Consider the following 72089-nt stretch of genomic DNA (forward strand, 5'->3'; position numbering starts at 1 on the left):
GTGTTCTCCTGTGGTTTTGCTGTAAATTAGGATATCATCAAAGTACACCACAACAAACCTCCTCAAGCAAGGCCTCAACACTTCTGTCATCAATTTCATAAAAGTGTTGGGGGCAACCAATCATTCATAGAGCCCTTGCTTAGTCTTGAAGGCAGTTTTCCTCTCATCACCTTCTCTGATCCTCACTTGGTTATAACCTTGCCTAACATCAATTTTAGGGAAGATCCTAACACCACTTAACTCATCCAGCATGTCATCCAACCTAGGTATAGGAAACCTATATTTAACCGTGATGTTGTTGATGACTCTACTGTCAATACACATCCTCCAAGTTCCATCCTTCTTAGGTACCTTCAATGCTGGGACAGCACAAGGACTCAAGGATTCCCTCACAAATCCTTTGTCCATCAGTTCATCAGTTTGCTTCTGCAACTCTCTTGTAGCAACGGGATCACACCTATATGAAGGTCTGTTAGGGAGTACAGATCCTGGCACAAGGTTAATATGATGCTCATCAATACCTCTTAGTGGAGGCAGTCCACTAGGTAACTCAGCAGAGAAGACATCCTGGTATTGTTCTAGTAATGGTCTAACCTCTACTGGCAGTTGATGCTCCACATCCTCATAAATCTCTTTGGACAACAAGATGAGAACAAGTTGTTATTATTGCATTTCCTTGATCATTTCTGCTTCAGATAGAAATAGAACCCCATTGAGTCCATCAGTCACACTTGGACTCCCATAGTTCTTCTGATTAGGTGGTAGAGGAGTCAATGTGATCTTCTTGCTGCCTTGTTTGAAAGAATAAGTGTTGCTCCTCCTCTGGTGGATAGAATTCTTGTCAAATTACCATGGTCTACCCAATAGTAAGTGGCATGCATCCATATAGACCACATTATACAAGATCTCATATTTATAAGCCAATTGAAAATGGAACCAGGTATTGTTTGTCCACCTTGACCTCTGCTCCCTTGTTTAGCCATCTGAGCTTATAAGGGTTTGGGTTCGCCTAGGTACTAAGGTTAAGCTTGTTAATCATGGTGAAAGATGCTACATTGGTGCAACTTCCACCATCAATGATCAAGTTGCATACCCTGCCCTGAATAGTACATCTACTCCTGAAAATGAGGGACCTTTGATTCTCCTCCAAAGGTGCCTGTTGAGAGTGCATTACCCTCCATAAAACAAGACTATGGCCTGTATCAGAATGAGCCATGACCATTTCCTGGTTGGGTTCCTCCTCAAAGGTTGCCTCCACATTCACTGGTTCCTTCTCATACTCAACTGAACCCTCTCTTTCCCATTCCTCTACTTCTATTGCTGTTAGTGCTCTCTTGGAAGGACAGTCCTTCTTGATGTGGCCATACCCTTAGCATTGGAAGTACTTAATCATTTCCTTAGTTACAGGTGGATTGGACTTAGGGAACATGGGTGCCTTCTCCTTGTCTACTCCTGTTTGGGACACTGGTTTAGGTGTCTCAGCAATGACACTAGTGTAGGGTCTATAGACATGTTTAGGTTTAGGTGTGGTAGGCTTAGATTTCCCCATTTTCTCCACTCTGAGTGCTAAGTTGACAACATCATCATATGACCACAGTGGTTGCATTCTAGCCTTACTAGCAATATTCTTATCAAGCCCTTCTAAGAACCTAGCAATCCTTTGCTCAGGCTTCTCATTTATCTCACACTGTAGGGTTAGTTGTTCAAAATTCCTCAAATAGGTCTCAAGGGGTCTCTCATCCTGCCTAAGCTTAGACAACTTATTGAACAGGTCCTAGGTGTAATCTTTGGTAACAAACTTATCCAACAATTTCTTTTTAAGTTTGGACCAAGACTTAATAGATTCCTTCCCTTCCCTTAATCTCTGATGATTAAGGTTATCATACCATAGTGATGCATATTCCTTTAGTTTCAACACAGCAGCTTTCTAAGCCTTAGCATCATTGTAATTTTTGAACTCAAATATTTTTTCAACATCCCTAATCCATTCTAGTAAGTCATCAGGGTTAAGACTACCAGAAAAATAAGAAATTTCGACCTTTACATGCTTGTCTGTTTGCTGAAGAGCCTCTTCTTGTGTTCTGATGCTCTCATTTGATTCTGATTCATACCCATGTGGTGGTTGTCCTCTACCTGCTCCCATAAAGAAGCATCTGCCTCTACCTCTTCCTCTGGCATGTGGCTATCTCCTTGGGTCATGGTTTGGAAACCTTTCCATTACTACATGAACAACATTGAGCAATGTGTCTACATTTCCTACAAGAGCTTCCATTCTGGTCTCAATACCAGCAAGTCTCTCTACACTCATGGTTGTTTTTGTTTTTGTTGTAGGTAGGGATAATGAACTCACAGCTTTTCTCAACCCAAGACTAACACAAATGTAGAATTGTGTTAAACCTGAGCTTTGATAACCAAAAATGCAGTGTGAAGCCTAGGGACAGGCAATAATGCAGTCTGGGTTGCAGGACACTTTAAAAATATCAAATGACCTTAGAAAATTCTGACTTTTTATGAAAAATTTCATGACTTTAGAGTTACTCTATGTATTTTTAATATTAACTGAAACAGCCTGAAATCCTGAGATTACAGACAACAGACTCAGTTGAGTTTAGGACTTGTTTGTAAAATAAAAAGATATAATCAAGACCTTAAATTTCCACAGAAGATTCATAGGAAAACCTAGATATTAACTTAACAAATTTCAGACTCAAATCCACAGTAGACACAAGATTAAAGCTTGAACTTTGCTCAACACAATCAAACTGAACCACAGATAAGGCACTTTGGTAGATGAGGGTGTCATACATGGGCTAGCTAGGCCACTGGAATATGAACCAAGAGGACCGGGTTAGGCCAAGCTGACCCGCTATGATGCACAACTCTTCATATTATAAATAGGAGAATCATTTCAATTCAATATATTAAGGAAGGGTTCGGGGTTAAGAGGCGTGGAAGACGAAATTAAATTAACCGTCCATAAATTCATTACTAATGAAGGAGCATAAGTCCAAGTAAAACGACCATTACAACGGCTAAACTCTTTGATGGAGAACTTGGCGATGGCCTCTGTTTGGGCCCAGTTTTCTGATAGTGACCCAACTAGGAGATGTGGGTCAACTTGAAGTCAAGGGGAAGAGCATCCTGAAATGGTCGATATTTACACACTTTTATTTCCGTACCTAACCTCGTTTCGCATGTGTTTTGTGACAATTAGGGTTGTTTCATATATCTTTAGCTTCATAATTGATATTCTAAAAAATTTGGTGTCGTACGTGGGAAAAGAGCGCTACCTTCGCATTCATGGAACATTTAGGAGCTAAATCTTTATCTCATTACTTAACATATTCGTATATGTGATGATTTAATTTAGTCATAACATTAAATATTGATCTTATGCATGCAAACAATAATAAGAATAAGGAATAAATCATCATTCTTACATTGGTGTTTCAGATCAAAAGGGCACAAGAGAGTTCTCCTACTCACTTGTTCTTGAGCTCCCCTAAAATGGATGAACAAAGGATTCACGTATAGAATCCCTCCCAAGGAATAATAACCAAGATATTCTCTTAAAAAAATTAATATTATTAATACTAGAACAATATTAATTTAAATAAAATGACCCAAAATATTTTTGGTCCTCTTGGAATTTCGGTCAAGAGGAGGAAGAAGAAGGAAGAAATATTTTTATCTCTCTAAAAATATTTTGATGATGTTAGAATGAATAATCATAATAATTCTTCTCAAGATAAGTGTATGTACCAAAAACAAACCCTTGGCATGTAGGGTTGGAAAAACCGGTTATGGGAAGGGAGAAGAGCCAACGCATGAGCCTCTATTCTTCCCAAGAAAAGATTAGGCTTGCATGGATAGGAGACTAGGCTTAATTATATTGTTTTCCGCTCACAAATTCAACATAATATAAACACCATACTCCCTCCTAATTTCGGTCCAAATGGGATAAAATGGGTTCCATTTTATCTTTGTTAATTTGTCAATTTTGTCAATTTGTCACATGTTATAAGTCATGTAAATTTGTCATGTATTTTTAACATATTAAAAATAAACGTATTAATAAAATATGTTATATACAAAATCGACTTAGTAATTCACAATTACTTGTACCAAGACACTTTACAAATTGTAAATTACAACATCTTGTATTTACAATAAATTATTCATTCAGTTCAATTTTGTTTCCGTAAACAACAATTTCATCTAAGTAATTAAACAACTCGATCACTTAGACCGTATCTTATTTAATCAAATTATAATGAGATACGTAAATATCACTTCCAAAATGTCCGTCAATTTTAAGTAATTTAATTAACCCGTATCGTCATACGATCAATTAAATAATCAATTAAGAGTGTTATCCTTTAGGTATGACCTAAGGGGATCAACTGATCACCACCGTCACACGACAGTAATGTCAAACTCTAGTCAGCCAATCATTACCGATTTGTGTGGACCAGTTGACAGTAAAAATACTTCCCAAATGTATTCTTTAAAATAAGATTTAAACATGTGATCATCATGATCGACAGTTGTGATCGCATTATTGTCGGAGGACACATATTCCAACAATCTCCCACTTGTCCTCGATAAGTGTGCGTCACCAATTCTCTTGTCCTATTACTATCTCCCACTCAATGCAAGGTGTGTTTCAGGTCGTACTTGCAAGTGATCACATCGAGAGTGGTTTCCTCGATCTGGAGAACAACTGATTGACCGGAATCATCCACCATGGATACCTTCCGAGCGTGGCCACGCATTTCTAGTTTATTACTCCTCGAGTGGCCCTGAGATATTGTTATAACCCTGACTAGGGGTGGACAATTCATATCGCACATATTCCCTTCGACTAGCCACAGCCATCATAACCCAAAATATGCCCATTTGACCCCATTTACGAAGGTCGTAGTAACACAAATCAAAGTTAATCTGAAACCGTGCCATCTTAGGCGAACAGTCTTTAGTCAAAAGAATCGACTCATTAGAATACTATAATAGCTCTCGCCACGACCAGGCTATATAAATTTGCCAGAACTCTATAAGCGGTCATAAGGCCCGACAAAGTGTTCCTAACAGTCTGCCTATGTGATCGACTAGTCATTCTCATATGACTCTATGGCACTTGAACTTGCCATCAATCGCATCACACTCTAGTCACTTCGAGACGTCACCTCATACAAGTGACTATGGGCGAATACAATGCTAAACCGTGTTCACTTTAACGAGGTTCAATTGTCTCTACAATCCGTTTGGATGTAACAATGTATAAGAAAAGATAAAAGACAAATTCGATTATGAACATGAACAAAAACAACACTTTTATTTCATTTCAAAATCTAACATAAACTTGGTACACGTTTAAGTCCCATGGACGCAACATGTCCATCATGCTTGGCCCTGCAATAAAGGCTTGGTGAGCGGATCGGCTATGTTGTCATCCGTCCCAACCTTACAAATCGCAATTTCTTTTCTTTCAATGAAATCTCTTATTACATGATATTTTCTAAGTACATATCTAGATCTATTACTAGACTTTGGCTCTTTAGCTTGGAAGATCGTCCCACTATTATCACAATAGAGAGTGATGGGATCATTAGCGGTAGGTACTACTCTTAGACCTTCCGTGAATTGCCTGATCCACACAAACTTCCTTGGCGCCTTCGATGCTTTGCAATGTACTCAGCCTCCGTTGTTGAATCCGCAGTCACAGCTTCCTTGAAGCTTCTCCAGCTAACGGCACCACCATTAAGCATGAAAACGAAACCAGCTTGTGATTTCATGTCATCTCTATCCGTTTGAAAACTCGAGTCCGTGTATCCATTAACATGTAGCTCGGTGTCTCCTCCAAACACTAAGATAGAATCCTTAGTTCTTCTCAAGTACTTAAGGATGTTCTTGACGGCTATCCAGTGACTCTCACCTGGATTTCCTTGATATCTACTCGTCATGCTCAAGGCATACGAGACATCAGGACGTGTGCATATCATGACGTACATAATTGATCCAACAGCGGAAGCATAAGGGATCATCTTCATGCGGTCAACATCATGGGGTTCGGTGGGAGATTGAAACTTGCTCAATATAGTCCCAGTTATGATAGGTACCAAACCCCTTTTGGATTTGTCCATGCTGAACCGTCGAAGAATCTTATCAACATAAGACTCTTGACTTAGTGCCAATATCTTCTTGGATCTATCTCTATGGATTCGGATACCTAATATGCGTTGTGCTTATCCTAAATCCTTCATTTGGAAGTGGTTACCTAACCACTTCTTAACTGAAGATAACATCGGAATATCATTTCCAATGCGTAGTATGTCATCGACATACAAGATTAGGAACACAACATTGCTCCCACTAAATTTCATATATAAACATGGTTCCTCAACACTTTGAGTGAAACCATTCTCTTTTATAACATGATTGAATCAATGATTCCAACTTCTAGATGCTTGCTTAAGACCATAAATGGATCTCTTAAGTTTGCACACTTTGTTAGGATTCTTAGAATCAACAAAACCATCGGGTTGTATCATGTACACCTCCTTTTCTAAATGCCCATTTAGAAAAGCGGTTTTGACATCCATTTGCCATATTTCATAATCATGAAATGCGGCAATCGCTAACAAAATCCGTATGGATCTAAGCATGGCTACGGGGGCGAAAGTCTCATCATAATGGAGACCTTGGACTTGGGTAAATCCTTTTGCCACTAGCCTAGCTTTGTGGACATCATCCTGTCCTTCTATGCCATTCTTGACTTTGAAAATCCATTTGCATTGAAGAGGTCTTGCCCCTTTAGGCAAATCTACCAAATTCCAAACTTGGTTTTCATGCATAGAATCCATTTCGGACTTCATGGCTTCAAGCCATAAGGAGGAATTAGGACTAGAGATTGCGGCCTTGTAGGTGGTGGGCTCGTCACTTTCCAAAAGCAACACATCGAGTGTTCCATCTTCTTCGATAAGTCCCACATATCGATCGGGACGGTGAATAACTCGGCCCGTTCTTCTGAGAGGAGGAGGGGCAACCACGCTAGACGACGAAGGAACATCTTCTTGCGTCTCTACTTCGGTTTGTGGCTCTTGAACTTCATCAAGTTCAAAATTTCTCCCACTCTGTCTCTTAGAAATAAATTCTCTTTCTAAGAAGACGGCCTCGCAAGACACAAACACTTTATTTTCTTGAGGTTTGTAGAAGTAGTATCCTCGAGAGGTCGAGGGGTAACCTACAAAGATGCATTTTTCAGATCTTGGGGCAAGCTTGTTGTCGGTCTTTGCCTTGACGTAAGCATCACATCCCCAAATCTTCATATTGGATATATTGGGAACCCTTCCCGTCCACATTTCACATGAAGTCTTTTCGGTTGTCTTTGTGGGACTATTGTTCAAAGATCTAATTGCGGTTTGAATCGCAAATTCCCAAAACGAGTTTGGTAGCTCGGTTTGACTCATCATTGATCGAACCATATCAAGTAGGGTTCGATTTCTCCTTTCGGCAACACCATTGAGTTGTGGTGTTCCGGGTGGAGAAAGTTGTGATATAATATCACAACCTTTCAAGTGTGAATCGAATTCAAGGCTAAGATATTCTCCACCACGATCGGATCGTAGTGCTTTTATCTTTTTGTTCAATTGGTTCTCTACTTCGTTTTGAAATTCCTTGAATTTCTCAAAAGCTTCACTCTTATATTTCATTAAATAGAAATGCCCATGTCTACTCAAGTCATTGGTGAAGGTTATGAAGTAGTCATAATTTCCTCGAGCGGTGATACTCATTGGTCCACATACATCGGTGTGTATGAGTCCCAATAGTTCACTAGCTCGTGTCCCTTTACGACTAAAAGGATTACGAGTCATTTTGCCAAGAAGGCAATATTCGCATGTACCATATGATTGATAATCAAATGGTGTAATCACATTACTTGAAATTAATCTTTTGATGCGATTCTCGTTTATGTGACCTAATCGACAATGCCAAATGAACGATTCACTTGGGTCACTTGATTTGAGTTTCTTTGATTGAATGTTATAGATATCATTAGTCGGATTCAAGGTTTCTAAAATATAAATGCCATTAATGGAAGAAGCTTGGCCTATAACCAAATCATTCCTTGAAATAGTACACCGATTGTTCTTAATGACAAAACAAAATCCGTCCATGTCTAACATAGCGATAGAAATAATGTTTTTAGAGAGTGTAGGCACATAAAAACAATTATGTAAATACAACTCAAATCCATTAGGCAAAGCTAATACATAAGTTCCTTTGGATTCAGCCGCTACTCGAGCTCCATTTCCAAGGCGTAGATCCACATCTCCTTTGCTAAGCCTCTTCACGTCTCTTAAACCCTGTAAATGATTACAAAGGTGAGAACCACAACCGGTATCCAGTACCCATGTCGTAGTGGATTTATAATTTATATCAATAACATAAATTTCCTTAGGAATTTTACCTTTTGGAACGATGATTCCTTCCCTTATATTTCGCAAATATACGGGACAATTCCTAAGCCAATGTCCCATGCCATAGCAATAATGGCACTCATCATCAACTTGCTTGAAGTTTTTCCCTTTCTTTCCCTTCTTCTTGAACTTTTTGCCCTTTGAAGCAAGAACTTGATTGCTTGAGCTCCCACTAGTTTTGACATCTTTATCTTCCAAAGACAAAGATCCTATAGATTTTATGAGGCGGTCTTCCTGAGACCGGCTCACAAGAGATCTAGTAGTAGTAGGTGGTCTAGTAGAAGTGATGAAGTTAAGGTTTCCATCCGAACCTATCCCAAAATGAAGTTCTCTAGTAGTGTCGAAATCATTGTTGGAGCAAACGTTGTCAAAAACATTGTGGTATAACTCAATAGTTATCGGTGCGGTAGCGTTTGATGGATTCATTGTAATGAACTACGAGTATGGAGGAAAAGGAAATATTAACATTTGTCTTTTTAGTCATACTTGTAAATAAAATTTAAACAAGATATGAACATTTATATAGTGACCTCTACCCAACTATTATAAATGATTCCAAGATCCAAATTCATATTAACTTGGGCACGGTAGGGCCGATTCATCCCTTATCAATATAACTCGGTAGATTAACGCTTTAATCGATTCTACTTTTAGAACTCTTGGTCGATAAAATAACATTAAAATTTTTCTTTAGCCCGGAACACATGCGACAACGGTCACGAATACTTCCGTTGAGCTCAATCCAAATTTCGAATAAATGTGTCCATGATCCAAATCCACATCAACTTGGGCACGGTAGGGCCGATTCATCCCTTATCAACATGAATTTGGTGGATAGACATTTATCACAAACTTCCCCTACGTAACAAGGTTTGTACCCCGGTAGGGCCAAGTGCACTCCCTCGCGAAATAGGTTTTCATGGTTTCTACATTTTGGTAAGGCTAAGTCTCAATTGATTATTTTAGCGAGAGGTCATGTTAATTTATTATCTATCACGTTTTAAGTGAACTAAAGCGGTGAACTACGATAATTCTAATTGACACGGTCGACTAAACTCGATTAAAATGACAATGCATGGTTAAGTTATGGCGATTTAGCGATGCATGCAACATCTAAATAAAATGCATAGCATAAATTAAATCCTAGCATGGCCTTCCTAAAATAGAAAATCTAATTAACTATTACATATTCGGAAACCAACTCCATTGGTCCCTTGAACTTCGGTTTTGGCACGCATCTCGAGGTAACATCGTCTTTATGTATCGCCTTTTTGAGTGACACCGTCTTCAAAGAACTCCGAAATAAATAAATTACATAACAAATTACATAATTTCCTATTATACATTTGTAATTAAAATAAAATAAATCTATTAAATTACAAAACGGTGATACGAGATCACAATAAATTACAACCGAATCGATATTCCCATACATTTCGGGTAATACCAATTAAAACTAAGGCCATACTAAGTAAAATTACATAATTCAAAAATTACATAAAATAAAATTATGACAATCATAAATAAATTGCAGCATTATAATATGTATGAACATGCCCAATTTTATGCTAAATCGCCTTTAAGGAGCCAATATCGTATATTAATCGGTTTTTACGGATTTGTGTGATTCAAGCTTTTAAAATCACAATAAATTACATAAAATCATACTTATGCACAAGTTAATTACCCTAACCAACTTAGGACTCAAAATTAGTCTCCACTATCTATTTGACTATAATTAACTTATATTTCTTAAAATTGTTCATTATTGGACTCAAAATTACAATAAAAAGCCATAAACTTCAAATAATCACAAAAATTTCAAATAAATTTGAAATTTGAAATTTAAACTCATGAACATTTTGGAAAAATACCATGACACTCATAATGTTAAAAAAACTTAGGTTAAAATTCTGAAAATTTATCGGAAAAACTATGTTGCGGTTTATCGGATTTATCAATTATAATCATAAAAACATGAGAAAAATTATATTCATCAACTTTTCAATTTTATATCTGAAAAAGATAATAAAATGCAACATGTGACGTTTTTTCTTAGTCATGAAGTATGTTTTAGCAATTATTCACTAATTAAAGTCACTATTTATGCTATTTTCATCAAAAATTCATAAATCATGCATAAAGACTTCATTATATGCTATTATTTTACACAGATCTTGTAAAATTACATGTGACAACATACTAAATTTCTATGACTAGATTCGAAATTTATCTCATATTAACCTATTTTTCATTTAAATTCGATTTTTATCATGAAAAATCCATATTTAGAGCATAAAAACTTCAAAAATTCTGAAAATTTACAGGTCATCTAAAAATAAAATATGTGAAAACATATCCAAAAACCACTGGAAAATTCGAAGTTTAGCTAATTTTAGTCCGAAAATGAAATTTATTCATAAAATCACATTTTTAATGTCATTATTATATAAGATGAACAATAAAAATCCATAAATTAACCAAAATATCGTAAATAAATTTTAGGATCAGAAACTTTAATATGCATAATTGATTTCGTGATATATCATAATAAACACAAATTTATAAGTTTTATATGTTAATCGTATAACTCGGAAAAACTATAACCGATTTGTATGCAAAAAACCAAAGGCTCTTGATACTGCTTGTTAGAAATCTTTATCTCATTACTTAACATATTCATATATGTGATGATTTAATTTAGTAATAAAATTAAATATTGAGCTTATGCATGCAAACAATAATAAGAATAAGGAAGAAATCATCATTCTTACATTGGTGTTTCGGATCAAAAGGGCACAAGAGAGTTCTCCTACTCACTTGTTCTTGAGCTCCCCTAAAATGGATGAACAAAGGATTCAAGTATAGAATCCCTCCCAAGGAATAATACCCAAGATATTCTCTTAACAAAATTAATATTATTAGTACTAGAACAATATTAATTTAAATAAAATGACCCAAAATATTTTTGGTCATCTTGGAATTTCGGTCAAGAGGAGGAAGAAGAAGGAAGAAATATTTTTATCTCTCTAAAAATATTTTGATGATGTTAGAATGAATAATAATAATAGTTCTTCTCAAGATAAGTGTATGTACCAAAAACAAACCCTTGGCATGGAGGGTTGGAAAAACCGGTTATGGGAAGGGAGAAGGGCCAACGCATAAGCCTCTATTCTTCCCAAGAAAAGATTAGGCTTGCATGGCTAGGAGACTAGGCTTAATTATATTGTTTTCCACTCACAAATTCAACATAATATAAACACCATACTCCCTCCTAATTTCGGTCCAAATGGGATAAAATGGGTCCCATTTTATCTTTGTCAATTTGTCAATTTTGTCAATTTGTCACATGTTATAAGTCATGTAAATTTGTCATGTATTTTTAACATATTAAAAATCAACGTATTAATAAAATACGTCATGTACAAAATCGACTTAGTAATTCACAATTACTTGTACCAAGACACTTTACAAATTGTAAATTACAACATCTTGTATTTACAATAAATTATTCATTCAGTTCAATTTTGTTTCCTGTAAACAACAATTTCATCTAAGTAATAAAACAACTCGATCACTTAGACCGTATCTTATTTAATCAAATTATAATGATATACGTAAATATCACTTCCAAAATGTCCGTCAATTTTAAGTAATTTAATTAACCAGTATCGTCATACGATCAATTAAATAATCAATTAAGAGTGTTATCCTTTAGGTATGACCTAAGGGGATCAACTGATCACCACCGTCGCATGACAGTAATGTCAAACTCTAGTCAGCCAATCATTACCGATTTGTGTGGACCAGTTGACAGTAAAAATACTTCCCAAATGTATTCTTTAAAATGAGATTTAAACATGTGGTCATCATGATCGACAGTTGTGATCGCATTATTGTCGGAGGACACATATTCCAACACTAACGAGCAAGCATTAAGCAGAGACAAGACCAAGGACCCGAGTGAAATAAATCAAGTTTATGGGAAATGAAGGACAATCCCCACGAGCCCATGTTCAATCCCCACAGATTATTGGACGACAAAAGACCAATGGAAAGGAGTAACAGCTGAACTCGTACGAGCTCAGGCAGAACTGGAACTCGTACGAGTTTAGGCTGAGCTCAAGGGAGTTCACCAGCAACTCGCTCGAGTTCTTATGTAGAGACTAACATTTCAGAGCCAGTTCCCACGAGGTGCACTCGAGTCTTATAAGGAGTTATCAATGACCATTTGCCCATTAATATTAAGAACTTTGCATTACTTGTTATTTAGGATTTATGAAGATAAATGCCACGAAAATTTTACATGATTAACATTCTTGTCCTAAATTGATTTTAGGTCATTTTGATGATTTATGGTATTTTTGTTGCTTTTTAATATAATTATTAGTATTTTATTACATTTTATTGAATAAAATGACATTAAAATGCTAAAAATAGTTAGACTATGATTGTGACCTTGAATTGTTTACACGACCTCACATGCATATTTTACAAGTTGTATATAAATTTTAATATAAAATGGTTTTATATATCATGATTTATGATTTTTACAAGTTAAAAGTCGATTAAATGGAGGTATTTATGTTAAAAATGGTTAGACCTTGTTCCTGCCTATGAAAATTTAGTATAATGTCACATGCAATATTTACACACTGTATGTAAATTTTTAGATCAAATGATTTAATTTTGCATGATTTATGATTTTTAGATGTAAAAATCGAATAAATAGTGACTATTTTAGCCAAAAATAGCTAAATTTAATTTTATGGCTTGAAAATTTTTCCCAATGTTGTATATGTGATATGAACATCAGATCTAAAGTTTCATGTCAAATTTCGTTTAATTTGGATAGTTACTAATTTTTATGGAATATAAATTGATAAATAGCAACTTTAATAGTCATAAGTGTAAATTCGAATTTTGAGCTTAAAATTTGTCATTTCCAGGTTCCAGAAACTTATTTAGAATATTCAAAATTTTAATTTTTATTTATTGTATATTTTTTACAATTAATTTGGAATTAATGGGTTAAAATTATGTTTTATGCAATTTATTTGTGAAATAAGTTAAGATAAATTAAAAGGCACATTTTTATTAAAATTTTGGGATGTTGGGAATTTTCCAGAATATACAAAATTTTGATTTTGATTTTTCGAATTTTTATGACTTTTTGGGAATTATTTCCTTATTATTTTGAATAATAGTGATTAAAGAGCAATTGTATAATATCAAGTTGAATTATTGTCAAATGTTTAGTGAAGACTAAATTTTGAGTCCTAACAAGATTAGGGTAATTAACTTGGACATAGATTTGATTTATGTAATATTGTGTGATTTTAAAAGTATAAAGGTCACACTAATCCATAAAACCGGAACGAATATACGATATTAGCTTAAATAGGGCGATTTGGTATTTCACATGACATGTTTCATACATATATTAATGCTGCATTTTAGTATGATTGTCATATTTTATATAATTGTTTGAATTATGTAATTTGTACTTAGTATGGCCTTAGTTTTTAATTGGTATTTCCCGAAATGAATGGGGATATTGATTCGGTTGTAATTAATGTGATCTCGTATCACCTTTATTTTATATAATTTTGTTCTTATTTTATATTGTATAAAGTAGAAAAGCTATGTAATTTATTCATTCTGGAGTTCCTTGAAGACGGTGTCATTCGAGAAGGCGGTCCATCAAAGACGGTGTTACCTTGAAGTGCGTGGCATATGAAGTTCAAGGGACCAAAGGAGTTGGTTTCCGATTTTGTAAATAGTTTATTTGATTTACTATTTTAGGAAGGCCATACTAGGATTTTATCTTTATGCTTTGCATTTGTTTTACATGTTTGCAAGCATAGCCAAATCGCCATAACTACACATGCATATCATTTATCGAGTCATCGACCGTGTCAATTATAATTATCGTAGTTCACCGCTTTAGTTCACTTAAAACGTGATAGATAATAAATTGACATGACCTCTCGCTAAATTAATAATTGAGATTTAGCCTTACCAAATAGTAGAACCCACGAAGCCCAATTTCATAAGGGAGTTAATACGGCTTCATCGTAATACAAACCTTGTTACGTTGGGTAAGTGGGTAGTAAAATGTTATTACATCGAAATTTGTATTGAGCTCAACGGAAGTATTCGTGACCGTAGTCGCATGTGTTCCGGGCTAAAGATAAATATTAGAATAATTTTATCGACCGAGAGTTCTAAAAGTAGAATCGATTAAAGAGTTAATCCACCGAGTTATATTGATAAGGGATGAATCGGCTCACCGTGCCCGAATTAATATGAATTTGGATATCGGAATCATTTATAATAGTTGGGTAGAGGTCACTATATAAATGTTTGAAACTTGTTTAAAATGTTTGCAAGTATGATTAAAATGACAAATGTTAATATTTCCTTTACCTCCATGTTTGTAGTTTATAAATCGCAATGGATCCTACCAAAGCAACAACACCTATTACCATTGAGTCTTATCCTAACTTATTTGTCGATATTTGCTCAAACAACAATTTCAATACTACTAGAGAGCTTCATTTTGGGATCGGTTCCGATGGAAACCTTAATTTCGTTACTTCCTCCATTCCACCTACTATGACTAGATCTTTTGTGAATGTGTCTCGGGAAGACCATCTCACTAAATCTATGGGATCCTTATCTTTGGAAGAAAGGGATATTGAAACTAGTGGGAGTCCTAGCAAGCAAGCTCTTGCAATTAAAGGAAAATGGTTCAAAAGGAAGGGAAAGAAAGGTAGAAAATTCAGCAATGGAAGCAAAATGGCTAGTGGGACTAACAAAGGAGCCAAAGTTGATGATGAATGCCATTATTGTAATGACATGGGACATTGGATGAGGAATTGCCCCATATATTTGGGAAATATTAGGGATGGACTTGTTATTCCACTCGGTAAAATTCCTTCTGAAATTTATGTTATTGATGTAAATTTTACTTCCACCACAACGTGGGTATTAGATACCGGTTGCGGTTCTCACCTTTGTAATCATTTATAGGGGCTAAGAAACGTGGAAAAGCTGAGCAAGGGCGATGTGGATCTCCGACTTGGGAATGGAGCTAGAGTAGCGGCCACCTCCAAGGGAACTTATGTACTTGTTTTGGCAAATGGATTTAAGTTGTATTTCCATAATTGCTTTTATGTACCTTCTCTTTCTAAGAACATTATTTCAATTGCTATGCTAGACATAGAGGGCTTTAATTTTGCCATTAAAAACAATTGTTGTATTATTACTAGAAATGACTAGGTTATAGGCCGAGGCTCTTCTGTTAATGGCATTTATGTTCTAGAAACTTCAAATCCAAGTAAAGACATCTATAACATAGAATCCAAGAGACTCAAATCAAGTAATCCAAATGAATCGTACATTTGGCATTGTCGATTAGGTCATATTAACGAGAATCGCATAAAAAGATTAGTCTCAACTAATGTCATCAAACCATTTGATTTCCAATCATATGGAATATGCGAATCTTGCCTCCTAGGCAAAATGACTCCTATTCCTTTTAGTGGTAAAGGGACTCGAGCTAGTGAACTATTGGGACATGTACATACCGATGTATGTGGACCAATGACTATCACCGCTAGGGGAAATTATGATTACTTCATAACCTTCACCGATGATTTAAGTAGATATGGGTATATCTACTTAATGAAGTATAAGAGTGAAGCTTTTGAGAAATTTAAAGAATTTCAAAATGAAGTAGAAAACCAATTGAACAAAAGGATAAAGGCACTACGATCCGATCGTGGTGGAGAGTATCTTAGTAATGAATTTGATTCACACTTGAAAGGTTGTGGCATCGTGTCACAATTCACTCCACCCGGTACACCACAACTTAATGGTGTTGCCAAAAGGAGAAATCGAACCCTACTCGATATGGTTCGATCCATGATGAGTCAAACCGAGTTACCCGACTCGTTTTGGAGATTTGCAATCCAAACCGCAATCAAATCATTGAATAATAGTCCAACAAAGGCAACCGAAAAGACTCCATATGAGATGTGGAAAGGAAGGGTTCCTAATATATCCTATATGAAGATTTGGAGATGTAATGCTTACGTCAAGGCAAAGACCGACAACAAGCCTGCCCTATGATCCGAAAAATGCATCTTTATTGTGGGAAATATCGATATATTTCATCAAGAAAATTCGGATTATAACGAAATTATGAAATATGAATTAACGAGTCATAAAAGAAATTGCATAAATAAAAGAATAGAGATTAGAATTAACCTCCGGTCCTAGCAATTTGGCCTAAGAACAAATATCAAGATCGATATTCTCCTAATCGTTGCACCCAAGATGCTCCGAGAAATGCCTCTTTCTTGCTAGAAAGAAAACCGTAATTTCTAATAATTTTGGAGTAGTTTTTAGGGTTTTGATGAGAGTGTTTTTTGGTCAAAAATCAAGTGAGAAAAATGATCCCCTCTATCCTCTTTTAACCGTGCAAAAGGGACAGGAATAGGGAAGATATTTTTCTCCTTTTTTTCTTCTTCCTTAAACCGTGTAAATTCCAACCAAATAAAGGGAAAAATCTTCTTATTTTAGGTTGTTATCATATTGTATAAAATGTGTATAATTATCAATTGTCATTTATGTCGTCACGTATTAATAAGTCTACACACAACAGTTTGTAGTCGATTTATTAATACCGGTCTGTCAACATTTATTATGACAATTTCGTATAATATATACATTAACTATAAATATCGCATATTTGTAATTTGCTAATTAAATATAACCGTTTATGTTTAATTACGAATTAACAACTTAATTCGTTTAAGCTAACATTATATACATTAATGAAATATAACAGTTTATATTCAATTTACGAATTAACAATTAATTCGTCTCAGCTGATATTATTTAATTGTATTAAATAATCGTCTCATCATCACATTGACTAACTTTTTAGTCAAATACATGGACTAACCTTTTAGTCATATAAGGCATCAATGTGATTATATTTACATATAATCACATCTCTCAAACACATCCTTTAGGTGTGACTTTTAGGGACCAGTTGATCACCGCCATCAGTATGATAATAACGTCAAACTTCTAGCAAGCCAACCGTTATTAGTAAACGTTAATCAACTGATATAAATACTAAGTATACCCTGTGAACCTATAAGAGATTTATACACGTTATCACACCCTGTGAACCGATTCTCATATCCTTAATTTCTCCCACTCAATGTAAAACAATTTGCAAAATCCGTATTCACAAAGGTCGTATTTTACAAGTGATCAATATCAAGAGTGGTTTTCCCGACTAGAGAGTAACTTAACTGATAAACGAATCATCATTCGAGCATGGCCATGCATTTCAGTTACAACTCCTCGAGTGGCCCTGAGAAATGACTAAACCAGATAAAGGTTGGATATTTTCTTCAACTCGAATCCTGCAGATATAAGCACAGTATGAAATGACTCAGTAAAAATCTGCTTAGCCTCCTATTATGGTCGACCATGAGAAAGAAACCAAAGTCACCTAAAAACTGCCTTAATCTCAAGAGACAGTCGATAGTCAAAAGAATCGACTCTAGGAACACAATGGAAGTCCAATCCACGACCTGGCACCGAATGTTTTTAAACATTTAGGACTCCATTACGTTCTCACAATGTCCTACGAGGTATCGTTATAACTCGCATCTGTGATCGATCAGCCAACCGTTTGACTTATGGCTCGTTGAACCCACCATCAATCAACTTCACAATATAATAGCCAGAGTTATCAGCTCATGTAGGCGATTACGGACCAAAACAAATATAATTTAATTCAGTTCACTTTGTGGCGTTCAATGTTGTCGTACAATCCACATGAAAAACAAAATATGAAATAATACGATGAAGTTATAAAAAGCATATGAAAAAGAAAATGTATCGAATCCATAAGCAACTAGTACAACTCAGGAACACGTTTAATTCCCATGGAAATAACGTGCCCTTCATGCTTATCATATTTCAATGGTTTAGTGAGAGGGTCTGCGATGTTGTCATCCGAAGCAATCTTGTCAATCACTATCTCCTCTTGCTCCACGTAATCACGGATCAGGCGAGCCTTCCGATGTACATGTCTAGACTTGTTGCTAGACTTAGGCTCCTTGGCCTGGAACATGGCACCTCTATTGTCACAATAGATGGTGATTGGGTCATTCGAACTAGGAACTATGGTTAGTCCTTGTAAGAATTGACGCATCCATATAGCTTCCTTTGCTGCTTCTGAAGCGGCATAGTACTCGGATTCAGTGGTAGAATCTGCTACAACTTCCTGTTTGGAACTTTCCAACTGACCGCATCACCATTAAGAGTAAAGACGAATCCAGACTAAGATTTCGAATCATCTCGATCCGTTTGGAAGCTAGCATCTGCGTAACCTATTGCACATAGCTTAGTATCTCCTCCATAAGTCAATGCCCAATCCTTAGTTCTCCGTAGGTACTTAAGGATGTTTTTAACAACCATCCAGTGTGTTTCACCTGGATTACCTTGGTACCGACTCGTCATACTCAATGCATATGTCATGTCTGGACGTGTGCATATCATGGCATACATGATTGATCCTATGGTTGATGCATAAGGAACACGATTCATGCGTTCGACCCCTTCCGGTGTCTTGGGTGACTGAGACTTGCTCAAATGCATCCTAGATGTCATGGGAAGGTTCCCCTTCTTGGAGTTGGTCATGCTGAACCTTTCAAGAATCTTATCCAAATAAGACTCCTGACTCAGTGATAACATCCATCGTGATCTATCTCGATAGATACGGATTCCCAATATGCGTTGTGCCTCACCCAGATCTTTCATCTGGAAATAGTTCTTCAACCATCCTTTTACCGAAGATAAGAGAGGAATGTCATTCCCAATCAAGAGTATGGCATCGACATACAATATTAAGAAAACAATCTTGCTCCCACTCGACTTGACATATAAGCATGGTTCCTCGACCGATCGAGTGAAACCATACTCTTTTATCACCTGGTCGAAACGATGATTCCAACTCCGAGAAGCTTACTTAAGTCCATAAATGGAACGTTTAAGCTTGCACACTTTCTTAGGATTTTCAGGATCTATAAACCTTCGGGTTGTACCATGTACAATTCCTCCTCCAAATAACCGTTTAAGAAGGCGGTTTTCACATCCATCTGCCAAATTTCATAGTCATGAAAAGCGGAAATCGCTAAGATTATCCGAATGGAACGCAGCATAACTACGGGTGCAAAGATTTCATCATAATGCATTCCGTGCACTTGAGTGAAACCTTTTGCCACTAGTCGTGCCTTATTGTGAGTTAATATCCGTATACTACCCTTTAAATTTAGGACTATAACGTAAATTTAACATGCGAATATCGTCATAAAACATAAATACAATATAGAAACGATAAGGAATTAGAATCAACCTCGGGTCCTTATAGTGCGGCGTAAAGAACAGAAATCAAATGAGATTCCCTCCTAATTGTTGCACCCAAGACCTTGTCCGAGATATGCCCTTGTGCTAGAACGTGTTCTCCGATTGCCTTGCAATATTGGGAGAACTGATGTGAGTTTGCTTGAGATGTGAGATCTCGGTTTCTACAGAGAAGAATGCTCTTCGAAACCCTAATTTTTGTTTCAAATGATGATTAGGTTACAAAGAGGAGGGACTCCCTCTTTGTATCATTCGGCCAAACCGAGTGAGTAAGAGAGAAATGGGCTTTCCATTTCCTCTTCACTTAAACTCGTGATCCGGTCCATAGCTCGCTAAGTGTATACGACGCGGTTTAATTATAAATCACATTATCGGTTATCGGAAATTAAGGCATCGCTAAAAATACGGGCTAGTGAATTATTAATTCGTGTCCGACAAAACAAGATTTGTATAATTATATTCAATATACATTTAATTAAATATAAATCGTTTATATTTAATTTTACGAATTAATTGGTTAATTCGCCTTAGCCCATGATATTTAATCCGTATTAAATATAATATCTCAACATCACATATTCGACTAATTACTAGTCAAATAACTCGGACTAACCGGTTAGTCAAATTTGGCATCTACATGACAGTATTTTCATACGGTCACATCTCTCGAACGTATCCTATAGGTGTGACTTTTAGGGACCAGTTGATCACCGCCATCTGTATGACAATAACGTCAAACTTATCTAGCAAGCCAACCGTTATTGATAAACGTGGATCAACTGATAATAATACCAAAGTATGCCCTTTGATCCTTTTAGAGGTTTGTAAGTCCTTGCACTAACTGTTAAGGACACCAACCCCAACAAGCTCCCACTTGTCCGTACAAGTGCATGTGCAATGACGTTATCCGCACTAACCGGAGGACACAAGCTCCAACAAACTCCCACTTGTCCGTACAAGTGTATGTGCGATAACCGATTCTCATATTCATTTAAAATTTCTCCCACACAATGTAAAACAATTTGCTGATCCGGATCCACAAAGGTCGTATTTTACAATCGATCTGTATCTAGAGTGGTTTCCCGACTAGAGAGTAACTTAACTGATAAAACGAATCCGTATCCAAGCATGGCCATGCATTTCGATTCTGACTCCTCGAGTGGCCCCGAGAAATATCGAGTACCTGATAAAGGCTGAATATTTCCTTCAACTCGACTCCTTCCGATCTATGCACAAAGATGAAATGACCCAGAAAAAATCTACTTGGCCCCCCTGTTACGGATGACCGTGAGAAAGAAACCAAAGTCACCCAAAATCTACCGTAGTCTCAGGAGACAGTCGATAGTCAAAAGAATCGACTCTTAGGATCACCATGGAAGTCCTATCCACGACCGGGCAACGAATGTTAGAAAACATTTAGGACTCCACGTCGATGTCACAAGTGTGTCCTACGAAATATCCGTATAAATCGCCTCCGTGATTGGTCACCAACCGGTTGACTTATGGCTCGTTGAACCCACCATCAACCAACGTCACAAAATAATTGCCAGAGTTATCAGCTCATGTGGGCAATTAAGGACTAAAAAGATATGATGTTTGTTCAGTTCACTTTGTGGTGTTCAAAATTGTCGTACAATTCCACATGAAAAACAAAATATATATATATAAAATATCAAAACGATGATGTCGTATAGAGTACAAGAGAGGATGAATCTGATCCATAAAAGAGTACTACAACTTTGGAACACGTTTAATTCCCATGGAATTAACATGCCCTTCATGCTTATCTTGTCGTAATGCTTTAGTGAGAGGATCTGCTATGTTATCATCCGTAGCAATCTTTTCTATCACTACTGTCTTTTGCTCCACGTAATCCCGGATTAGATGAGCTTTCCGTTGTACATGTCTAGACTTGTTGCTAGACTTTGGCTCCTTAGCTTGGAAGATGGCACCACTATTGTCGCAATAGATGGTGATCGGGTCATTCGAACTAGGCACTACAGATAGCCCATGTAAGAATTGACGCATCCATATCGCTTCCTTTGTAGCTTCGACGCGGCATAGTACTCGGACTCGGTCGTAGAATCTGTTTATAACTTTGTTTCGAACTCTTCCAAATGATCGCAGCGCCATTAAGAGTAAAAACGAATCCAGACCGAGATTTCGAGTCATCTCGATCCGTTTGGAAGCTAGCATCTCACAGAATCGGTTGCGCATGCTTTTGATCGCCTCCATAAGTCAATGCCCAATCTTTAGTCCTCCGTAGGTACTTAAGAATGTTCTTGACAGCCAACCAATGTGGTTCACCTGGATGTTGTTGGAATCGACTTGTCATACTCAATGCATATGCCACGTCGGGACGTGTGCATATCATGGCATACATGATAGATCCTATTGCCGAGGCATAAGGTATCCGTGCCATGCGCTCTTTCTCTTCCTGTGTCTCGGTGCCCGAGACTTGCTCAAATGCACCCCTGGAGACATAGGAAGGAACCCCTTCTTGGAGTTAGTCATGCTGAATCTCTCTAGGACTTTGTCTATGTAAGACTCCCGATCGAGAGATAGCATCCGTCGTGATCTATCTCGATAGATACGGATGCCTAGAATTCTTTGTGCCTCTCCCAGATCTTTCATCCGGAAATGGTTTTTCAACCATACTTTCACCGAAGTTAAGAGAGGTATGTCATTCCCAATCTGGAGTATGTCGTCAACATACAATATTAGGAAGACAATCTTGCTCCCACTCGACTTGATATATAAACATGGTTCCTCGACCGATCGAGTGAATCCATTTTCTTTTATCACTTGGTCGAAGCGATGATTCCAACTCCTTGATGCTTGCTTAAGTCCATAAATGGAACGCTTAAGCTTGCACACTTTCTTAGGATGTTTTGGATCGATGAAACCTTCGGGTTGTACCATGTACAACTCTTCCTCCAAAAAGCCGTTTAAGAAGGCGGTTTTCACGTCCATTTGCCAAATTTCATAGTCATGAAAGGCGGCAATCGCTAAGATAATCCGAATGGAACGCAGCATGACTACGGGTGCAAAAATCTCATCGTAGTGCAAACCTGGCACTTGGGTGAAACCTTTAGCAACTAGTCGTGCTTTGTAGATATCTTGTTGACCTTCCACGTAAATGCTTTATCTTGTAAAGCCATTTGCATTGAAGGGGACGAACCTTAGCAGGTAAGTCGACAAGATCCCACACGTTGTTCTCATACATAGAGTCCATCTCGGATTTCATGGCCTCAAACCATAGTTTCGAGTCGAATCGGTCACGGCACCTTTATAGGTTGCGGGTTCACTACTCGTTAAGAGTAGAACGTCGTCTATATCATGTTCCTCGACCATACCAATGTATCTGTCCGGAGGAATAGAGACTCTTCCCGACCTCCTAGGTTCCTCAGAATATTTACCGCAATGGGATTGAAGGAATAGGTTCCTCCAATGGTTGCTCGGTGTTTGGTTCTGGAATCTCCGACATGTCGAAGGTTCTATCACTCTTTGCATTCTCAAGAAATTCCTTCTCTAAGAATGTCGCACTAGCCGCAACAAAAACACGTTGTTCGGTTGGCGAATAGAAGTAATGACCACGTGTTCCTTTAGGATAACCTATAAAGTTTGTCTTGACCGATCGCGGGCCGAGCTTATCTTCGTGTCTCCACTTGACATAAGCCTCGCAGCCCCAAACCCGTATAAAGGACAAGTTAGGGACCGTTCCCTTCCATAGTTCATATGGAGTCTTGTCAACACTTTAGACGGACTTGGTTAAGTATTAGAGCGGCTGACAAAAGAGCATAACCCCATAATGAATCAGGTAAAACCGTGTGACTCATCATGGATCGAACCATATCAAGTAGTGTTCGATTTCTCCGTTCGGACACACCATTCAATTGAGGTGTTCCAGGTGGAGTTAACTGTAGGGCAATCCCACAGTCTTTGAGGTGTTGATCAAACTCGTGAGAAAGATACTCGCCACCACGATCCGAACGCAGTGTTTTAATCTTTCTACCTAATAGGTTCTGTACCCTATTTCGGTATTCCTTGAATTTCTCAAAGGATTCACTTTTGTGCTTCATTAAGTAGACATAGCCATATCTACTTAAGTCGTCCGTGAAAGTGATGAAATACCTATAGCCTTCTCGTGCGGTGATTGACATAGGGCCACATACATCCGTGTGTATGAGTCCTAATAGGTCAGCAGCGCGCATTCCTACACCTTTGAAGGAAATCCGAGTCATCTTACCGATGAGACATGATTCACACGTGCCAAATGATTGAAAATCAAAGGCCGAGATAGCTCCATGTTTGATGAGCTGTTTTACGCGTTTCTCATTAATGTGTCCCATACGGCAGTGCCATAGATACGTTTGATCTTTGTCACCAACCTTTAACTTTTTATTCATTACGTGTAATATTTCGGTGGTCTGATCTAAAACATAAATTCCGTTCATGGAGACTCGCCTTGTCAGAATCATATCGTGTAATGAGAAAATGCAAGAATTATTTTCTATTACAAATGAAAAACCAAGTTTATCAAGTGCGAAACTGAAATAATGTTTTTCAAAGACTAGGAACATAATAACAAATCATATAATGACAACTCGAATCCGCTAGGAAGTCGGATCACATATGTCCCCTTTGAGATGGCAGCTACTCTTGCTCCATTCCCGACACGCAGTCCACCTCACCCTTTACGAGGGGTTCGATGTTTCGGAGCCCCTGCACATGATTACACAGATGAGAACCACAACCAGTATCAAGTACCCAAGTTCCGTAACTTGCGTGGTTAATCTCAATCATATGAATAAAAGTTGAAGAAGAGGAAGACATACCAACAGGTTTAACGCGACCTGCCTTTAAGTCCTCATGATAAACAGGACATGTGCGTCTCCAATGCCCAGTCTTGTGGCAATGATGGCATTCCATGTTTTCATTCTTGCTCTTTGTCACGCCTGATGAGGTGCTCGACTCACCAGGCCCACTCTTACCTGAACCCGACTTCTTGAACTTCGCCTTACCTACGCTAGGTTTGCCCGAGCTTTGCCCTTACCCTTCCCTTTATTCGACACAACGAGAACATCCTGTTTCATGCTCCCACTGGACTTCATGTCCTTCTCGGTCTGTACGAGAAGGGAGTGCAGTTCATGGGGAGTTTTCTTCAAATCATTCATATAGTAATTCGCTCTAAATTGCGAATAACCATCGTGGAGTGAGTGAAGTATGCGATCGATAACAATGTTCTCGCTGATGTTACAGTTAAAGGTCTCCAGTTTCTCGACATTCTCAATCATGCTGAGAATGTGTGGGCTAACCGGTTGGCCCTTCTGGAGTCTCGCATCAAAGAAGCGAGTGGTATGCTCATAGGTCACGATTCTCGGTGCTTTCGAGAATTCCTTGGTGAGCGTGGTGAAAATCTTGTTTGCACCATGGGCTATGAAGCGTTTCTGCAAATTGGGTTCCATTGCAAAAATGAGTACGTTTTTAATCGCACCCGCTTCCATACGTAAATCATTAAACTTGGTGACTTCAAAGAGCTCTAGCCGTGGGACCTGGGTTTGCCGGGATGGGCTCCAAGAGATATTTGAGCTTCCTGTCGCCAGCGGCAAAGATTCCGTAATGCCGCCTCCCAGTCCGCGAAGTTGGATCCATCATTCTTCAGTCGAGTAGACTGATTCATCTGATTCATGAAGATCCTAAGCCAGGACTCACGGTCCAATGTGGCACTTGGCATTGGGTTATCACTTGAACCAGCCATTTGTTGTTTAGCAGTTTAAAATCGTGATCTACACTGAAAAAGAAAGAAAAACAAAACGAAATAAGCAACTCATCGAGGTGATTTAAGTCTATTTTAAAATTCATTTTAAACATGTAGACTCTCCCACTTGCATAATTGATCTCCCTCAAGAATGATACAAGTGATCCCAAGACTCAATTTCTGTAAACTGATAAGCCAACTGTTTAGCTAATTCTTCTGGAAGAACTCTTGGTCGATAGATTTCCGGAAATCCTATCTATAGTCCACCATAGTCACAGGATCGTACGAGTGACCATAGTGTTGAGATAAAATAGGTCAATCGGTTCCAACTTACCCGACGTAGAAGGGGTCATATTATGCCTACCGACGAAGAAGGGACTCATTGGAGTTTGACCTATAAAGACCGTTCTCAATTTTTGTTTATACGAGGAAGATCCCATCAACTAAATTATAATTCATTTTAAGTGAACGAATAACTAGCGTCTGTCGTGAATGAATTTATTTGGATGATGGCTTAAAAAACGTGTGACATACGAATGTCAAGGAAAACTAACTCGTGACCTCTATATGTGTCAGTTTTCATGCAATTATTAGGTGGTTTGGTTTTTAGGCGGAATATGATGCATACTATCGTTACGATAAATTAAATAAATGAATGCAATACGTAAATAAAATTTCCTAGTGTGGCCTATCCTAATAAAAAGAACAAAATACAACTTTGGAATCCACCGTTGGACCCAAGAAGCTTGTCTTGTTGTTCCATCTTGATCCAGGTAGCGGGAGTGAGCATCTGGTCTCCGTCTTTGGTCTTCTCAAAAATTACAATTAAAATTACAAAATATAAACCTAATTACATTCTAATTAAAAACTGTAATTACAAGTGAAAAATCCAAAACCGAGATACGAGATCTCAAAATACAACCAAGACCGTGTTCCATCATTACGGTAACACGTTCTACTAAGGCCACACTAAGTTACAACTGATTGTAAAAATAAATAAATACGTAATATAAAGCATTCACGGCATTCATAATTAACGATAAATGAAAATGCATCAACTAAAAACAAATTCATTCGTGACATAATTCCGTAATTATGTTAAATTTATCCAAACCACCTTTTAATGATTAAAATTCATGTGATAAAACCGCTTCTATCATTCAATTTTAATCCATTACAATCCGTTACTTTAAGTATGCTTTAAAATAACTTAATGGTACGTGGTGAACCGTTTCACAATCATAGCGAGTGTACTATATCCGTATAAAGTACATATTGAAGCCAAAAGAAAATTTAAATCAAAAGAAACAAATTTTCAAAGTCATCAAAGACGAAATCCCTCGATCCAGGGGACATAAGTGCTCGATCGAGGACAGAGGGCTCGATCGATCGAATCGCAAGTCGATCGAGAGGTATGCTAATCAGGAGGTACTCGATCGACAGGACTGGTGGTCGATCGAGGACTTATATCAAGACATCTTGCTCGATCGAGTACGAGGACTCCTCGATCGAGCAAAGGGGTTTTAAAAGCAAGTCGATCGAGTACAACAAGGACTCGATCGAGTAAAAACTTGTCAGAAAAACCACTCGATCGATTAAAAACTTGGTCGATCGAGTGCAAAAACCTCTGAAAACTTCAAACCCTCGTGAAACAGTTTTGGCGAGACAAAACAAACGTTATTTTGATCAAAACTGATTGAAAACAAAACTACAAGATGCTAGACATTAACATATTGTTATAATGATCGTGTAAAATAACAATATGCATAATATCAAAACGAAAATGACCCGTGTAAAACATGTCACTACGATGCGGTTTTCGATACAAAACAACAACAAGATCAACCGTGTAAACAGGACACGGTTCCCAATGCAACAAAAACGCAGCAATAATAAAAAAAAAAATCTGTGAGAATTACCGCAGCCGCACGGAATTTTAGACAAAACAAAAATCGTTTCAAGATAGTTTTATGAAAAACACATGGAAAAATTCACGTGGCCTCGCTCTGAAACCACTTGTGAGTTAATATCCGTATACTACCCTTTAAATTTAGGACTATAACGTAAATTTAACATGCGAATATCGTCATAAAACATAAATACAATATAGAAACGATAAGGAATTAGAATCAACCTCGGGTCCTTATAGTGCGGCGTAAAGAACAGAAATCAAACGAGATTTCCTCCTAATTGTTGCACCCAAGACCTTGTCCGAGATATGCCCTTGTGCTAGAACGTGTTCTCCGATTGCCTTGCAATATTGGGAGAACTGATGTGAGTTTGCTTGAGATGTGAGATCTCGGTTTCTACAGAGAAGAATGCTCTTCGAAACCCTAATTTTTGTTTCAAATGATGATTAGGTTACAAAGAGGAGGGACTCCCTCTTTGTATCATTCGGCCAAACCGAGTGAGTAAGAGAGAAATGGGCTTTCCATTTCCTCTTCACTTAAACTCGTGATCCGGTCCATAGCTCGCTAAGTGTATACGACGCGGTTTAATTATAAATCACATTATCGGTTATCGGAAATTAAGGCATCAGCTAAAAATACGGGCTAGCTGAATTATTAATTCGTGTCCGACAAAACAGTATTGTATAATTATATTCAATATACATTAATTAAATATAACTCGTTTATATTTAATTTTACGAATTAACTGGTTAATTCGCCTTAGCCCATGATATTTAATCCGTATTAAATATAATATCTCAACATCACATATTCGACTAATTACTAGTCAAATAACTCGGACTAACTGGTTAGTCAAATTTGGCATCTACATGACTGTATTTTCATACGGTCACGTCTCTCGAACGTGTCCTATAGGTGTGACTTTTAGGGACCAGTTGATCACCGCCATCTGTATGACAATAACGTCAAACTTATCTAGCAAGCCAACCGTTATTGATAAACGTGGATCAACTGATAATAATACCAAAGTATGCCCTTTGATCCTTTTAGAGGTTTGTAAGTCCTTGCACTAACTGTTAAGGACACCAACCCCAACACTTATAGGTATCTGGTTGCCCTTCTACAGAATGCTTTATTTTGTAAAGCCATTTGCACTGAAGAGGTCGTACCTTGTTAGGTAAATCAACAAGATCCCACACGTCATTCTCATACATGAAGTCCATGTCGGATCGCATGGCTTCAAGCCATAGCTTAGAGTCGGAACAGGGCATGGCACCTTTATAGGTAGCGGGTTCATTACTCTCTAGGAGCAAAACGTCATTTTCCTCGACCATACCAATGTATCTGTCTGGAGGATTAGAGACTTTACCCGACCTCCTAGGTTCCTGAGGAATGTTAACCGTATCATTAGTTGAAGGAACTTCTTCCTCCATCTGTTCCTCGGTTGTTGGTTCTTAAATCTCCGATAGCTCGAAGGTTCTATTACTTGACTTGTTCTCGAGAAATTCTTTCTCTAAGAACTTTGCACTAGCTGCAACAAAAACTCGATGTTCGGTAGGCGAATAGAAGTAATGACCAAACATTCCTTTTGGATAACCAATAAAGTATGTCTTGACCGATCGCGGGCCGAGCTTATCCTCGTGTCTCCACTTGACATAAGCCTCGCAGCCCCAAACCCAAATAAAGGACAAGTTAGGGACTGTTCCCTTCCATATTTCATACGGAGTCTTGTCGACAGCTTTAGACGGACTTCGGTTAAGTATAAGAGCAGCTGACAAAAGAGAAAAACCCCATAATTAATCAGGTACTACCATGTGACTCATCATGGATCGAACCATATCAAGTAGTGTTCGATTTCTCCGTTCGGACACACCATTTAATTGAGGTGTTCCAGGTGGAGTTAACTGTAAAACTATTCCACAGTCTTTAAGGTGTTGATCAAACTCATTTAAAAAATATTCGCCACCACGATCTGAACGGAGTGCTTTAACCTTTCTACCCAGTTGGTTCTCAACCTTATTCTGGTATTCCTTGAATTTTTCAAAAGACTCACTTTTATGCTTCATTAAGTAGACATATCCGTATCTATTCAAATCATCCGTGAAAGTGATAAAATATCTATAGCCGTCTCTTGCGGTGATTGACATAGGTCCACATACATCAGTATGTATGAGTCCTAATAGGTCATTAGCGCGCATTCCAACACTTTGAAGGAAATTCGAGTCATTTTGCCGATAAGACATGATTCACACATGCCAAATGATGAGAAATCAAATGTGGAGATAATCCCACTCTCAATGAGTTTCTTTACACGTTTTTCATTTATGTGTCCCATTCGACAATGCCATAGATAAGTTTGATCTTTGTCACCAACCTTTAATTTCTTATTATTCACATGTAATATATCTGTGGTTTGATCTAAGATATAAATTCCATTCATGGAAACTGCTTTGCCATAAACCATTTCACTAAAAGAGAAAATACAGCTATTGTCCTTTATTGAAAATGAAAAACCGTCTTTATCAAGTACGGAAACAAAAATAATATTCTTAGATAAACTGGGTAGATAGTAAGAGTTATATAAATATAACTCAAAACCACTCGGGAGATGGATTACGTATGTTCCCATTGAGACTGCAGCAACTCTTGCTCCATTCCCGACTCGCAGGTCCACATCACCCTTTGCGAGGGGTGTGATGTTTTTTAGGCCCTGCAAATGATTACACAGATGAGAACCACAACCAGTATCAAGTACCCAAGTTCCGAAACTTGCACGGTTAATCTCAATCATATGAATATAAGATGACATACCAACAGGAGTGACGCGGCCTGCTTTTATGTCCTCACGGTACACGGGACAGTTCCTCCTCCAATGCCCAGTCTTGTGACAATGGTGGCACTCAACGTTACCGCCCTTTCTCTTTTCTTTGCCTTGTGAGCCACTAGTCTCACCAGGCCCACTCTTACCGATTCCTGACTTCTTAAACTTTGGCTTTCCTACAGTTAGGTCGCCGTGAGCTTTGCCCTTACCCTTATTCTTGTTGGAAATCATGAGAACATCTTGCTTAATGCTCCCACTCAATTTCATATCCTTCTCGGTCTGTACGAGAAGTGAGTGTAGCTCATTAGGACTTTTCTTCATATCATTCATGTAGTAATTTGCCCTGAAAAGGGCAAAACCATCATGAAGTGAATGAAGCATACGGTCAATGACTATGCTCTCTCTGATTTTGCAATCAAGTGCCTCCAGTTTCTCGACATTCTCAATCATGTTAAGAATGTGTGGGCTAACCGGTTGGCCCTTCTGGAGTTTCGCCTCAAAGAAGCGACAGGTGTGCTCATAAGTAACGATTCTCGGTGCTTTTGAGAACTCATTAGTGAGCGTGGTGAAAATCTTGTTTGCACCTTGGGCAATGAAGCGTCTTTGCAAATTGGTTTCCATTGCAAAAATGATTACGTTCTTTATCGCACTTGCTTCCATGACAAAGTCACTATAAGAAAGTGACTCGTTAGCTCTTACATTGGGGCCTGGGTTTGGCGGTATTGGCTCAGTTAAGTACTTGAGCTTACCGTCAGCAATGGCAACATTCCTTAATGATGCCTCCCAGTCCACAAAGTTGGACCCGTCATTCTTTAGTCGTGTGGACTGATTCATGTGGTCCATGAAAGTTTTGAGCCAGGACTCGCGTGCAAGTGTGGCACTTGGCATAGGGATATCATTATTTCCAGCCATTTGTTGTAAGCAGTATTATCAATATAAATCGAATTCTACACTACGAAAAGAAGAAGAAAAATATAATAAGCATACTCATCGTTATGATTTAAGTCTAATGCAAAAACTGTTATAATGCGAAGACTCAAGCATTTATACAATTGACCTCCCTCAAGAATTATATAATGATCCCAAGACTCAATTATCTGTAAATTGATAAGCCAACCTCTTGGCTAATTCTACTATTAGAATTCTTGGTTGATAATTTTTTGTAAATTTTATCTATAGTCCATCATAATCACGAGAAACTCTTCGGATTATAATGTTGAGGTAAAATAAGTCAACACAAACTACTTACCCAACGTAGAAGGGGTCACATGGAGAGTAAGATCCTATATGCCTACCGATGAAGAAGGGATTCATAGTTGTTTGGCCTATAAAGACTAGTCTCAATTTTAGTTTTAGAGGAAGATCCCATCAACTTTATTTTAATTCATTTTAAGTGAACTAATATCTAGCATTCGAGAATGAATAAACTAAGATGATGGCTTAAAATTGTGTGACATCTTTATGTCCATGATAAATAACATCCAAACTATATGAGTCAAATTTCATGCATATAAGTAGTTGGTTTGGTTTAGGCGGAATATGATGCACTAATTATCAAGCGAAGAAAAGCAACGAGAATGGAAAAAACGAAAACAAAAACAAAGTCCTAGTGTGGCCTATCTACCAAAGTGAACATAAATACAACTTTGGAATCCTTCCTAGGACCCAAGAAGCTTTACTTGATGTTCCATCTTGGTCCATGTAGCGGGAGTGAGCAATCTAATCTCCATCTTTAGTCTTCTCAAAATTACAATTAATAAATTACAAAATAAACCTATTTACATTCTAATTTCAAAAACATAATACTAATGAAAGCCAAAGGAGATTCGAGATCTCATAATTACATCAAGATTATGTTTCCTTCATTACGAAAACATAATCAACTAAGACCACACTAGTTAATACAAAATTACAACCGATTGCAAAAAAAAAAACGTAAATAAACCATTCAACAATTCATACAACTAAATAAAATGCGTCAACTATAAATTAATCATTCAAGACATAATTCCTTAATTATGTAGAGTAATTTATCCAAACCACCTATTTCTAAAATGATCAAAATTATGTGACAATTCCTCAATTACTCACAATAATTCCAATTTTAATACACATTAACTTGTAATATGAATTAATCCAACATTATTTTAAACCACTTTAAAATAATTGGGTATCTAAAATTTGTGAACTTTTTCACAACAAACAATCATACATTATAGATTTAATGTATAAAGATTATTGGCCAAAACAAAAACGAAAAACAGATTTTTTTATTTATTTAACAGCTCTCGGCATTCCCAAAAAAAAAAACGAAAAACAGGTTTTTTTTTTTTTTTTTTTATTATTATGGCTTTCGGCATTTTGCCCAAAATTTCGAAAAAAAAACAGTTTTTTTTTTCTTTTCGAAAACAACCCTTTTAATATGAACAAATTTGTTTAATGTTGCTACTAGAACAAGATTGGCATAATCATCAACATTTAATTTAAACATAGATCCAAACTAGATGATTCAATTTAACCTCTTAAAATGAATATCTAAATTATGATTAAATCGATTATCCGAATATTTGATTCATCACAATTGATTTGAACATTATTAAATTAATGAATCATGATTCTAAACAACAATTTAAAACCATGTATGCCAAAACTATATAGCAAAAAAAAAAAAAATGAATATCATCAATCAGAAACAATTTCCATTTACATTTCAATTTAATTCTTATTAAATCAAAACATCTACAAATTTATCATATTATCATCTTAACATATTAAAACAACAATATCAATAAATCAAAATGGAAATAAGGAATCAAAAAAAAAAAAAAAAAAAACTCTCGGCAAAAAAATGGTGCGGCCGAAAAAAAAAAATTTCAATTTTTTTTTGTTTCAATCCATTTATGAATATCATATAAAATAATTTCGTGGCCTATGCTCTGATACCACTTGTGGGAAATATCGGTATATTTCATCAAGAAAATTCGGATTATAACGAAATTATGAAATATGAAATAACGAGTCATAAACGAAATTGCATAAACAAAAGAATAGAGATTAGAATTAACCTCCAGTCCTAGCAATTTGGCCTAAGAACAAATATCGAGATCGATATTCTCTTAATCGTTGCACCCAAGAAGCTCCGAGAAATGCCTCTTTCTTGCTAGAAAGAAAACCCTAATTTCTAATAATTTTAGAGTAGTTTTTAGGGTTTTGATGAGAGTGTTTTTTGGTCAAAAATCAAGTGAGAAAAATGATCCCCTCTATCCTCTTTTAACCGTGCAAAAGGGAGAGGAATAGGGAAGATATTTTTCTCCTTTTTTTCTTCCTTAAACCGTGTGAATTCCAACCAAATAAAGAGAAAAATCTTCTTATTTTAGGTTGTTATCATATTGTATAAAATGTGTATAATTATCAATTGTCATTTATGTCGCCACGTATTAATAAGTCCACACACAACAGTTTGTAGTCGATTTAATAATACCGGTCTGTCAACATTTTATTATGACAATATCGTATATATATATATATACATTAACTATAAATATAACATATTTATAATTAGCTAATTAAATATAACTGGTTACGTTTAATTACGAATTAACATCTTAATTTGTTTAAGCTAACATTATATATATTAGTTAAATATAACATATTATATTCAATTTACGAATTGACAGTTAATTCGTCTCAGCTAATATTATTTAATTGAATTAAATAATCGTCTCATCATCACATTGACTAACTGTTTAGTCAAAAACATGGACTAACCTTTTAGTCATATAAGGCATCAATGTGATTACATTTCCATAATCACATCTCTCAAACACATCCTTTAGGTGTGACTTTTAGGGACCAGTTGATCACCGCCATCAGTATGATAATAACGTCAAACTTCTAGCAAGCCAACCGTTATTAGTAAACGTTAATCAACTGATAAAAATACTAAGTATACCCTGTGAACCTATAAGAGATTTATACACGTTATCACACTAACTGTGGAGGACACTAGCTCCAACATTTATAGGTTACCCCATTACCTCCCGAGGATATTACTTCTACAAACCTCAAGAACACAAAGTGTTTGTGTCTAGTGAGGCTGTCTTCTTAGAAAGTGAGTTTATTTCTAAGAGACAGAGTAGGAGAAATTTTGAACTTGATGAAGTTCAAGAGCCACAAACCGAAATAGAGACGCAAGAAGACGTTCCTTCGTCGTCTAATTCTGTTATCATTCCTCAACCGAGGAGGTCGGGTCGAGTTTCTCAACATCCTGATAGATATGTTGGACTTATCCAAGAGGATGAGAGTTTTGATGTGTGACTTCTTGAAAGTGACGAACCCGCCACCTACAAAGCTACAATCTCTAGTCCAAATTCAGCTTTATGGCTTGAAGCCATGAGATCCGAAATTAGTTCTATGCATGAAAATCAAGTTTGGAACTTTGTGGATTTGCCTAAACGGGTGAGACCTCTTCAATGCAAATGGATCTTCAAAGTAAAGAATGGCATAGAAGGACATGATGATGTCTACAAAGCTAGGCTAGTTGCAAAGGGTTTTACCCAAGTTCAGGGTCTTCACTATGATGAAATCTTTGCCCCTGTAGCCATGCTTAGATCCATTCGGATATTGTTAGCGATTGCTGCATTTCATGACTATGAAATATGGCAAATAGATGTAAAGACCGCTTTTCTAAATGGGCATTTAGAAGAAGAGGTGTACATGATGCAACCTGAAGGTTTTGTAGATCCTAAAAATCGTAACAAAGTGTGCAAGTTTAAGAGATCCATTTATGGTCTTAAGCAAGCATCTAGAAGCTGTAATCATCGATTCAATCATGTTATAAGAGAAAATGGTTTTACTCGAAGGGTTGAGGAACCATCTTTATTCATGAAGTTCAGTGGGAGCAATGTTGTGTTTCTAATATTCTATGTGGATAACATACAACTTATTGGAAATGACATTCCAATGTTATCCTCCGTCAAGGAGTATTTGGGAAATTATTTTCAAATGAAGGATTTAGGAGAAGCACAATGCATACTAGGTATCCGGATCTATAGAGATAGACCCAAAAGGATATTGGCATTGAGTCAAGAATCTTACATTGACAAGATTCTTCGACGCTTCAGCATGGATAAGTCTAAGAGAGGCTTAATTCCTATGGGTAGTGGAATCATTTTGAGTAAGTCTCAATCGCCCTCCGAACCCGAAGATGTTGAACGCATGAAATTGATTCCCTATGCTTCCGCTGTTGGATCAATCATGTATGCCATGATATGCACTCGTCCAGATGTCTCATATGCTTTAAGCATGACATGTAGATATCAAGAGAATCCAGATGAGAGTCACTGGATAGCTGTTAAGAATATCCTCAAGTACTTGCGAAGGACTAAGGATTCTATCTTAGTGTTTGGAGGAGACTCCGAGCTATGTGTTAAGGGTTACACAGACTCAAGCTTTCAAACAGACAGAGATGACATGAAATCACAAGGTGGATTTGTGTATATGCTCAATGGTGGTACCGTCAGCTGGAGAAGCTTCAAGGAAGCCCTGATTGCGGATTCTACTACGGAGGCTGAGTACGTTGCAGCATCAGAAGCTGCCAAGGAAGCTGTATGGATTAGGCAATTCGTGGAAGGGCTAAAAGTAGTTCCTACCGCCAAGGATCCCATTACTCTCTATTGTGACAACAATGGAACTATCTTCCAAGCTAGAGAGCCAAAGTCTAGTAATAAATCTAGACATGTACTCAGAAAATTTCATATTATTAGAGATTTTATTGAAAGAAAGGAAATTGCGATTTGTAAGGTTGGGACGGATGATAACTTGGCTGATCCGCTCACCAAGCCTTTATCGCAGGCTAAACATGATGGACATGCTGTATCCATGGGGCTTAAACGTATGCCCAGTTTGTACTAGACTATTTGATATGAAATAAAAAGTTGTTTTATTTGCTCATATAGAATAATCGCATTTGTTTTTTTAAATTTAATTTTTATTACTTTGTCATATCCAAATGGGTTGTTTAGACAATATTGAACCCCATTAAAGTGAACTAGATTGACATAGTAATCGCCCATAGTTACTTACATGAGGTGACGTCTTAAAGTAACTAGAGTGTGATACGGTTGATGGGAAGTTCAAGTACCATAGAGTCATAAGAGACGACTACTCGATCACATAGGCCGACTGTGAGGGACACTCTGTCGGGTTTATGACCGCTTATAGAGTTCTGGCAATTTTAATAGCCTGGTCGTGGCGAGAGCTACTATGATATTCTTATGAGTCGATTCTTTTAATAATGACTGTTCGCCTAAGATGGCACAGTTTTAGAGTGACTTTGATTTATGTTTGGCGACCTTCGTAATTGGGGTCTTATGGACATGTTTTGGGTCATGATGAGCTGTGGCTAATCGAAGGGAAGAGTGCAATAGGAATTGTCCATCCCCGTCAGGGTTATCTTATATCTCAAGGCCACTCGAGAAGCAATGAACTAGAAATGCATGGCCACGCTCGGAAAGTATCTATGGTAGATAATTCCGGTCAGACAGTTATTCTCCAGATTGAGAAAACCACTCATGATATGATCAAATGCAAGTACGACCTGCAAGACACCTTGTATTGAGTGGGAGATAGTAATAGGACAAGAGAATTGGTGACGCACACTTGTCTTGGACAAGTGGGAGATTGTTGGAGTATGTGCCTCGACAATAATGCGTTCACGTGTTTAAATCTCATGATAAGAATACATGAGGGAAAGTTATACTTTATTATCAACTGATCCATATTTATCGGTAATGGTTGCATTACTGTCGTGTGACGGTGGTGATCAGTTGATCCTTAAGGTCATACCTTTAGGGTAACTGTCTCAATTGATAAATTAATTAATTGTATGATGATACAAGTTAATTAATCCTTTAAATTAGATGATGTTTTATTGTTTATGAAACTATAATTAGAATGAATAATGTATTATTATCACAAGGTGTTGTGAATAATAATTATATGGTCCATTTTACGTATGAGTAATCATGTATTACCAATTGTATTATTTATTTTGTATGTAATGATTTTTAATAAGTTAAAAAATGCATTACATTGATACATGTCTAGTAACATGTCACATTTGTCACAAGTTACAAATGACCAAATTACAAACTTAAAATGGATTCCATGTTACATATAGAAACCGGTTTTTCTATATGGATGGGAGACATTTATGCTTTAAGTTTAAATGCTAGAGACAACCCCATAATGCATGGTTAAGGGATTGGTCACTTTAGGTTGTCTTGTGAAGAACAATTGAGGAAAAACATAAGCAAGGATTGGCCTTGTTTCCCTTGATCTACCCGGCCCCCTTTCACCTCTCTCTACTATTAGAGTTTTTCCAATTGCAAAATTCATTCTAGTGTGAGAAAAATGTTAGTTCTCTAAAAATTGTTTTGTGAGAGAAAGAATAAATATTAACATCATTTCTATACTAATATTAAGATCTAATTACTAGTAGTAATAATAGTTTATATTAGTAATATTTAAAGGAACATCTACTAATTTCTAGTAATAGATTAGTGAATGTATTGAGAGGGATTACCTTGGTACAATCCTTGAGGATAGATTCCACACTTGAATCTTGTTCATCCATAAGGAAAGCTCAAGAACTAGATAAGGTAGGTGACCTTACTAGTGCCCATATTTCCGAAATATCAAATGTAAGGAATCTTTATTCTTTACTCTTGTGGTTGTTTTGCATGCATAAGATCTTATATTAATTTTATGACTAAATTAATTATTCACATATTCAATATGTATACAAATGAGATTAATGAATCCCTACACATCTAATATGCGAATCTGATCCATGTCATTTGTTAAATAGACTTGCTATTTTAGGTATCTCCAGGTTGACCTTTCGTTTAAAATAACGTGTCCGTTTTGGATCGCAAATCCTCAAAAGTGAGTTCGATAACTCAATTCAACTTATATCAATGTTGTATACAATCTTGAGGTCTTAAGCCCTCCCATATCTCGTATGGAGTCTTATAAGTGGTGTAGCCAATTGGCTTATAAAATTTCCCCTTTTAGAGTTCAAAATAACTCTTTTTGACTTTATAATCATTCTTTCTTATATCAAATAAGATGTGACATTAAGTCACAAAAGTATAAGTGAGAATTAAATTTATGACTTATGAACTTAATTACAATGATCCCATCGTTGTAATTCTTTTATGATTAAATTAAGTCAACATAATTTACGTTTTGATATGAAAGGTGTATAATGACAAGTTTTAGAACGAAAATTTCCATAAACCGAGTGACTTGGGTTGCAAACCAAGCCACTAAAATTCAAATAAAACTTCTTGTTCTTGAAAACAAAAGGAAATAAACTAATTTCCATGTCCAACTAGGAAATTAAAAGAGTTCTAAAACAACAAGTTCAAAATACAAAAATAAAACGAAGACTATCATTATATAGGCTAAGCTTCCATAGGTCTTCTACTATGGGCAGCTACTCTAGCTTCCCTTGAAGAGCCTCCTTAGGCTTGCTTGTCTTTTCCTTTTTTCTTTGCTCGGATGCCCTTTAAAACTGATGTGACTCATAAATGAGCACATTTAGTCCCCGAATTAGTCTCGGTCCTATGCTTTATAGTACATAATTGGGTCATTTACTATCTTTAGCTTCCCATTTTGCATATTCGTTGAGGTTTTGTCTCCTTGGTAGGAAAGGATTACTAACCTTGCAATTACAAGGCGAAATGGAGCTAAATGGATCGCACCTAATGACCAAGCATCTAAGAGAAGACCAATACTAGAGGCCTAAGTAGATAATAAAGTGAATTGGGCAATGCTGACTGCCCACGGATCCGAGCGGACCAGACACGATCCGGGCGTCACCCGCTATCAACATCTGGGCGTCTTTCGACCATGACGAGCGGATCGCAGCTCATGGAGCCGAGCGTCTTCCAGCGGATCCGAGCGGATCAGAGGCCAGAGAGCCCGTGCCACAGCTCAAGACGCATGGATCGTGGAAGACTAGCACGAGGATATGCTCATTTCCTTCGAGAGGAGCATTTCCTCAACTTTTATTAAGGTCTTAATAGTCATATAAGCCCTTAGTAACCCTAACCTTTGTACCTAATCTTTAGTATAAATACCCCATTGTACTACCTAGATTATAAAAGAAGCTTGAATTAAGTTCTAATCAAGTTGTAATCTCATCCTAATACTCTCAAATTAGTCCTAATTTAGTTGTAATACAAGTTATCAATATTAATCACATCTTAATCTTTCCTTAAGTTTGCGATTGTTCTTCCTTTATTTTGGGTAATTAGAAGATTATTTGGGTTTATTTGGGAGATTGACAACCTTCCATCAATTATCAAGTACTTCTATTATTCTTTGCATTATTATTTGGAATCATCTTTATAGGTATAATTCTCTTAACCCTTGTTTTAATTATTTTTAATTACGTTCATTTATTCATCATGTTTAGCCTTGTTAGTTTGATCGACAATCTTATTAGCTTGTTGAATTTGATAATGAGTGAGTAGTCTCGTAGCTAGTGTTAATGGGGAAGTAGGGGAAGCAATTTTGCTTGCTTGTTGTGATTTCAACTTATGCACATGTTATGTTTGATGAAATGCGAGCCTATGAATCCTTGCATTTTTTACCCATCACTTATCTCTTCAATGAGGCTTGTAAGCTTATACATCAACTCGAGCCTCACTAGACCATGCATAGTTGGATAGGAAGGATTAAGTCGACTTGTAAGTGTTGTACAATCTAATCGATTCGGCTCCGGGACCCAAACCTTCTTAGGGATTGTAAGCTTATACACCAACTCGATCGCATCACAACAATAAGTGCTTGCTATATATTTGAGAACATGTTTGTATGATCAACTCCCATGAATCCCCTATGAACCCATGACACCCTAGTGCTTTTAATCAATTGTTTACATCTCATTTTAATTACCTTTCTTGCTTCCATTACTTTACTTTTATCTTGTTAATTAGTTTAGACCAATCTCATCTCAACCCAAATTGTGACACCCTAAGACACGACCATTTACAATTAAAAATCCTACATCAATACCCGTCCCTTGGGATCCGACCTTTACTTGCCTCTTTGCTAAGAGTAGTTTGTGAAGTTATAAATATTGTTTTGGTTGGTAGCTTTTGACGACGAGTTTGAACCAGACCAAAAATGGCGCTGTTGTCGGGGACACTGTTAAATTGATTTGATTTTCATTAATTGTTTTTAGTTGTGTCTTTCTTCACCTTGGGGAAGTCAATATCCTCAAGGTTGTTCTAATCGTTTTCGAGTTGTTTGATGTTTTGCATGACTAGGAGATCACAAGGTAATTCATTACCTATTGACCTTGAAATTAAAAGAACCTTAACCAACAATAGAAGAGTTGCTAGAGGTACTTTGAGAGGTATTGGAGAGATTGTGGACATTCAACCAAATAACATTGAGTTTACCAACCCTTTTGCAAGAGAAGGAGAGGACAACCCAATAAAAAACCGACCACAAAATCAACCCACAATGCCTAAATTTTCATCACATTCCGTACCAACCGAGGAGAACCTACCACATGGTACTCCTACACCACAACACCTAACCGGTAATTTCATTGCGAAATCCGCATTCATACAACTAGTTGAGAGAAGTTAATTTGGAGGGATGCCCAGTGAAGACCCTCACTCATATATGGAGACTTTTTGTGACTATTGTGATGCGATTTCTCAAACCGGGGTTACTCAAGACCAAATCCGATGGGTATTATTCGCTTTTTCTCTGATTGGTGCCGCAAAGCAATGGTTGAAGAGCCTAGACAAGGCTACCCTTGGTATTGACTCATGGAAGAAGTTAGCACTTGCTTTTTACAAGAAATTCTATCTTCCGGAGAAGACCAATATGTTGAGAGCCCAAATCACTGGGTTCAAGCAAAGGTACGAGGAATCATTGTATGAAGCATGGGAGATATTTAAGGACACTTGTCGTTCTTGTCCACACCATGGACTTAGTGAGTGGTTCCTTGTGCAACAATTTTGGAACGGTCTATATGAAGACTCCCGCAACATCCTCAATATGGGATCCTATGGTATGTTTACCGAAGTTGATGACAATCAAACATGGGCCAAAATCGAAGAGATGGCAGTTCATAATTCACAATATAGTAGACCTCGAAAGGCTACTAGAGGAGGAAAACATGAGGTAGATTCCATCACTAAATTAGGTGCTCAACTAAGTGCTCATATTGACACCATCGATTTGAAGTTTGAGAAGGCTATGGCTAAGCTTGATGAAGCTTCCAAATCACCTAGACAACATGTTAATGCTATGGTGGCATCATCCTCAATTCCCAGTGGAGTATGCGAGAGTTGTGGAACTTTAGGACATGACCAAAGTGAATGTAGGGGAAAAAGTGAATGCTTTCCAAGCATATAAGAGTGGTACCCCTTATTCCAACTATTACAATGAGAATACCAAATTCCATCCAAATCTTTCATACAAAAGCCAAAATGTTCAAAACCCTCAACCAACGTACACCCCACCTCCAATGAGAAGTCAAGCTCAAAGACCCTTTTACAACCAAAGCCAAAGTTTTCAAAATCAACCTTCATACAATCAACCAAATGACCAAGGCTTTGATGTTCAAAAAGCGGTCCTCCAAATGCAAAAGAACCAACAAGAATTTTTCACCCAAATGCAAAAAGATAGCCAAGCCAAAGATATCACCATCAAAAACATACTAGCCCACACCAAGATGCTAGAAACTCAAATGACTCAATTAGCATCTTCTAACTCCCAAAGACAAAAGGGGCAATTACCATCTCAAAGTAATCCCCCAAGACATGAAACGGTGAGTGCCATCCATTTGAGAAGTGGTACAAGGTATGAAGAGCCGAAGAGGCCCATTGATGAAGATGTTGTGAATTCTACTGACAAGCACAAAGTTGTGGAGAACTCTAAAGAAGAAGAACCCACCACCAATGAAGATTTCAAAGAAGAAGAATAAAGAGAAGGCTAAAGAGATAGAGCCTATTGTGATTAGACTTCCATTCCCAAGTCGTCAAGCTAAGCCTAAGCTTGATGAATAACTTGGAAAGTTCATGGAGATTGTGAAGAACTTAAAAGTCTCAATTCCATTCACGGAATTGATCAATCATGTTCCGGCCTATGCAAAATACATGAAAGACATTCTTACCAAAAAGAAATCCATCCGGAAGCTAGAGACTATTGCATTCACTAAAGTGAGTAGTGCTATTCTACAAGGAAGTTTACCTCCAAAGCTTAAAGATCCGGGAAGCTTCTCTATTAATTGCACCATTGGCGACACCACAATCAACAAAGCATTATGTGACCTTGGAGCAAGTGTGAGTGTCATGCCATACTCGGTGTGCAAAAGGCTAGGAATGGGAGAACTTAAATGCACCAATATTACGCTTCAAATGGCGGATCGATCAACGAAGACACCTTTAGGATTATGGGAGGATGTGCCCGTAAGAATTGGCAAGTTCTTCATCCCGGTGGACTTTGTTATTGTTGACATGGAGGAAGATTCCAACATTCCTATCATTTTAGGAAGACCATTCTTACATACCGCGGGAGCGGTGATTGATGTGAAGCATGGAGAGCTCACACTTGAAGTGGGAGATGAGACGATCACTTTTAATCTTGATAAGACAATGAGAGCTCCCCGACTACATGAGCCGTGTTTCAAGATTGATCACTATAGCCAAGAAAATGATAGGAAGAAGTTGGCATCTCAATGCAAAGATCAAGCTATGGGTAAAGAATCACCACCCATATGGAAGAAGAAAGTGGATACTCTTCAAAATGCTCTATCCGGAGAGCAAGAAATTTTCAAAACAATGAGAGCTTGAATAGCTCACCACCAATCATGATAAGAGAAGAAGAAGGCCTCATTGTCCATGACAACAAGAAAGAGGAGTTGCTTTTGTCAACTCATGACACCATAGGGAAGCAAGCTAGTGAAGTATATGGTCTATGGGATGACGATTTGAAGGATTAGTCAACCCCTATATTAGCAATGCTATGACCTTAGACCAAAGCTTTGTTGATCCATGTCATCACCTTGACATGGGTCATCACCATGAAGAACACAATGTGCAAAGGTCTATTGAAGATATTTACAATGAAAATGAACAAGCCTTCGACTACTTCTACAAAGTGTTGAGCAACATCAAAAACACCTTGGCTATGCACCCTTGACATATCATTTAAAAGTGAGAGTTTGGTGGAGTCCTCCATAAACCACCATTTGTAAATATTCTAACCCTTAACTTGCATTTTACTTCTTGTATTGCATTTTTGTCAATTTTGGATATGCAATTTCATACTTTGATCAAGATTTTCATTATGAGAGAAAGTGAGGGAGGGATTTTAATGTGCTTTGATGTGTAGTGTTTGATTTTGTGTGGGGATAACAATTGCCTAGGCTATCCGAGCCTTCATAGTGCACCCACAATGATGAACAAAGGAATGAAGAAGAATGATATTGGAAATGAATCCCCGCTGGTGGAACTGAACCCGTGGGTGCTGTACAGGAGAAGATCCGAGCGTCCCAGAGGGAACCCGCTTGTCTTGGGCATGATCCGAGTGTCCTGGCTATAAGACGCTCATCTTGGGAGAGCTGAAGTTAAACTTTTGAGACTGTTCTAAAATCTGGACAGATCACAAGGAAGACGCCTGTCTCAATCCTGAAGACGCTCGTCTCAGAAGAAATCTGCGCATCTTGACCTGTGCAAAAACTGAAATTTCACACTGCCTATTAATCCGAGCGTCCCCAAGAGAAGACGCTCGTCTCCTGCAAAATCCGCCCGTCTCCATATTAATCCGCGCATCTCAGCACGGGTTAGAAATTTCTCAACTAAGGATCCGGGCATCTTCACAAGAGTCCGCCTATCTCCTACTGCTGAATGCTATAACACGGGATTAATCTCCTCATCCTCATCCCCATTTCATTTCTTTCTTTCAAAACACAAACACACATCCAAAACCCTCAAAACCCTCAATCCCCTCATTAACAAAACTCAAAATCCTCAACCAAATTCACCAAAATCAAACCCAAACTTCCTCATAAACACAATAAAATTACTCCTTCATCAACAAAACACCAAACAAACACCAAAATCCTTAAGGATTGAATCGATTTCTAGGGTTTCAAGGCAAAATTCGAAAACCCCATAATCTATTTGGGATTAATTGAAGCTTGAGGAGACTAGAAGCATTCAAGCAAAGCTTTATTTTGTTGATACAATCTTGAAAAAAAGAAGACATGGCAAGGACTAAAGGTGAAAACAAGGCACCCACAACATCAAATCTTTCAAAAAGGCAACAAGCTCTTTTAGCCTCAAAGGCTATGGTAGTGCATCAAGCAAGGGTGGAAATTCAAGAGGTTACTACTCCTATGGTGGAAGCTACTCCTACTCCGGTCATTGAACAATTGTAAGATTATCCGAAGGTAACTTTCATAAGCGATTCTCATAGAAAAGCATTTATATCCCTTGCTAGAAAGACAATTTTGCCTACCAAATTTATATGTCATGATGCTTTAGCCAAATTGGGTGATCTTGAGAGGACCAAGAATTTTTTCAAGTCTATGAAGTTGAATACACTCTTTGATATGCAAGAATTGACTTACCCTTCCCTTACCTTGTAATTTATAAGCTCTTTGAAAGTCACTAAGGTAGAGACTCGGAAAAATGTTGAATTCGGCCTAGAAAACAAGGATAGAAAAATGTCTTTTGAAGAGTTTGGCAAGGTGTTTGGTCTTAAGCACCATTCTACTTATGTGAAGAAGCCTTCGAAATATGACCCCGCACCTCTATGGAAAGCAATCACAAGGAGGAAATTTGAATCCTTCCATGAGAGTCGTGTTCTTTATGTCAACCATCCGGGCATAAGAGTGTGGCATAAGGTTGTGGGCAACACTTTAATTGCAAGGAAAGGCACAAATCATTTTACCGAACTCGACTTTATCTACCTTGAATCCACCATGAATGTCAACAAAAAGTTCACCCGGGAATACAACATACTTCAACTCCTAATTGATCGGTGGCTTACAATTGACCATAGGAAAGAAGGAGCGGCTTTTATTGTGAATGGAGGATTAGTGACATGGTTAGCCAAACACTTTAACCCGGATTTCAACAAAGACAACACATACACACCGGTTAAAGGAGGCAAACTTCTTGATTTAGCCACTATGATTTACAAATTTCATTGGGTCAAGAATAATAATCTTGACAAGAAGTATGAGTAGCTCACTAAGGAAGCTAAGTCCTTTATTCTACCCAACAAGATTTGCCGACTCAATATCCGAAGTCCAAACTATCTTCTTCCATTCTCCGATGAAGCCGAGTTGATTATGCAACAACATAGGGAAGCTATTGCCGAGCCCTCCTCCTCCTCTATTGTGACTCCACCCTATCCGTTTACCTGCCAAGAATTCCGACCCAAAGATGTTGAGGTAGGTAACGATTACTTAACCCAATTGATGCAACATATGCATAGGGAAGCTTATGAGGACCGAGTCAATGATTACCGAGCTCAATATCCGCCCCTCCTACACTTAGCTAGGCAAGGACTCCTTGATCCATCATGTCTTTTGCCTAGTTGGGCGGATTGGGAAGTGTTCTTTCCTAATGCTCCTAGAGATGCTAGCATGGGCGGTGAAGTTACCAAGGGGAAGGAGATTGTGGTTGAGAGTGAGGAAGATGAGGAACAAGAGGTTCAAAGTTCAAGTGATGATGGTGAATCCTCCGGGTCCATGGAGGTAGATGATGATGATGATAATGAGGAAGATGAAGATGACGATGATAGTGATGAGGATGTCGCCATGAGCGACAATTTAGGTTTGACAAGCTTTTGGAGGATGCCACAATCCATTGTGAGTTTTCTACACCTCCTTTTATCTTTGTCTTTATATCATTTCAATTTAATCTTGATCATTGGTTTTGAGTCCTAGCAACACTTAGAGAACTCCCACCTCGTTCTCATTGAGGTGTCTTATATTGTTCCCACCTTGTACAATCCAAAATGACAAACTAGTTTCATGTATAGCATACTTGTGCATGAACTTCCCCATTTTTACACTAGCAATAGTGTCATATTTGGTTTGGGGAAGTTTAAGCACAAGAAATGGGAGTTAATTCAAATTATGCTCTCCAACCAAAAAAAAAAAAAATTCATGCATCATGTAGTATATTTTAGAATACATTCACTTGTTTATATGTCATGTAGTTTGCATTTAGTATAGAAATCATGCATTCTCATATAGCTTGCATAATTCCCTATCGTATTGGCCATTGAGGACAATGCCCATACTAGTGTGGGGATGGGAAATTCTAACTTGACCTTTAAATCAAAAAATGATAAAAATTGAAATTTTTTGAAAAATACAAAAATATGTTCTTTCATTTCATAAGATCAAAAACCATAAACATTTAAAAAATTGAAAAAAAAAACCAAAAACATGTTCATTCCTTTATAGTGTAGTATTGTATATATTGTATATACTTGTTTGTTTGTTTGTCCATCCTTTTCACATTGATCGACTACACCACATCCGACACATGAGGATCATGAAGACCGCATGGTATGATCTTTCCAATCTCCTTTTTCCTCTTTATGTTAATGACTATGTGGCTTTATTTTGATTGATGCGGTATTAAACAATGTGATTATAGGAATTGCATGTAGTTTATATGACATACTAGTTGGTAGAAGCATATGCATTAGGTTGTATCAATGATAGTTGCATCATGGCATGTAGTTGCATTTAGGAAAAAGTTTGTGAAAACATCTATTTGGGAAACTTGACAAGTGTATATAAGGCCCTTGTAAATACTTTTTCTTCTTGAGACTTTGCTCATTAGAATGCTTCTAAAACACCCTAGGATGTGTCATGCTAGTATCCTTTGACCATGGATTAAGGCATTGTCAAGAGTACCTTGTGGTGTGATAACTCCTTAGCTACCGTTTATTCCAAGGTGACCCTTGAAACCATGCAACCATCTTCCACATCCATCACATTTTGTCGACAAAAAGAGAATGGGCACAAAAATTATCAAATTTGAGTTCAAGCATTGAAATGAAAAGAAATGAAAAAGTTTGCAAAATGCATCAATGAAAAGAGGAGTACAACAATAGACTCCTATGCTTCAAATATAAGCACTCTCGTTACTAATTGGGGTGACTTTGAAAATGTTCAAAAGAAAAATGGAAAAAAGTTGAAATTGTCAAGCATCAAATGCCAAACATCAAGAAATGGCAAAAAGAAAGTGTTCTCAAATGTCAAATGCCACAAGAAATTGGGGGGAATAACAACAACAAAAGCAAACTCCCACATGAAACTCAAAATACTTATTGATCCCTTTTCCATCGAATCCACTTTTGTGCACGGTAGAGAGGGGACGACTCTTCTTCTTGTCTAGGCAAGAAGGGGAATTCCGCGATACTCCAGTGTTTCTAACGCCATAAGGAGTCTACTCTTGACAAAAGCATTTATCAATTGAGGACAAAGGTACCCTAGCTTGACACAACTTGGAGGTGATTTATTGGTATCCTCGTAGGCTTAGTAGCTTGAAGAAACCGTATCTATAATGGAGTGTGTACCCTTAGATTGCTTCCCGCGTAGATAGTTTCCGCCACTTAGATGAGGAAAGTGGCTATTCATTTTTGTAGATGCATCCATTACTTGTTTTTGTGTACTTAATGCTTGGATGTATCGCCATTTTGGCAAGCCCCACCTTGCCTTGCAAGAAGGCATCCTACCTCATGGTTGTCTTGTTGTGAGTTGAAGGGACGGAGTGAGACCCGCTAATTGTCTCACATTGGCTATATTAGTAGGTTAGTTTAAATAAAGGTCCCAGTCGTAGTCACCTCTATACTCGGGACGAGCAAAGGTTCGGTTTAGGGATGTTTGATGTGACCCATATTTGAGCACATTTAGTCCCCGAATTAGCGTCGTTCCTATGCTTTGTAGTACATAATTGGGTCATATACTATCTTTAGTTTCCCATTTTGCATATTCTTTGAGGTTTTGTCTTCTTGGTAGGAAATGATTGCTAACCTTGCATTTACAAGGCGAAATGGAGCTAAATGGATCGCGCCTAATGACCAAGCATCTAAGAGAAGACCAATACTAGAGGCCTAAGTAGATAATAAAGTGAGTTGGGCAATAATGAAAGGATCCTTGCATCCCCAAAATTATCCTTGCGGATTGTGAAGGAGAAAATGAAGAATAGCTGACTGCCCAGGGATCCGAGCGGACCAGACACGATCCGGGCGTCTCCCACCATCAACATCCGAGCGTCTTTCGGCCAAGACGAGCGGACCGCAGCTCATGGAGCCGAGCGTCTTCCAGCAGATCCGAGCGGATCAGAGGTCGAAGAGCCCGTGCCACAGCTCAAGACGCACGGATCGTGGCAGGACTAGCACGAGGATATGCTCATTTCCTTCGAGAGGAGCATTTCCTCAACTTTTCTTAGGGTCTTAATAGTCATTTAAGCCCTTAGTAACCCTAATATTTGTACCTAATCTTTAGTATAAATACCCCATTGTACTACCTAGATTATAAAAGAAGCTTGAATTAAGTTCTAATCAAGTTGTAATCTCATCCTAATACTCTTAAATTAGTCCTAATTTAGTTGTAATAAGTTATCAATATTTATCACATCTTAATCTTTCCTTAATTTCTCTATTGTTCTTCCTTTATTTTGGGTAACTAGAAGATTATTTGGGTTTATTTGGGAGATTGACAACCTTCCATCAATCATCAAGTACTTCTATTATTCTTTGCATTATTATTTGGAATCATCTTCATAGGTATAATTCTCTTAACCCTTGTTTTAATTATTATTAATTACTTTTATTTGTTCATCATGTTTAGCCTTGTTAGTTTGATTGACAATCTTATTAGCATGTTGAATTTTACAATGAGTGAGTAGTCTCCTAGCTAGGGTTAATGGGGAAGTAGGGGAAACAAACATGGGGAATGATTCATGCTTAATATAATGTATTTTCATAATTAAATTGCTTGCTTGTTGTGATTTCAACTTATGCAGATGTTATGTTTGATGAAATGCGAGCCTATGAATCCTTGCATTTTTTTACCTATCACCTATCTCTTCAATGAGGCTTGTAAGCTTATACACCAACTCGAGCCTCATTAGACCATGCATATGTTGGAATATGTGTCCTCAACAATAGTGCGATCACATGATTAAATCTCATAATAAGAATACGAAAGGGATGATAATTTAAATAGTCAACTGATAAACATTAATCGGTAATGATTGGCTTGCTAGAGTTTGACGTTACTGTCGTAAGACGGTGGTGGTCAGTTAATCCCTTAAGGTCACACCTAAAGGATGATGCCCTTATCAATAAAGTTGGTTAATTGTATGATGATACAAGTTAATCAATTCCTTAAAATTGAGCAATTCATTTGTGAGAGAGAATATTTATATCTTATTGTAATGGGATTAAATAAGATTAATTTAGTAATGAAAATACTTTATTACTAAAATTGATTATTGTTTGTGAAATAATTGAGATAAGAATGAATGGTTAATTATAATTACAAGATGTTGTGAATTATAATTATATGACACATTTTATTTATGTGATCAAGTATCACTAATCAATTTTTTGTATGTAATTTAATTAATTTATAAAATGATATTTATTTGATAAATATGCATTAAATTAATTAATAACATGTAACATACTACATGTGACATATTGTGTGACAAATGACAAATTGACAAAATAAAATGGTAGTCCATTTTAAGTGAAATGGACCGAAATCATGGAGGGTGAAGGGTGTGAGGATGATGTTATTTTATGAGATAAAACAAGCATCATCATAGCTAGTGCATACTAGCTTACACACCTAATATATTGAGAAGACCAAAAGCAAAAGGTAAGATGCTCTCTTGGCCTCTTCTACCCGGCTCCATGCTCCTCTTTATGAGAATTTTTGTTCTCATTTTTCATTCATACATTCATTCATTTCAAGCTACATGCAAACTCTCTCACACATATTCATTTCTCTTTCACCAAAACTTGAGAAATTTTGATTCAAATTGTTCAATGAGATTACTAATATTATTAGTGTAATATATGAGTATTAGTAATCAATTTTAAGGTAGACTACTAAATAAATATCTAGTTAATATTTTTTAGTAGAGATAAGGGCTAATCTTGAGTGCAATCAAGAGGAGAATCTCTACATTGGGATTTTGAAGGATCATCCTAATACTCATTATATCTCAAGAACAAGTGAAGGTAGGAGACCTTACTTGTGCCCATAAATCCGAAATTTACAATGTAAGGGACATTGTTTTTCTTATTTATCTCTTGTTTTGTTATGCATGCACTAGATCTAAACAACACAAATTAAGAAGTTAATTAGTTCACTATTAGAAGAGTGTAATAATAGGTATATGAACCTAAAAAGTGGTATCAGAGCATAGGATGTTGCATGCATAATCGGTTTGGTTTTTCCGAGTTAAAAGTAATTAAATTAAAACTAGAAATTTGTGATTTATAAGAGTAAATCACGAAATCATGATTCATGTTATATAATATGGTCCTAAAATGTTTTAGGTCATTTTTATGATTTATGGTAATTTATTGCTCATTTTAATGAGTTTTAGTGATTTTATTACATTTTTATGAGTAAAATGAACTTTTATTCACTAAAATAAGTTAACCTTCACTACTCGCCGTGATATTTTAGTATGACCTCACATGAATATTTTATGTATTGCATGTAAAATATCATATTAATGTGATTAATATTTCATGATTTATGATATTTTATGTGATAAAATGGCATAAATGGGGGTTAAATGACTAAAAATGGTTAAGCTTACTCTTTGACCTTAAAAATTTTATATTACCTCACATGCATATTTTAAAATTTGTGTGTAAAATTTTGTATTAATGTGATTAATATTGCATGATTTATGATTTTTATGAAATAAAAATGGATTAAAAGAGGTAAAATGGTTAAATATAGTTAAACTTCGAACCAGGCCATGAAACTTTAATATGTTGTCACATGCATGATTTATAAACTGTATGTAAATGTTGAGATGTTATGATTTCATTTTGCATGTTTTATGAATTTTTAGTGTAAAAATGGCATAAATAGTGACTATTTTAGTATAAATTGCTAAAATGAATTACATGGCATGAGAAAATTATTTGAGGTTGCATAAATATCCCACTTATCATATCTAAAGTTGTAAAATTTATTGGATTAATTTTTTGATACTTTAGATGTTTTATGAGATAAAACAGATAAATTGCGACTATATTTTCTCAAAATTAATTCCAAAATTTTAACCATGATTTTTGACATTATGAGTGGCATGGAATTATTCCAGAATGTTCAAAAATTTAAAATTTAAATTTTGAAATTATTGTAATATAATTTGGATTTATTTCATAAATGTTATGATTTTAAGGTAAAAAATGAGCATAAAATTAAATCAAGTTGAATTATTGTCAAAAATTGAGTGATGACTAATTTTTGAGTCCTAAGAGTATTAGGATAATTAACTTGAGTTTAAATTTTATTTTAAGCATTGATTTGTGATTTTAAGAAGTTATTATCACGCATTACCATAAAACCGGGTCATATATACGATATAAGTTAAATAGGGCGATTTGGCACATAATTTGGCATGATAGATATATATTATAATGCTGCATATTTCAATTGTTGAATGTCTTTTATTTATTTAATTTTGAATTATGTAATTTTATCTTAGTATGACCTTGGTTTTAATCGATATTACCCGTAATGAAAGGGAATATTGATTCGGTTGTAATTTAATATGATCTCGTATCACTTTTATTTTTACTAGTTTTTCATATTACAAATGTATAATAGGAATAGCTTTGCATTTTTATTACTATTTGTAATTATGGAGCTTCTTTAAGAAGGTGCGACATTCGGAAATGTATTCCGACAAAGACGGTGTTCTTGGGAGGCGTGCCATTTGAAGATTCAAGGGACCAAAGGAGTTGGTTTCCGAATATGTAATAGATTATTTGATTTTCTATTTTAGGAAGGTCATACTAGGAATTTATTATTATTGCTTAGCATTTATTTTAATATGTTGCATGCATTGCCAAATCGCCATAACAACACATGCATATCATATCCAGTCATCGACCGTATCAATTACAATTATCGTAGTTCACCGCTTTAGTTCACTTAAAACGTGATAGATAATAAATTGACAAGACCTCTCACTTATAATAATTGAGAATTAGCCTTACCGAATAGTAGAAACCATGAATCCCAATTTCATAAGGAAGTGGATTCGGCTCACCGGGGTACTAAACTTGTTACGTTGGGTAAGTGGGTAATAAAATGTTATTACATCGAAATTTGGATTGAGCTCTACGGAAGTATTCATGACCGTAGTCGCATGTGTTCCGGGCTAAAGATGAAAATTAGAGTAATTTTTATCAACCGAGAGTTCTAGAAGTAGAATCGATTAAGAGGTTAATCCACCGAGTTATATTAATAAGGGATGACTCGGCTCACCGTACCCGTATTAATATGAATTTGGATCTCGGAATCATTTATAATACTTGGGTAGAGGTCACAATATAAATGCAATACTTGTTTACAAGTAATTTTAAAACGATAGATATTAATTATTTCCTTCATTTTCGTTTTTGTAGTTAATTATACGCAATGAATTCATCTAATACTCCTACACCAATCACCATTGATTCATGGCTCCAATCATTCGATGAAAAGTGCTCCGAGTATGACAATGATACGATTAGAGAATTACGCGTTGGCATTGGTCAGGATGGAAATTTGTGCTTCTTTACCACCTCCAGACCACCCACTCCAATATTAATGCCCACCACTTTGGTAAAATAAAATCTTGTGAAGAAAATCTCAGTAAACCAAGGGCATCCTTGTTTGAAGAAACATGGAGAAATATTAAATTCAGTGGGAGTTCTAGCAAGAGTGTCCTTGCAACTGAAAGGAGTATTGGTATTGTTAAAGGGAAGGCAAAGATGGGTGAGAAACCCAAACCTGATAAAGAATTGGAAATGGATTGTGAGACTAACACAACCAAAACCAAGAAGGGTGCCCAATCTTATGAAGAATGTCATTATTGTAATGTCATGGGCCATTAGAAGCGAAATTGCCCCAAGTATTTGGGAGATATCAAAGTTGGACTTGTTACTCCAAGTGGGACTTGGAAATGTGGAAAAGCTAAACAAGAGTGATATAAATCTCCGACTAAGAAATGGAGCTAGGGTAGCCGCCACTTCAAGAGGGACTTATGTACTTGTTTTAACTAATAGCTTTAAATTGTAATCTACATAATGGTGAATATGTACCCATTTTGTCTAAAACATTATTTCCATTTCTATGTTAGACATGAAAGGATTTATTTTGCTGAAAATAGACATGTCTCACAGCCATGTCACTTATCTTTATGATATACAAGTTTTAGACACTTCCAACTCAAGCAAAGATATCTTCATAATACAATCCAAAAGACTCATAACTAGTAATCCAAATGATTTGTACATTTGGGTTTTTCGATTAGGTCACATAAATAAGAAACGCATAGAACGCTAGTGTCGACTAGAATTATTGGACCATTTGATTTACAATCATATGGAATATGCGAATCTTGTCTTCTTTGCAATATGATTTGCACTCCCTTTAGTGGTAAAGGGACACGAGCAAGAAATTTGTTGGGACTAATACATACCGATGTATGTGTTCTAATGAGCATCACCGCAAGGAGAATTTATGAATACTTCGTCACTTTTACCGATGGTTTAAGTAGATATGGGTATATATACTTAATCAAATACAAAGTGAAGCATTTGAGAAATTTGAGAAATTTCTAAATGATGTAGAGAACCAATTGCATAAAGTACTAAAGCATTACGATCCGATGGTAGTGGCAAAGATTTAAGTAATGAATTTGATTTATTAAAATATGGATTATGACCTAGTGTCACTACCCATAAGATCAAACTAATATGAGTCGGTTTGAGTTGTTGAACTCAATTTTGGGAATTTTCAATCCAAAACAGACAAGTAATTCTAAACGGATGGTCAACTATGAGATACCTAGAATAGAGAGTCTATTAAACAGATGACATAGATAAGACTCGTATATTATATGAATCAAACTGCCATGATAGGGATGGCCTTTTGAAAGCTATTGCATAGTCTAGATAAACTCCTAATACTCCACAATATATATATATATATATATATATATATATATATATATATATATATATATATATATATATATGTTTTTAACTCACAAAGCTATCTCTTAAGAAGATAGAGGTATTTCTAGAGATAGACTGGGAGTAGATTAGATTGTCACAAACATGTCTTATAGTTAATGTGTTACTTTGTGAAAGTAATAGAACTATAATCTATAAAGATAGAGTGGGAGTATAGTTCAGTGGGATTTTAGCACACATGTCTTGTTGTTAAAATGTTGCTTTGCGAAAGTAATGGTATTATCCCAAATTGACTTTGTTACATACGAGCCATAACATTACAATCCAAAAATTGTTACTCAAGAGTAGATTTACTTAAAGACGAGGGTCTCCTTAAAGTGAATAGAGCTTTAGAGTACGTAAGTGCATAGATTGACATGAAAATTTTAATCAAGATATATAATGTTAGGAATTTCCGCATTTCATTTTAATGAAGAATGGCAAATGATATTAAGAATTCGCTTTTATAAAATGGGAATTTAGAAAAGGATGTGTATGGAACACAAAACCTTAGATAAAGATCTAAGAATCCTAACATATTATGCGTTGCTTTCTTAAGTGATCACAGAATGGTCTTAAGCAAGCATAAAAGGATTATACTTTTCGTTCATGTAATAATTGAGAATGGTATCATTCACATGATTGAAGAATCATGCTTATACATGAAGTTAAGTGGGAGCTAGAATTATTTTTCCCGAGTCTTATATGTTGAAGACATATTACTTATTGAGAATAATGTACCAATGCTCTCTTCTGTCAAGAGTGATTGGGAGACTAGGAAAAGGTGCAATATATTTTAGATTACCGAATCTATGTGAGAGTATATTGGCATAGAGTTGAGAATCTTATGATGATAAGATCTTTCATATCTGTTGAACATTGACAAGGTTGAATAGGTTATTCACGTTGATGAAAGTGAAATTTCTATGATGGAGTCATAGTCGTTCACTGAACCTATTATGTTGTTGATTACATGAAATCAATTGCTAATGTTTCTGCCATTAGAATGATCATGTATGCCAAAAAATGCACATGCCATGATGTGATATATGCCTAGGGCATGATAAGTTAATAACAAGATAATTCCCATGATTTGGCTTGTGAAAGCCTTAAAGAACAATTGAAGATTTGTTCATATGTTTGGATAATGTACTAAGTTATGTGTTGAAGGATTGCACTAGCTTTAGTTTCCAAACCGAAAAGGATTTGTCGAAATCCTACGCTAACTTTATTGACTAAGGAGTAAGAAACTAGAGAAGTGTTTTAGTTTCGACCATTGCAAATTCTACAAACAGAATCTAAGTAAATTGTTATAAGTGGGTCAAAATATGGATTTAGGGTGAATCCCTCTACAAATGACTTTATCACAAGTTATGCGATAACATAGGGAGCTTCTTTCAAGTTAAAGAGTCCAAGTCTAGTAAGAAGACTAGACAAATACTTTGAGATAAATTCAAGTTATAAGAAATAACGTTGAATAGAAGGAAATAGCAATTGACAAATTGGAATATATGGATATAGGGTATATCCACTTGCCAAGCTTTTATTGCATTTTAACTAGTGTTAATAGTACACTAACGATTATAAGATATGAAGTAGTAATAGTGTATTGACTATTCATATGTGATAATCGCATTTTTCGTTTGAGTTTTATTAAACTCACCCGTTACCTTGTTATATCCAAATGGGTTGTAGAGACAAATTGAACCCCATTAAAGTGAACTAGATTGACATGGTATTCGCCCCTAGTTACTTATATGAGGTGACGTATCGAAGTGACTAGAGTGTGATGCGATTTATGGCAAGTTCAAGTGCCATAGAGTCATATGGGATGACTAGTCGATCACATAGGCAGACTATATGGGACACTTTGTCGGGCAGTGACCGCTTATAGAATTCGGGTAATTCATAAAGCCTGGTCGTGGTAAGAGCTACTATAGTATTCTTATGAGTCAATTCTTTTGACTAGAGACTATTCACCCAAGTTGGCACAAATTTCTGATTAGCTTTGATTTATGCTCTACGACTGTCGTAAATGAGGTCAAATGGGTATATTTTGGGTTATGATGAACTGTGGCTAAACAAAGGGAATATTGCGATAGGAATTGTCCACTCCCTTGTCAGGGTTGTTTGAAATCTCAAGGCCACTCGAGGAGTAGTGAACTGGAAATGCGTGGCCACGCTCGGAAAGTATCTAGGGTAAATAATTCCGGTCAGACAGTTACATTCTAGATCGAGGAAACCACTCAAGATATGATCAAATGCAAGTACGACCTACAAGACACCTTGCATTGAGTGGGAGATTGTAATAGGACAAGAGAATTGGTGATGCACACTTGTCTCAGACAAGTGGGAAATTGTTAGAATATGTGTACTCAACAATAGTGCGATCACATGATTAAATATCATAATAAGAAAACGAAAGGGATGATCATTTAAATAGTCAACTGATCAACATTAATCGGTAACAATTGGCTTGCTAGAGTTTGACGTTACTGTCGTAGGAAGGTGGTGGTCAGTTGATCCCATAAGGTCACACCTAAAGGATGATGCCCTTATAAGTAAAGTTGGTTAATTATATGATGATACAAGTTAATCAATTGCTTAAAATTGAACAATTCATTTGTGAGAGAGAATATTTATATCTTATTGTAATGGGATTAAATAAGATTTATTTTAGTAATGAAAATACTTTATTACTAAAATCGATTATTGTTTGTGAAACAATTGAGATAAGAATGAATGGTTAATTATAATTACAAGATGTTGTGAATTATAATTATATGACCCATTTTATTTATGTGATCAAGTATCACTAATCAATTTGTTGTATGTAATTTAATTGATTTATAAAATGATATTTATTTGATAAATATGCATTAAATTAATTAATAACATGTAACATACTACATGTGATATATTGTGTGACAAATGACAAATTGACAAAATAAAATGGTAGTCCATTTTAAGTGAAATGGACCGAAATCATGGAGTGTGAAGGGTGTGAGGATGATGTTATTTTATGAGATAAAACAAGCATCATCATAGCTAGTGCATACTAGCTTACACACCTAATATATTAAGAACACCAAAAGCAAAAGGTAAGATGCTCTCTTGGCCTCTTCTACCCGGCTCCATGCTCCTCTTTATGAGAATTTTTGTTCTCATTTTTCATTCATACATTCATTCATTTCAAGCTACATGCAAACTCTCTCACTCATTTCATTTCGCTTTCACCAAAACTTGAGAAATTTTGATTCAAATTGTTCAATGAGATTACTAATATTATTAGTGTAATATATGAGTATTAGTAATCAATTTTAAGGTAGACTACTAAATAAATATCTAGTTAATATTATTTAGTAGAGATGAGGGCTAATCTTGGGTGCAATCAAGAGGAGAATCTCTACATTGGGATTTTGGAGGATCATCATAATACTCATTATAGCTCAAGAACAAGTGAAGGTAGGAGACCTTACTTGTGCCCATAAATCTAAAATTTACAATGTAAGGGACATTGTTTTTCTTATTAATCTCTTATTTTGTTATGCATGCACTAGATCTAAAGAACACAAATTAAGAAGTTAATTAGTTCACTATTAGAAGAGTATAATAATAGGTATATGAACCTAACGGTATATAGTTGTATAGGAAGGATTAAATCGACTTGTAGGTATTGTACAATCTAATCGATTCGGCTCCGGGACCCAAACCTTCTTAGGGATTGTAAGCTTATACACCAACTCGATCCCATCACAACAATAAGTGCTTGCTATATATTTGAGAACATGTTTGTATGATCAACTCCCATGAATCCTCTATGAATCCATGACACCCTAGTGCTTTTAAGTAATTGTTTACATCTCATTTTAATTACTTTGCTTGCTTTCATTATTTTACTTTTATCTTGTTAATTAGTTTGGACCAATCTCATCTCAACCCAAGTTGTGACACCCTAAGACACGACCATTTACAATTGAAAATCCTACATCAATACCCGTCCCTTGGGATCCGACCTTTACTTGCCTCTTTGCTAAGAGTAGTTTGTGAAGTTATAAATATTGTTTTGGTTGGTAGCTTTTGACGACGAGTTTGAACCGGACCAAAAACAAGTTAAAAAGGGGTAAGAATGACAACTTGTATCCAAATACCAAAGTTGAGATTTAAAACAAAACATAAATGATAGGGAGAATTTTATTTATTACCTACTGGAATAATCTTTCCAGCTTTGATATCTCCAAGATACTTTGGGCAATTCCTCTTCCAATGTTCTATGCCATTACAATAATGGCATTTGTCTTCGGAAGTAGCACCCTTTTTGGAAGAGCTTTTCTCAATTGCTTTTCCTTTTCCCTTGAAGGGAGTGGGTTTCTTGCTCTTACTAGCACTCCTCTTAAACTTCCCTTTTCTTTTCTTGTTAATGGTAAGCACATCCTTGGTTGAACTAACATCAAGACCCATATCTCTCTCGGCTTGCACAAGCAATTTGTGCAATTTATGGAGAGAAGTCTTCATATTTTGCATATTGTAGTTTACCCTAAATTGCACATATGCTTTTACTTTGTTCAAGGAATGTAGAACTCGGTCTATAACAAATTGTTCGGGAATGTTGACCCCTTGGATCTTAAGAGTCTCAACAAGCTCAATCAATTTGAGCACATGAGGGCTAAACTTTTGGCCCTCTTTGATGTTGATCTCGAAAAATGCGGGGGCCACCTCATATTGGATTATCCTAGGAGCTTGTGAAAACATGGTCACAAGTTTGGTGTAGATCTCATAGGTCGTGCTCATTTTGATAGCACTCCTTTGGAGATCGGGCTCCATAGAGAAAATCAAGACATTCTTGATAGCGGGTGACTCTTTTAGGTAGGCCTCATAGGCTTCCCTTGCGGCGGAGGTTGACCTAGTAGTAGGTGTGGTGGGAGTGGCTTCGGTAAGGTAACGAAGCTTGTCGTCACCTTCCGCGGCCAAACGGAGTTGCACATCCCAATCGGCGAAGTTAGAACCATTCTTTTCAAGTTTACATTGATCCATAAAGGATCGGAGCCAAGAAGCATTAGGGAGTGGTGGAGCGTTTGCGCTAGTTGATGCGGATGAAATTGGAGTCGACATTGCAAACTAATCAAAATGACTACAAAATAGAAAATGAAGGAATTATAAATAGTTATCGTCTTAAAACTTGTAAATATTTTAAACAAGTTTAACATTTATATAGTGACCTCTACCCAACTATAATAAATGATTCCGAGATCCAAAATTCATATTAACTTGGATGTGAGCCTACGGGCCCTCTACATCTTTACTAATATAACTTGGTGGGTTAACCCTCTTAACCAATTCAACAATTAAAACTCTCGGTCGATGATTCTACATTAAATTCATCTTTAGCCCGAACCTATTGCGGCTACGGTCGCAAAATACCTTCGTTGAGATCAACCAAACTTTCGAAGTGTAATAACTAATTATTACCCCATAAAACCAATGTCAATAGAAGCACCCCGAAGAACCATATTGTACCCCTTATGAAATTGAAATTCATGGGCTCCTACTATTTGGTAAGGCTAAGTCTCAATATTTTAAAAGTAAAGGTGTTGTCAATTTATTATCTATCAATTTTAAGTGAACTAAAAGTCGAATTCTCGATAATTATAATTGACACGATCGATGACTCGATATGATATGCATGTGTTGTTATGGCGATTTGGCAATGCATGCAACATATTAAAAGAAATGCAAAGCAAATAATAAATTCCCAGTATGGCCTTCCTAAAATAGAAAATCAAATAATCTATTACAAATTCGCAAACCAACTCCTTTGGTCCGTTGAATCTTCAAGTGGCACGCCTCCCAAGAACACTGTCTTTGTCGGAGCGGCTTTCCGAATGGGACCGTCTTGAAGAAACTCCGGAGTTACAAATAATAATAAAAATACATAGCTATTCCTATTATACATTTGTAAAATGAAAAACTAGTAAAAATAAAAGTGATACGAGATCACATTAAATTAGAACCGAATCAATATTCCCTTACATTACAGGTAATATCGATTAAAACTAAGGCCATACTAAGATAAAATTACATAATTCAAAATTATATAAATAAAATATGACATTCAAAAATGAAATATGCAGCATTATAATATGTGTCTATCATGCCAAATTATGTGCCAAATCGCTCTATTTACTTATATCGATCATATAACCCGGTTTTATGGAAATGCACGATTTTAACTTATTAAAAATCGCTAAATAATACTAAAATCTAATTTTAGTCCAAGTTAATTATCCTAACACTCTTAGGTCTCAAAAATTAGTCATCACTTATTTTTTTGACAATAATTCAACTTGATTTAATTTTATGCTGATTTTCGACCCTAAAATCATAACATTTATGAAATAAATCCAAATTAAATTACAATAATTTCAAAATTTGAATTTTAAATTTTTAACCATTCTGTAATATATCCATTATACTCATAATGGCAAAAATCATGGTTAAAATTTTTTAATTTATTCCGAGACAAATGTAGTTGCGATTTATCGGTTTTATCAAATAAAACATCTAAATATACAAAAATTAATCTAATCAATTTTGCAACTTTAGATCTGATGATTAGGATATAAATTCAACCTAAAATAATTTTCTCATACCATGTAATTCGTTTTAGCTATTTATGCTAAAATAGTCACTATTTATGTCATTTTTTCACTAAAAATTCATAAATCATCAAAATGAATCACGTTCATCTCAAATTTTACACACAGTGAGTAAAATATTCATGTGAAAACATATTAAAAGTTCATGGACTATTTCAATGTTTAACTATATTTAACCATTTTACCTCCATTTAATTCATTTTTATCTCATAAAAATCATAAATCATGCAAAATAAATCAAATTTATACAAAATTTTACATACAATAAGTAAAATATGAATGTGAGGTCATATAAAAATTTTAAGGTCAGAAACTTAGTTTAACTATTTTTAGCATTTTAATTTCCATTTTAGTCATAAAAATGTAATAAAATAACTAAAAATCATTTAAATAAGCAATAAAATACCATAAATCATAAAAATGACCTAAAAATATTTTAGGACCAGAATATACAATATGCATCAATATTTCGTGATTTTTTAAATAAATCACAAATTTTTAGTTTTAATTAAGTTACTTATAACTCGAAAAAACTATAAATTTATTATCCATGCAACATCCTATGCTCTGATACCAATTGTAAGGTTCATGTACCTCTTATAATACATTTCTTATAGTGAACTAATTAACATTTTAACTTAAGTTCATTAAGATCAAGTGCATGCATAACTAATTAAGAGATAAAATAAAAAAAACAATGTTCCTTACATTGTTATATGGCTCGAAATAAGGGCACAAATAAGGTCACCTTCCTTATTTGTTCTTAAGCTTAAATGTAATGGATGATCCTCCAAAATTCCAAATCTTGAGATCCTCCTTTGATTGCACCCAAAACAAGTCCCTTAAAATAATATACTAATTAACTAGATTAGTGTATTATGAAACCTTAAATAGATTCTAATATTATCTCTATTACTACACTAGTAATCTAATGTTTATGATAATAATATTAGATTAACAATTTAGTATATATTCTAAAACTAGTTTTTAGAGAGAAGTGGGAGAGAAAGGATTAGATGAATGCCTTAGAATGAGAGTAGAAAAATGAGAACAAAATTCTCACAATACAGAGGAAGGGGCCGGGTGAGGTGAAGGCCACAAGCCAATGAATGGCCTCCTCTTTATCATTTTTCTCTTCTCTAAATAATAGGCATGTAAGGCTAAGTAGATTAGGTATGATTATGTCTATATTTAACCATTAAAATAAATCACCCATAATCAACTACAACCCCTCCATTTTCGGTCACTTTGTGTAAAATGGACTTCCATTTTATTTTGTTAATTTGTCATTTCTCACACAACATGTTACATCTAGTATGTAACATGTTATTAATTAATTTAATGCATATTTATCAAATAAATATCATCTTATACATTAATTAAATTACATATAACAAAGTGTCTAGTGATAGTTGATCACATAAATAAAATGGGTCATATAATTATAATTCACAACATATTATAATTATAATTAACCATTCATTCTTATCTCAATTGTTTCATAAACAATAATCAATTTTAGTAATAAAATTTTTTAGTTACTAAAATAAATCTTATTTAATCAATATTACAATAAGATTCATATATTCTCACTCACTATCATAAATTGTCCAATTTTAAGGAATTAATTAATCTGTATCGTAATACAATTAATTAATTAATCTATTAAGGGAATTGTCCTATAGGTGTGACCTTAAGGGATCAACTGATCACCATCGTCAAACGACTGCAATATCAAACTTCTAGTTAGCCAATCATTACTGATTAATGTTGATCAGTTGACTATATAAATGAATCATCCCTTACGTATTGTAAATTTGAGATTTAAACATGTGATCGCACTATTGTTGAGGAAATATACTCCAACATAGTTGATGCATGCATTTTACATAGTCTTTCTAAGCCTTATTTGCACGCATTACTATGTATTATACGTAGTATTATGCTACAAATGTCCCCTAAATAGTCTACTTTGGTTTGTTTGGCTTTTATTGCAGGAATGTACCAAAGAAGGCGGAATCATGTGTTTTCCTTCCCCTTTAGCTTGCATTCTTGCAGATGGAAGAACCGGAGAAAGGATACTACTGCCTCGGGATGCGTGAAGTCGTCTCGGAAGCCAAATCAACGAGCTATGTGCAGATTCAGTGGTGGTTCACTCGATCGAAGGCTTTTGTTGACCTAACTGTTCGATCGAGTGCCTAGGGTGAAGAGAAGACCTCGATCGAAGGGTTTTTTGTCTTCGATTGAGGGGTGCTAATATGGTGTTCCTCAATCGAGTGGTGATGTACTCGATCGAGGGGTTTTGCTGGAGGATTGACTCGATCGAGTAGTTCCAATATGCTCGATCGAGCACTTTGCTATTGGACGTAGGATTTTAGTAACTTAATATCGTATTAGGTTAAATAAATATCTTTCCTATATAAAGGAAAGACTTAATGATCTTTTAATCATTTTGGATTTTCACTAATCATTCAGTATTAAGCCGACACTTTTCTTCTCTTGTGAAATATTACTTTGCTCTTCATTTTCCGGATCCGAATCTTTGTAATCTTTATTTTTCTTTTATTCAAGTATTATTTCTCCTTTTGCATACTTTAATCCTTGCCTTAATTTCTGTTCAATTAGTATTGTTGTTAGTTTATGTTATTTCTTCTTAATCATCTTTTTATAATGTTTTCTATTGCATTATCAATCGTTGCTATTCTTATTATTGACATGCATAGCTAATTACCTTAGTGCTAGGATTAGAGGGGACATGATAGTAAAGCAATGATGTTATAATTAGATTAGAAGGTTTACATGTGTGAATTGTTTCATAGCAATATAATTGTAATTGTTTAGTTGAGTGCACGCTTCTAAATCAATTAAGCCGGTTAAATTCAGACCTAGATCGGAAGATTGGAACGAACATACCTGTTATGATCAATAGACTACTCTAATAAGGGCGGAAACTAAGTTAGTAGTATTTTAGGGCAAATCGCGTATCGGAAGGACCTTTCCTTTACCCTTCTCACATTAGACTGACTGACCTTACCTTTCGCAGAATTATGTGATATCATGGTAAGCCGACATCCTGGCACTTATCTCTTTATTTGATCAATCCCTTTTTCGTCTTTTCCTTTTTATTTTTCTCTCTCTGCTTTATTTTCAGTTCAGTAGTTTAGAAATCAAATCAAACACCCCGATTTGTGACGGTGACAGACTAGATAACAAGTAGATACAACAGCCTCCCTGTGGAGTACGACACCCGACTTACCTCTTCTATATTAGTTAGAGCCGGTTGGTTCATTTTTGTTAGGGCTGCGACAGCCGTGTCAAATTTTGGCGCCGTTGCCGAGGAGGCAGTTAGCCTATTTGCTTATTTATTTCAGTTTGTCTTAAGTCTCAAGGGATTTCAAATTCCTTGAGACTGCTCTTATTTCTTTTCCCTTAGTTTTGTTTATGCCCAAGTCTAACAGGTTTGAATTAGTACCAGCTGATCCTGAACTAGAGAGGACTTTACGCCGAGACAGAACATTTTGAGGGAGATTCATCTAGAGGAAGTCTTGAGTACTCTTGAACCCGTTCTAGAAAACTTTACATTTGCAGAAGATCGGTCTTTAGATGAAAACACTAATATTTCTGCAACTTTTACTAAATCTGCGAAGATGCCTAACATTGCTAGTCATTCTGAGCCGACATCTGATTCTATTCCAAAGGGGTTCAAGCTTGCAACGGATGAGGGGAGTACATTCGATATTCGCCCTTCTTATATTAATCTGGTCGAGAGAAACCTGTATAGAGGAGTAGCTGGGTAGGATCCAAGGAAGCATATGAATATCTTCACCGATTAATGTTCTACCATTCCTACCAATAAGGGAGTGGCACAGGAGAAAATTAAGGAAGTCTTATTTCCCTTTTCTCTTACTGATGGAGCCCGAGAATGGTTAACTGATCTGGATAGGACTGCAGCTGGGATTACTGATTGGGAAACCTTGGCCCTTGCTTTTTACAAGAGATACTACCCTCCACAGAGAACTAATGCATTGAGAGGGCAGATTACAAGTTTCAAACAAAGTCCGACTGAGAACTTGTACGAAGCATGGAGTAGGTTTAAGAAGCTGGTTAGGTCTATTCCAAATCATGGGTTTGGCCAGTGGTTTTTGTGCAACCAGTTCTACAATGGGTTGTATGATGATCACCATGCTATTTTAGATGCTGCAGCCAATGGAAGATTTCAGGAGAATATTGATGATGATAAGGGCTGGGGTATTATAGAAGAGATGGCTACCCATTGTGCTGAATATGGGAATCCAAGAAGCGGTACTAGAACGGTCTCTACAGATAGTAGTGCACTTGTGGCTTGAGTTGCAGGCCGCGGAGGATCAACAGACGGTTCACATGTTGTCTAGACAAGAGACCGTCTCCGGTGAGAGATGTGGTGGTACTGATGGTCATTCTGCAGTGGATTGCTTAGCTGAGAAGGAGCAAGTCTATGCCTTTCAACAATATAGGCAAGAAGGCTCCTATTATAACAACTAAGCTGGAGTGCATCCCAATTTGAGGTGAACTAGCCAGGATTTTTTTGAATCCTACACCTCCATCGTAGCAACAACAAGATTATGTACCGCCTCATAAAGCTCAACAACAAGGCTTTCAAAAGCCTCCTTCCTTCCCACCGCCGCACCAAGGTGCCTCTTCTAGTTGAATAAGTAATATAGCCGAGTTGAAGTTAATGGTGCAATCACTGACGATTCAATTGTAGAAAGTGACCAAGCAAAAGATGCTTCTATTAAGTCACTTGAATCCCAGATAGCTCAACTAGCCACTAATCAAGCTTCGAGACAACCCGGTCATTTACCATCACAACCTGACAACAAAAAACATGAGACAGTAAATCTGATCAGTTTAAGGAGTGGTCTTTCCAATGAGGGACCCAAAATGCCAAGGGAATAAGCTGAACTTTCTGACTCGGGGACATAAGCTACTACTCAAGAAAAGACGTCTTATGATGAGAATGCTATTGTATCACGTGAAGTACTCGATTGAGGGTTTGTTGATGTTCGATCAAGTACATATCCTGAAAAAGTGGTCGATCGAGGGAATGAAAGTGCTCGATCGAGCACTAAGGAAAAGAGAGATCTCGATCGAGGGAATGAAAGTGCTCGATCGAGCACTATTGCTGAGAAAATTTCTCGATCGAGAGGTACTGTTTCTCGATCGAGTGATTCTATTGCTGAATGTGACAATTTTTTGTCGAAGAAAAATGAAGGCCTAGCTATTCCAATTACGGTCCCATTTCCGAGAAGTTTGCAAAGCAAGAAGATTGAGCAACAATTCGATAAGTTTACCGAAGTTTTGAACAGCCTTCATGTTTATATACCATTTGCTGAGTTACTAACCCAGGTACCCTCCTATATGAAATTTATGAAAGACATTTTAGCGCGTAGGAGGCATATTAATGACAATGAGATGGTGGCTTTGACTAAAGCGGACTCTGCCCTTATTCAAAATAAGACCCCACCTAAGTTGTCCGACTCGGGTAGTTTCTCTATACCATGTCATATTAGGACCAATTTGATTGACAATGCTTTATGCGACTTGGGAGTTAGCGTGAGTGTTTTACCATTGTCTCTTGATAAGAGGCTTGGTCTAACCAAATTTCATTGTACCAATATGACCGTACAGATAGCCGATCGTACTTATCATGGCCTTTAGGTGTCTTAGAGGACATACCTGTTAAGATCGGGATGTTATTTATGCCCGTTGACTTTGTAGTCTTAGATATCCCCGAAGACTCATATACTCCTATTATTTTAGGATGACCATTTCTATTAACTGCTCGTGCAGTGATAGATGTCGGGGGTCTGACTTTGACTTTTCAAGTAGGTGATGAGGAATTGACCTTTTACCAGTCTAGTGTTCGCAGTGCACCTATGCTAGTCAAGCCCTGCAATGCTATTCCTTCTAATGACCCTGATACGGAACCTCCAAATGGCAATGTTGAATCATGTGCTGATATATCAACACCTCCGCCCCAGATTGGGAGCAATATGGAGGACCATTCTGTCATTTCTGTTGTTACAGGTCTAGGCGGATTCGACATTGGAGATCTCGTTGATATGAGTACATTAGAATTTAAGCTCGTTGCTAAAGACGGTATCAAAGGAGCGAAAGAAAAAGAGAAGGACAGGTCCAACAAAGTAAAGCAGAGAGTAAAGGCATATGTAGATGCGGACTACTCTCCTTCGATCAATTCAAGTTCATGGAGGCCTAAGGGGACGATCCGCGATGCTGAAGGGACCTCCTCCTGTCAGAAGCCCTCTTATGGGCTATTTAAATGTTTTGGAAGACGAGCCGTAGTGCTATGCGGCTTGTATAAACATTTTGTAATTTGGATTTGCTAGACTTTCTTTTTTATTTGAATTTAGACAATAGTAATAGCTTAGTTAATTTTAGTTAGCTTAAGACAGAATATAGACTGCGTACTGTGGATTTGGTATTTTTGCGGGAAGTATTTTTGCGTTTTATGCAGGTTTTGGGAGATTTTTGATCATTAGAAAGCGTTCCCAGAAGAAAATCCTTGATCGAACACTTCATGTGCTCGATCGAGCAAAATGCCAAGAAAGAGTCCTCGATCGAATAACTTCAAGACCTCGATCGAGTAAAGTCTCAAGGGAGAAGAAAAGTTCTCGATCGAGTATGTCACAAACACTCGATCGAGCAAAATGAGGAATAGAACTCTCGATCGAGTAGTTTAAAACCACTCGATCGGGCAGTTTCTCCGCATATACACGAGGGAGTACCTTCTTTCCCTTATTCTAATTTCATAATTCTTCTCTTTGTTCTTTAGAAACCCCTGATAAACCCCAAATTCCCAACCTTAATTCTCCATTTTCTTCCCCAAATTTACCAAATTAATTGCCCAAATACTTTCCTCGTGGCAATTAAACCATTTCCTCCTTAATTGCATACAAAATTTCCAACTAATTTGGGGATATCTCAAGCTAGGGTTTGCGAAAATCGAATATTTTCGATTAATTTGATTTGCTTCGGTTTTAATTGCTTATTATTATTGGGTAATCATTCAAGTAAGTTCCTTCCCCCTATATTTATTGATTGATTGCGATTTTTACCTTAGTTTCTGCGAATTGGGTTGTGAAAAATCAATTTGGGGAAAAATCCGAATTAGTTGATTGTATGTTGATTTGGAACTTGCTTTTTACTGTAGGATGGATAGTAGTATGTCGACAAATTCCGCTTCTACTTTTGCTACTACTCCATCTGTTTCTCAGACGGTGGTCCCTCCTATTACCACCGCCACTGTCAACACCGCGGCTACTACTGCTGCCGCTGATGTTACTACAGTGGTGTCGACCCCTGCTGTGTCGACACCCGCAACCACTGCTTCCATTTCTACTGCTGCCGCTGCTGTTTTTACCGCCGCTGCAGTTACTGCTCCTGCTGCTGCTGCTAGTTCTTGGGCTGTGACGAGTACGAGATTTCACGTTGCTGCTTTACGGGCTGCTGCCCGACGCGCTGTCGACACCTCCACGGAAACTTTACCCGAGTTTCCGCAGGTACATTTTATATCCCCATCCCACCGAACTCGTTTTTTACATTTAATGGAATGTGACGTGACTTCCACACGTTGTTGAGCTGCTCAACAGGACGGGAATGTCGGGTTTTGCCACCTTAAAAGAGCTCACCTATCGACAATTGACATTAGAATTTTTTGGCTCTTTTTCATTGTTGGAGTATGTATCCTCAACAATAGTGAGATCACATAATTTAAAATCATAATTAAATCTCATAATAAGAATACGAAAGGGATGATAAATTAAATAGTCAACTAATCAACATTAATCGGTAACAATTGGCTTGCTAGAGTTTGATGTTACTGTCGTGTTGACGGTGGTGATCAGTTGATCCCTTAAGGTCACACCTAAAGGATGATGCCCTTATCAGTAAAGTTAATTAGTTGTATATTGATACAAGTTAATTAATTCCTGAAAATTGAACAATTTATATTTATGAGAGGAAATATGTATCATTGTAATGTGATTAAATAAGATTCAATTTAGTGAATTAATATGTTAATTTACTAAATTATGTTAAGGTTTTATAAACATTTCGAGGTAGAGGTAATTAGTTATTTATATTTACAAGAGGTTGTAAATTTAACTAACTAGCTATTATGGGACCAATTATATGTTGATATAATGGTAAAATATTACTCAATAAGTTGAGTGAATATATGTTTATTTATTTGTCACATAATTGTTGTATGATCAAATTATTATTTAATTATGTAAGATAATTAAACTTAAGACTTATAAGCGTTTATGGGACAGATATTATAAAACAAAAATAGACCCATATACATCAACTATACTGCCCAAATGGAGAGGGTGCTTGATTATTTTAGGTTTTGTCATATTGTTGTTGGAAAGATGCTCCAACAACTTATGGCATACTTTAAAGCTAGCCTATTATCTACTAAATGGACATTGCATAAGTTAAAAGGAGAAAAACCAAAAATTGCTCATATAGAGAGCAATGGGACGACACACTTAAGAGAGATATGCATAAATGTTCTTCCTTTTTCTCTATGATACACGCAATAAAAAATCTCTCTCTTATTTCTTAGTTTTCCTTCTCAAAAACTTGAGAAGTTTTATTCCATATTGTTCATCTATACTACTAATATTATTAATGTAATATATGAGTACTAGTAGTCATTTTTAAGGTAGACTACTAAATAAATATCTAGCAAATATTATTTAGCAGAGATAAGGGCTAATATTGGATGCAATCAAAAGGAGGGCTCCTAATATGGAGTTTTGGAGGATTATCCTAATACTCATCATAGCTCAAGAACAAGTGAAGGTAGGAGACCTTACTGGTGCCCTAAAATCCGAAAATAACAATGTAAGGAACATTGTTTTTCTCATTTAATCACTTATTTAGTTATGCATGCACTATATCTAATAAACTCACAGTAATTTGTTAATTAGTTCACTATTAGACGAGTCTAATAATAGGTATATAAACCTAACAAGTGGTATCGGAGCATAGGGATGATGCATGCATAATCGGTTTGGTTTTAACGAGTTAAATGTAACTTAATTAAAACTAGAAATTTGTGTTTTATAAGAGTAAATCACGAAATCATGATCCATGTTATATATTTTGGTCCTAAAATTTTTTTAGGTCATTTTTATGATTTATGGTAATTTATTGCTCATTTTAATGATTTTTAGTGAAATAAATACATTTTATGAGTAAAATGAACTTTTATTCACTAAAATAAGTTAACCTTCACTACTGGCCATGATTTTTTACTATGGACTCACATGAATATTTTATATATTGTATGTAAAAGTTTATATTAATGTGATTAATATTTCATGATTTATGATTTTTATGTGATAAGAATGGCATAAATGGAGGTTAAATGACTAAAAATGGTTAACCTTAATCTCTGACCTTCAAAATTTTATATGACCTCACATGTATATTTTAAAATTTGTGTGTAAAATCTCGTATTAATTTGATTAATATTGCATGATTTATGATTTTTATGAGATAAAAATGGATTAAAAGAGGTAAAATGGTTAAATATAGATAAACTTCGAAATGGGCTATGAGATTTTAATATGTTGTCACATGCATGATTTACACATTGTATGTAAATTTTGAGATGAAATGATTTCATTTTGCATGATTTATGAATTTTTAGTATAAAAATAGCATAAATAGTGACTATTTTAGCATAAATGGATAAAATGAATTGCATGGCATGAGAAAATTATTTTAGGTTGCGTAAATATCCCACTTATCAGATCTAAAGTTGTAAAATTTATTGGATTAATTTTTGGATACATTAGATGTTTTATGAGATAAAACCGATAAATTGCAACTATATTTTCTCGAAATAAATTCGAAAAATTTTAACCATGGTTTTTGCCATTATGAGTGTCATGGAATTATTTCAGAATTTTCAAAAATTTAAAATTCAAATTTTGAAATTATTGTAATTTAATTTGGATTTATTTCATAAATATTATGATTTTAAGGTAAAAAATTAGCATAAAATTAAATCAAGTTAAATTATTGTCAAAAATTAAGTGATGACTAATTTTCGAGTCCTAAGAGTGTTAGGATAATTAACTTGAGCTTAAATTGATTTTAAGTATTGATTAGTGATTTTAAGAAGTTATTATCACGCATTTCCATAAAACCGGGTTAGATATAAGATATAAGTTAAAGAGGGTGATTTGGCACATAATTTGGCATGATAGACACATATTATAATGCTACATATTTTAATTGTTGAATGTTTTTATTTATATAATTTTGAATTATGTAATTTTATCTTAGTATGACCTTAGTTTTAATCGATATTACCCGTAATGAAAGGGAATATTGATTCGGTTGTAATTTAATATGATCTCGTATCACTTTTATTTTTACTAGTTTTTCATATTACAAATGTATAATAGGAATAGCTTTGTATTTTTATTTTTATTTGTAATTATGGAGCTTCTTCAAGACGGTGCCATTCGGAAAGGCGTTCCGATGAAGACGTTGTTCTTGGAAGGCGTGCCACTTGAAGATTCAAGGGGCCAAAGGAGTTGGTTTCCGAATATGTAATATATTATTTGATTTTCTATTGTAGGAAGGCCATACTAAGAATTT

General features: G+C 36.1%; 1 protein-coding gene and 1 non-coding gene across 2 annotated transcripts in view; both read right to left on the reverse strand.

The window, feature by feature from the left end:
* Positions 1–90, reverse strand: part of LOC141607712 (putative mitochondrial protein AtMg00860) — a 915-nt gene extending 825 nt beyond the window's left edge. Inside the window, exon 1 of the mRNA XM_074427067.1 lies at positions 1–90. This exon is cut by the window's left edge and continues 379 nt beyond it. Within this exon, the coding sequence (XP_074283168.1) occupies positions 1–90 (90 nt within the window).
* Positions 91–41337: 41247 nt separating this feature from the next.
* LOC141609771 (small nucleolar RNA R71) lies at positions 41338–41444 on the reverse strand. The gene has a single exon (XR_012527682.1). It is a non-coding gene; the product is annotated as a small nucleolar RNA R71 (small nucleolar RNA).
* Between the last annotated feature and the right edge of the window lie 30645 nt (positions 41445–72089).

The sequence above is a fragment of the Silene latifolia genome, chromosome 10, assembly GCF_048544455.1.
Source record: "Silene latifolia isolate original U9 population chromosome 10, ASM4854445v1, whole genome shotgun sequence".
NCBI classification, from domain to species: Eukaryota; Viridiplantae; Streptophyta; class Magnoliopsida; order Caryophyllales; family Caryophyllaceae; genus Silene; species Silene latifolia.